The 57,600-nt window shown below is 38.4% G+C and overlaps 3 protein-coding genes and 1 pseudogene across 3 annotated transcripts; all 4 read left to right on the top strand.

Annotated features, from left to right (window-relative positions):
* Nucleotides 1–12,696: 12,696 nt before the first annotated feature.
* Nucleotides 12,697–13,596, top strand: LOC138827676 (putative vomeronasal receptor-like protein 4). The gene has a single exon (XM_070023295.1). It carries the CDS (start codon nucleotides 12,697–12,699, stop codon nucleotides 13,594–13,596), a length of 900 nt encoding a protein of 299 aa, XP_069879396.1.
* Nucleotides 13,597–20,830: 7,234 nt separating this feature from the next.
* LOC138827675 (olfactory receptor class A-like protein 1) lies at nucleotides 20,831–21,751 on the top strand. The gene has a single exon (XM_070023294.1). The coding sequence runs from the start codon at nucleotides 20,831–20,833 to the stop codon at nucleotides 21,749–21,751; it is 921 nt and encodes a 306-aa protein (XP_069879395.1).
* A 7,631-nt stretch (nucleotides 21,752–29,382) lies between these two features.
* On the top strand, nucleotides 29,383–30,351 carry LOC138827903 (vomeronasal type-1 receptor 40-like; annotated as a pseudogene).
* A 17,398-nt stretch (nucleotides 30,352–47,749) lies between these two features.
* On the top strand, nucleotides 47,750–48,649 carry LOC138827673 (putative vomeronasal receptor-like protein 4). Its single transcript, XM_070023293.1, has one exon. The coding sequence runs from the start codon at nucleotides 47,750–47,752 to the stop codon at nucleotides 48,647–48,649; it is 900 nt and encodes a 299-aa protein (XP_069879394.1).
* Nucleotides 48,650–57,600: the final 8,951 nt, after the last annotated feature.

The following is a 57,600-nucleotide window of genomic DNA, read 5'->3' as shown; positions in this document are numbered from 1 at the left end:
GTTTTATTAAAGCTTTGTGTTGGCTCTAGATCTTACTTAGCAAAGATTTCTTGAAGCAGAAAAAGGGTTTCTGTGAGCAAAGAGGAAGTGGTCTTACTCTGCATTTTCTGAGAATAGGTGGTGTAGAAAGCAGTTGATGGAATGGAAGCCAGAACTCTCTTTGTTCCAAAGTCATGTCCTGAGCTTCTGACTTGGGAAACTTTCCAGAGGAAGCAACAGCCATAGGACCAGCACTAGTCTCTGGAAATCTAAATGTCTTTGTAAGAAATTGTGTGGGTAGGCAATATGTGTGAAAATAAGAGAGTAAGCAAAATTAGCTGAGCTTTCTATCCAACACTGTTTATGTTCCTTTATTTTTATTCATCTTGCAATTACAAAAATTAAAAGCAGATCTGGGCAATGGTGTCTCATGCCTATATACCTAGCACTTTACAATGCGAAGATTTTAAGATTGCAGATTGAAACCAACCCTAGGGGAAAAAGTCTTTCAGACTATTTCCAACTAACCAACTGGAACCTGACTCAAGTGGTAAAGTGCCAGCTCTGAGAAAAAAGTCACTGATAAAGAGCTTACAACCCTCAGTTCAAACCTGATACAACAATCAACCAATAAATTAATTGACTTAAGTATAATTAACCTTAACTTTAGGCATATCCAATTAAATGATGTTTTGATACATAAGTGTACCATAAAAGTTTCCTATCATTTTCTGATATAATAGTGATCTCAAAATGTTTTATGCATGCACATGTACATAGACACACATTTATAGAACTTATACTGCATTATATAAAAATAAAGTCTAGGCCGGGTGCTGGTGGCTCACGCCTGTAATCCGAGCTACTCAGGAGGCTGAGATCTGAGGATCGCGGTTCAAAGCCAGCCTGGGCAGGAGAGACCGTGAGACTCCTATCTCCAATAAACCACCAGAAAACTGGAAGTGGCACTGTAGCTCAATTGGTAGAGTGCTGGCCTTGAACTGAAAAGCTGAGGGACAGCGCCCAGGCCCAGAGTTCAAGCCCCACAACCGACCAAAAAATAAATTAATTAATTAATTTAATTAAATAAAAATAAAGTCTAAAATAGGAAAGCAAACTATAACATTGGAAAGTTGGGATTGTTCATACGTCACTATGGGAAAAGTAAACAAATTTGTAAACAAAGTTGTCAGTTACTTTTAAACATTTCCTATGCTTTTCTGGGGGGGGGGTTGTGGAGAGAGAAACAGGGAATAAGAGATAGAGAGGGAGAAACAAAAATTACATAATGCAATGTATGTACAAATGCAGCTGGGTGCTGGACGCTCATATTTGTAATCCTTGCTACTCAGAAGGCTGAGATCTGAATATGGTGCTTTGAAGCCAATCAAAAACAGAAAAGTTGCCATGAGAGTCTTTTCTCTAATTAGTCAATCAAAGTACTGCCCTGGATCAAAGTGGTAAAGAGCTAGAAAGAGCTCAGGGACAGAGCCCAGGCCCAGCAACCCAACCCAAAGTATATAAACTAAGAATTTCTATTTTTTTTTTCAATCTGATACACCGAAGAGTTTATTGAAATAAAACATGTTATTCTAGTATGTAATTATACTGAGAATTCAAGTACAAAAAAGACTTTCAAAAAATACTCTATTTTTTTTACTTTATCAAGATGCTAAAAATAATAAAGGCGTATTTAAGAGTTACATCTTCATTTTTAAAATGTCTGGTACTAGGCAGTCTAGACTAGTTCAGAGTTTTCAGCAAGTTGAAAATACAGATTATTCCCAGGTTTTTAGCTTCTAATTCCAATGGGACTTTGGCTTCTTGTTTGCATGGAGGGAAAGTGCTGAAGATAACTTTCTTGCCAGAAATCAGTGTTATTTTTTACAAAAGCATTTGAATCAAACAGGAACATCCAAGTATTGTCTATCTTGTTTTTTTTTTTCTAATAGATTTGAAATATCTCCTTAATTTAGTTACTAGTACTCATGAAGTTTGTGCCAGGGGATACCCAAGAAACAATGATCAAAGTACAAAATAGTGATGTAGAGTATCAGGAAATACCGTGTATCTCTACTGGAAAAAATGGAGATGGTCAGTGATAGACACTAGTTCACTGGAGTACAATGGGTGTGGTTCACAGTTTCTTGGTGTTATTGTTTCCAAAGATCTAAGGAACTTGTAACATATATAAACATTGTGAGTCAATTCAAAATACACTGAAGACTGAATTATGGTCAGCAAATTCATAGGAAAGCAGAGGGAAAGATTCGCCTTCCAAGAATACTGTTTTGGATTCAAAAAGGATGCTCCTTTCCAGGCTCAAACTCACACCCTATGACATATACTTTGTGTAAGTACTGCAAACAACTTCTTTTCTGACCTCCATTTCTGGTTAAGTTCATTGCATGGCCTATCAAAAACATACAAAAGGTTTTGCTTCAATCCAAGGGGCCTGGGAATTTCCCGGTGCATTCTCCAAATCCATATTACATGTCTCTTTGATATGTCAAATGTGGTCTGGGTTCAGCTGTGGGCTGCACTGGAACGACTAGTACTGAAGGTAAAGACAATGCTCTGCTTGCTGAAACTGTGATAGACACTCCCTTCCAAAATGACCAGAAAACCTGTGGGCTCCCATGGAACTCCACTGACTCAGGCACCTTGGAGAAGATTCCCAGTGGTGACCTTGTGGGTGGACAGACATCTCTTGTCTGAGTAGATAAGAAGCATTTTCCTTTCCTCTCTTCCTGGTGATTTTATTTGTTGGTTTGTTTATATTGGGAACGGGATGTACAGAAAGTTTATAGTTACATAAGTGAAGTAATGAGTATGTTTCTTTTTGAACAGGGTCACTTGGTCTCTCCCTTTCTCCCATTTTTCCCCTCCCAACTCCCTTTGCCCACAAGTTGTATAGTTCATTTTCAACAGTGTCTAGTGTGTATCAAGCCGCATTTGTTCACCCTTTGTTCCACCATTTCTGTGCTCCACCTTACCTTCCCCAAAGTTATTTTGCTTTATTCTTTTCTCCTTTGGCGCTGTTTGTTTTTTTTTTTTTAATTTCTGTACCTTTTGTCTTATAGGTAAGTTTTTCCTGGTGATTTTTTTTCCGTGCCTCAGTAAGATTCTTGTTGTAGAAAGCCTATTGGACGTCATCTTGGGAGGAACTCCAAGCCCCTTCAGGTGTTTACTAAAGCCACTGCTGCCAGCTTGCTCACATTCTCCCCCTGTCCCAATACATATGCTAGAAAAATAAAGAGGAGGTATTGAACGGAGTGGTGCTGCATTTTCTATGACTAAGTTATCTACCAAGTAATGAATACACTGAGGGCTAACAAACTCTTTGTCTTGAAATTTCTAGGGAACACAACTGCAAAGGGGTATGAAATGGGTCTCTGAAACTCTGGAAGTTTCTAGGTTAAAATTAAACTAGGGTATTATTTTGGTGGTGGTGGTGATGGTGGTGTGAGTGGTGTGTCTGCACATGTATGAATATGTTTGTCTCTGTGTGTGCTTACATGGTCTATAACTTAAAAATATTTTCTGCCAGGTTGTTTCAATTATAGATTGGCTTCTTTGTTGTATAGAAGCTTTTTGTTTACATATAAACCTGTATGTTTATAGAGTTATTGCTTCAGTGTTTTCAAAATTCTTGTTGCCCAGGACAATTTCAAGGAGTGCTTCCCAGTTTTTCTAGGAGTTTTACGGTTCCAAGTCTTATGCTTCAATATTTATAGTAATTTTAGTTGATTTCCTATGTGGTTTGCAATAAAGATCGAATTTCACTCTCTGTGAACACTCAATTTTGTCACATCACTTACTAAAGAGACGTACTTGGTTTTTCTTCGTTGTGAATTCTTGGTATCCTGTAAAATCAATTGACTGTATATGCTTGAGGGTATATCTGGGCTTTATAAAATGTTGATTATTGTAGCCTTTTACAAGTACTTGACTGTGCTGGCCCCTTTACATTCTCCAAAGTTATTTTGTATTATTCTTTCCTCCATTGTCACTGCTTTAAACAAATTTCTGTACATTTTGTCTTATAGTCAAGTACTGTGATAACTCAATAGTTCAATTCTTAAAATTGGTTTGGTCTTTTGTGCTTCCATATTGATTTGATGAGTTGTTTACTGTGGAAAGCACCATTGGAATTTAGAGAGGTTCTGTGTTTAATCTGTATATATCTTTGAATAGAATTCCTTGGATGTGTTAGTGCTATAAATTATTTCAATTTATAACTCTCTTTCCCTCTGACAATCATTATTGCTTTTTGGGGGTTGAAAGAACTTTTGATGAAAGCATGTCCAATTCTATGTCCGTATGCTGGTTTACAGGTTACAACTTTAGGCAGGTGAAGTGAACAAACTTGCTTTGTTTTTCACTTACTCAGATCAAAAACTCCAATTAAACTAATTAATCCTTAATTAACTATGAGATAATTTCTGGGACAAACAAATACACTAATTGCGGGGAGGGAGTTGTACTTTAGGGACTGAGATTCTGCAGAGTTTTCTTCTTCCTGGCAGGATGATAGCAATGAAACTGAAGTATTCATGATATATTTTGGGCATCAAGACTTCTATAACCAGGGGCTGGGAAGGTGGTTCAGTGGTAGAGTGCTTGCCTTGCATGCCTGAGGCTCTGGGTTCAATTCCTCAGCACCACATAAGTAAAAAGAAAAAAGCCGGAAGTGGCGCTGTGGCTCAACTGGAAGAGCGCTAGCCTTGAGCTGAAGAGCAGAGGGACAGCGCCCAGGCCCAGAGTTCAGGCCAACTGGACCCCCCCCCAAAAAAAAAAACACTTCTATATCCATAACATGAAAAGCCTCATCTTAGCAAAAGGATTAACCCAGAGCTTGTCTACAGCACAGCTCAGGTAGGTAGATGTGATTTTTTTGTTGTTGGCTATTCACAGATGCCATTTGAGTAGATATGTTAATCTGTCTTTGACTAATCTAGAAAATCGATAAGAGGGCCTATGAATCTTAGATACTACTTTACTTTTCTAATATCTAAGGTATCAATTGTGAGCAAGAAAGTGGAAGGGACTATTCCAACAGCTAGTCCTCTAGAAATGCTTGGACATCTCTGACCTGAGGTTTAAGATCTGGAAAAAAAACTCTTCAGTGGGTTTCCCATAAGATTCTCACTTTGGGCTGGGAAGGTGGCTCAGTGGTAGAGCGCTTGCCTTGCATGCATGAGGCCCTGGGTTCGATTCCTCAGCACCACATAAGCAAAAAGAAACAAGCTGGAAGTGGCGCTGTGGCTCAAGTGGTAGAGCGTTGGCCTTGAGCTGAAGAGCTGAGGGACAGCGCCCAGGCCAAGAGTTGAGGCCCCACAACCGGACCCCCCCCCAAAAAAAAAAAGATTCTCACTTTGTGTTTTCCCCAGTGTGAAGATAGGAGAGATTTATAAGTTATTAGGAAAACTGTTTTTCTTAGCATTCAATTTTGCCTGCCAATATTATTACTGTCAGCGTGGTCAGAATCCATAAAATTTATTTAATATTTGATTCATTCCTGTTATTTTGCTAAGATTTTGACATTGTAAAACAGTGAAGCGATTGATGGAAAATATTGGGACTCTATAGAAAGATATCACTAAAAATACTTATGTTAAGTCTGTTATGAGTTCCATACCTTTTATGGACACTCATATTTTTGTTTGGTTGGTAGAGGGACTCACTGTGCAGGTCAGACTGGCTTCCAACTATCAAACCTCCTGTCTCAGCCTCCTGTGTGCTGGAAGTCTAGTCATACAGCACCATGTCCAGCAAGTGCAATATTTTTTTATTATGAGAATAACATACAGAGGAGTTACAATTACATGGGCAAGATAATGAGTACATTTCTTATCAAGCATTGTTGCCTCCTCATTGTTTCCTCTTCCCATCCCTTCCCATACTCCTTCCCTCTCCCCACCAGATCCTCCCCTAATGCCCCACCAAAGTTGTTAAGTTCGTTTTTCGACATAACGACTTGTACATCCCATTGTTGCAATGGGTCCACCTGTATCCCTAGTTAAACAATTTGTTTTTTCCCTTCCCCTCTACAAATTATACCAATATCAAAACAGTGAAAGTATGGGTTATACTGTGGGGGAGGAACATACAAAGCAACATAGAAATCATCTTATAAATATGATAGAAACTATTGCATGAAAGGGAAAAAAAACATTGCAATAATTATCTTGGGGTTCATTTCTCTAACATCAACTTATCTGACCTTTTCTGCTTGACTCAGACATATACTACTTAAAGTGCAATAATTTTTAAGAGCTCCTGATATCAGACTAAATACTAACCACTTACTATTCCATCCATACTAAGCAATTCCTTTGTTCTTATAGAACACTACATGTTCTTATACATCACTACATGGTAGACATTTGAGATTATGTTCTGCTTTCTTTAATGCATCTAAGAATCCTGTTTAAGATTTTTTATTTCCTTTAAGTATCTATGCAAAGAGGTTTCAATTCAAAATGCTTGTTTATGAGTACAAAGCATCTTGTCAAGAATTCTTTAGTCACTCAAATTTAGGGGACGAGGAAGAATCTAATAGACAATAGCTGCTACTCCTAAAGTCAGCTGATACAAACCCACGTACAAGTCTATGTTCTTACAATCCGTATTTCCAAGGAGAAAAAGGAGAGAAATATAATAAATGCATTTATATGTGATAGAGAAAGTGGAGAAGGAAATATAATAAACCCATTTATATGTGATAGGGAGTCAAAGTGGACTGCTTATCGAATTGCATTCCATGTATAGAGAAAAATTGCAAATACTATGAGTGGACTGTATGTACTGAGTTCTTCTATTCTTTTAAATTCTCCATAGTTTGGTTTAAGTTTGTACGTGAGATAGGAATTAGGAATTCTAAGATTGTATCCAGTCTTCAAGTCTGAAAATCAGCTTGAGATGATAAAGACCAAAGAGGCCTCATTTTCTATCAGGTCACTTTTAATCAAAGTAATCAGGATAAAGTTATACCTGTTTTTTTTTTAAATCGTTTCTCATAGAGTTATGCAGCACCTATAAAATACCACCATGGCCCACAATCTGAACAATCTCCCTTCAGAACAATTATACTATTAAAGCTATTATCACAGATTCCTACATCTTATGAAAACATATTAACACACACTCCCTTCTAACAGCCTGGATAAACATAAACATGTCTCAAACCCATTCAGCAGTCTGACACAGGTCCCAGATATAAGTCAATGCAAAATCAAACCTTTCTCTAAAGACCTCCTAGGTAGCATTCCAATCTGGAGGGTATCATTCCTGGCTGCAGCCCATCAATTATCTGATTTTTTTTTTCAGATGGATACTTGGTACTTGTCTTTGGCTGACTCACTTTTAACTATTGAATCCTAAATGAAAAGGCTATGGCATTTGGCCTGCTATTGAGGCTTACAAAGTACTACAGAATATTTGTAAGTAACTAAATCACAGAATCAATTTGGGGTTCAAATTTATCTCTGTAATACTGAGATTAGTCAAAAAAAAGAGTTATAAAATTTGGAAGCAAGCCGGGCACTAGTGGCTCACGCCTGTAATCCTAGCTACTCAGGAGGCTGAGATCAGAGGTTCACTGTTCAAAGCCAGCCTGGGCAGGAAAGTCCATGAATCTCTTCTCTCTAATAAACCACTAGAAAACCGGAGGTGGCGCTGTAGGTCAACTGGTAGAGCGCTAGCCTTGAGCTGAAGAGCTGAGGGAAAGCTCTCAGGCCCAGAGTTCAAGTCCCATGAATGACAAAAAAAAAAAAAAAAAAAAAAAAAAAAAAGTGGAATCAAAAACCAAATGTAGAAATTTTACTCATGAAAAGTAGACAAAAGGAAAATTGAAAAAAAAAACTAAGAGAGAGAATTGAAGTTGAACTATTCCTAAAATTTAGAAATATTGAAGACGTTGAAGGGTGTTAGGAAATCAGACAGGTTAAGCATGAACCCCAGACATTTGCAAGTAGATATTGGAAACATGACAGAATAAAATTTAAAAAAAAACAGGAAAATATCCTGGCCAAAATTGGGGCATTTACCTTCACCAGGCTGAAATTGAAAATAGATACAACATATTAGGATTTAAGTAAATTGAGTCCTTGGTTACTATGGACCTCAAAGGAAAATTTGGATAGAGAATTTAGACCATTGAATATTAGTTTTCAGGATGGCATTTGAGACCACAACCAATGACCCAACAAGTGTGAAAAAAAAAAAAAAGAAATCAGAGTTACTGAACAAAAACTTGATAATATATAAACCAGATAATATATATATATATATATATAGTGTATATATATATATATATATAGGGAGAAAGACAGAGACAGAGACAGAGAGACAGAGACAGAGACAGAGAGAGACAGAGAGAGAGTTTGTTTTCCCCTATATGCCAGGAAATAGCTATAGGATGAAGTCAGTTTTTTTTTTTTTTTTTTTTTACAGATACATATAGTCACTACTGATGCTTTTCTTCAAAACAGCATTTCCTGCATCTAAGTTTTTCTACCTATGAAGACAAAAATGGCTTTGAACATTGCTAAGGCAAAAACTTCTTTATTACTGGACTTGATATTGTGGATAAACCTTTCTGCTTTTGTAATTAATATGCTCAGTTTGGTGGGAAGCACAGAGAGGAAATCTAACCAATTTCATTTCATCCCCTGGGTTTTTACAAAGACACTAATGCTGCTTCCTAAAGGAATGCTAAAGACAAGAGTAGCTTTTGGTTTGATAAATGTACTAGATGCCATAGGCTGTCAGAGTGTTGTTTCCGTGGACAGAATGCCCCAGGGCATTTCAGTCACTACCAGCATTCTCCTAATGGTGGTCCAGACCATCACCAGCAGTCCCAGAGCTTCCCAGTGGGAGAGAATCAAGCTGGTGTCTCCATGGCACAATTCCATGTGGGTCTTCTTTTGGATTCTCAATTCATTGATAAGCATGACTTTATCCATTCCAACAAAAAACTAGCATAAAGACACCTAAAATTAGCAAAAGTGACAACTTTTGCTATTTTCCACCAGAAAGTCAGAACATGAAATGCATTTTTCTCACTCTTATGATTCCATGCGATGCCGTGTTTCAGGTTATCATGGCTAAGGCCAGGGCATTTCTTCTCCACATGGCACCATCTTAGAACTCTGTGCTGTCTACCTTCAGAGCTCCATAATTCTTTGCAAACCTCAACCGGAGATGAATGCTGACCCTTCTGATGCTTTGTTTTCCTTTCCTTTTAAATAGACAGCTTATATCCTCTGTTCATATTTAACATTCTCCTTCGTGAAAGATGTCTTAGCAATGAGTGTTTAAGAATCTGTGACCCGTTGTTTGCCAGGCCATTTATGCCAATTCAAAGAGGTGAACTTTGGCTCAAAGTTGGCATGTTAGTGGGTGAGAAAAATATTAGAACTTTTGTTTCATTCATCTTTTGGAATATAAGCTTCAAAGTAGTCTTTGTTCAGTTATTCTCTGTGTAAAATACAATCACATCAAATAGCATTAACATAGACATATTCATAGTTGAACAAAAATCCTAGTAGCCTCCAGCTAAGGCTGACACAAAAACTAGAGAAAAGTAGAATGATCTAGAAATCTCATTTTCACTCTGCTACTCTCAAAAAATTGGATGTAATTCCAAATTCCTTTAAAACTGGCTTTTATCATTTATGTGGGGGAGGGGAATCATTGTTACTGCTTCACACATGTCTATACTCTAATTTCAAGTCCTGAGACTAGTCTTTCACTACCTCTATTCTAATAATAGGGATTCACAAAAACAATTTGGTAAATTCTAATCAACATTATTAGAGCAGGACTAATTGTACAAAAAGATTTGTGCTTTTAGATCTGTGTTAGGTAAAATTTATACATTGTAGTATTTCTTCTCTTGTAACACAACTATCATAAATACTAATGAAAGGATCTTTTGTGGCTAATTGATAGCATTTGATAACTCTAGTATTTCCTTTAGGTATATCTGCTCAGAATGGGATTGAGGAACTTAGAAAATAATAGTAAGTTCAGCATGTATTCATGTGGAATGACATAAACTTGTGATTTTAATAAGTAGGTAATACATGCTATAGTTAAGGCATTCAAAAGGAAGTGAATTTGATGTTAGATCACCATTCAGAAACCTCTGTTATTTGGTCTGTGATGGAGGCCTTGTGCACAAATGTGTTTGCTGCACTGAAGACGTTCTTTTCTTTTCTTTTTTGCTTATGTGGTGCTGAGGAATCAAACCCAGGGCCTCAGGCATGCAAGGCAAGCACTCTATCACTGAGCCACCTTCCCAGCCCCTGAAGTCATTCTTTTCAAATAAGTCAGAGGTGTATAGGAGCATGGGTGTGAGGACGCATTTCTCCCATGAAATCTCTGCATAACATTTGTGTTTTATTTCCCATCAACCAGTTGGCATTTTCACTTAAGCATATTTCTTATTGATAGAGTTCTTCAGTCTCTTAAGGATATTACATTCTATCTTTATTAAAATATTTAGTATTTATTTTCCTTTTCCAGGATCCCATATACAATATAATTTCTCGCTACAGGGAATTAGGCAGGAGGATCCATAATAACACTACCAATCGGCGTTAAGAAAATTATCATTTAATACTTTCTGCTCACTTTTACAAGCACTACACACTTTAGTTCATTGAGTGGGCACAGTATATCTGGGTAGTACAAAGCACCATAGCTAGTGTGTAGCTGAGAGCACTGGATCTGAGAAGCTATATCTTTTGTTTTTAAAAGTCATTAATTTATGAGATGGGAAGGAAATTCAGAGTGTGGAATCTAGAGTACCTAACGGGAAACCTTCTAGTGAGCCCTAAACATCATACTTCTCAAGTTTAATGATAGCTCTCCATCATCTAGAATACGTGCATCCTCACCACCACTAGTTGCACAAAACTGTGACTTAACTAGATTCACAAAATCTGTGTTTGGTTAATTTTTACGTGCTTGGAAAAAACTGATGCAATCTTGTTAAATTATTAACCATAAGTATCTTTTCCCAGCAGCCTTCAGAGGAGTTGTAGATGCATAGCTTTTCCAGGCCATGTGTAACACTATTCAGGAAAAGAAAAACATCTTTATTCCAAAATACATTGATATCTTAACAAAGTAATGTATATCTGAAAAAAAGTTCAGTCCTAACTCAATAGAAGACACAGTTACTGAAATGTAACCATGATTTCTAAGTTTCTTTAAGGATAACATATGTCATTCATGGATTATCTGGATGGGTAAAGTATAGAAACTCACCTTTTTACCTATGAGAGAACACTAAAATTCTGACTAAATATTTCATCTAAAGAAGATTATTTTCTATAGGCATTTAGATGAATATTCATGAAAACACACAGACCAACTCACATGTCTTCCAGACAGGTTTATCAGCTCAACTCTGATTTAATGTTAAACTTTAGTAGTAAGTGTGTTTAGTATTCAATAGCAGGTGCTATGTTAGATAACTTAGATGCTAGGATGGAAGCATATGCATAGGAAACTAGTTTGGTAAGCTTGGGAAAAGTGTATGAGATCAAATTTTAGGCTCATTTGTGATGAATATGGGGCAGTTAGCTGTGAAGTGTGATGGTTGGGCTAAAGATTGACTTTTGGACATTTTGATATTCTAAGTGTCAATGTCATATTTGTTTTGTGGGAGTTTAAATTAATTCACAAGTAACTATGACAAGAAGGAATTTTCCAACTGTGGAAGAAAAATATGGTGACGTTTGGCATGTGAGGATTTAGATTATTTGTTCTAAAATGTCATTTTGCTAATAAAAAGAGAAGAAGTTGTTATATAAATCACAGTATGAGTGATGAAGAGAAACTGACCTACAGAGGAGGGGCTTTCTGATTGAGAAAAATCACTTGATTTGACAATGTTTAAAACACAGAATCAGTTAAATTGTATCTTTGGTTGAAGGCCATAGGACAAGAGCTTCTGTATCTGAATATTTTTCTGGTGTTTTATTAGAAGAGCACTCTAGGGAGAATGAAGAATAAAAGCAAGGTATATAAGGAGAAAAATCAGCTTCAATGACCTCTAGCCCATGTAGCGGTTTGGGAATTCATGTTAAACAGCATTCTTAGTCTTATTTTTAAGGAGGCCGTCCGTACCACTAAGTCTTCCCATAGGGCTGACGGAAAGGGCATACGACTTCTCCAGGAAAGCTGCTTCATTTGATTAGACAAAATTTTCTAGAGCAATTACAATCCTTTGTAAGTAATTCTTTGAGGAATAAATATGTATAGCATGGTAAAACTAACCTGGGTAGAGCACCAACAAAACCCACAAGAGCCAGATAACTTATTTATTAGGCATTAATTTTACAAGAATGCTCAGGAAATGGATTAGGAATTCAGTGAATGATATTGCCTTTGTTTAGCTTTTGTCCATAAAGACATTTATTATATAAATTTTATATATGAAGGCTATAAAGAAAGGTGTTTGGGAAAGGCAAGTAGTAGGAATCATATGAATTTATGCCCAAATTGACACAGCAAAGAAAGATGAAAAAAAGGAAAAAATGGTATCATAGGCTGTTAGGAAAGAAGTGTTTACATTCATATATTTCAGAAACTCTTCTTTTCACTAAGCACAGAAAAATCAAGACACCTGAAATACATCCTTTCACTCATTTGTGTTTTTCAAAATGTGTTTCCCAGCACTGAGCATGAAGTCCAGAGAGGATGTGGAGTAACATCATTCAGAGGATAATCTTCCTTTCTCTTACTGGACCTGGAATTGTGGGCAACATCCTTGTATGTGTGAGACATGTGTACACTTTTTTCACAGGTCCTGACAAAAAGTCCATAGACCTCATCCTCATCCACTTGACTTTTTCTAATGTCATCATTATTTGTAGCACAGGGGTAAGAGAGATAGCCACTGTGTTTTATGTCAGAAATTTTCTAGGTGATGTGGGTTGTAAACTTGTAGTTTATCTGGAAAGAGTGGCTCGAGGGCTTTCCATCTGCACCACCTGTTTCCTCAGCATGATCCAGGCCATCACCATCAGTTCCAGGACCACACAGTGGAGAAAGCTCAAACCTAAGACTGCATGGCAAGTTCTCCCCTATCTCCTCCTCTTTTGGATTTTAAATTCTGTTATAAGCTCCAACTTGCTCCACTATATCACAGCAGTCAATAACACGAATGGATCTGGACTTGGAATGTATGTTGTGTATTGTCATATGCTACCATCTATGCAAATAGTTAGATGGCTTTTCCTCTCCCTCATGGCTCTCCGGGATGTGATCTTTCAGAGTCTCATGGGCTGCAGCAGTGGGTACATGGCTTTCTATCTGTATAACCATCACAAGAGAGTCCTTTATCTTCATAACTCCAGGTCTGCAAACAATTCCAGCCCAGAAATCAGAGCTACTCTAAGTACCCTTGTTCTTATGGCCTGTTTCCTTGTCTTTTATTGGGCAGATTTCATTTTTTCCTTCTATACAGGTTCCCTCATGACCTTTGACTCCATAATAATAAATATTAAAATATTTCTAGTTCTTGCTTATGCTAGTATCAGCCCCTTTCTTTTGCTCATCAGAGATATTCGTGTTGCCAAATACTGGTGTTCTCACTGAGAAATACAGAAATTATATATCCATTCCTCCATAACCAAAAGTATAAAAATGAGAAATTGGTTTGACCTGCTGTTCCAATATTTCAGAACATTAACATTCATTTAGACACATTTTCATAGGTTTATTTACATTTTTAATAGATCTCATCCTAAGCAATCTAAAATGGATTCATTTGTTCCAAGAATTTAGCAGGAAAGATTCTTATCAGCCTCCCATTTCAGTCATCCCTATGATTTAGCTCTCAGTTTCTTGCTTTCATGGGGAAAAAACTAGAAATTAAGTCTGTTACCATAATTTCTTGTTGTTTTTGTTGCTGGTCCCGGAGGGTTAACTCAGGTTCTGAGTATAATGCCTGAGCCTGTTTTGCCCAAGACTAGTGCTCTACCTACACTGGAACCACACTGCTACTTCTGGCTGCTTCTGAGTAGATAATTGGAGATAAGAGTCTCCCAGACCTTCCTGCCCAGGCTGGCTTTGAACCATGATCCTCAGACCTCAGCCTCCTGAGTAGCTAGAATTACAGGTGTGAGCCACCAGCTCCCAGCTGTTGCCATATTTCCTGAGCTTAAGCTCTTCACCAAACAGAAACCCCCAACTATTTTCCACCTTTGTGAACCCTCAAATGGATTTCCTTGCTTATAGCTCACACAAGTTTTTGACTTGGGATACATACTAAGTATATATACTATGGCTACAAAAGAACAATGACCTTAAGAGCAAATTATGAAGAAGCTGTTCAGGTAATATTCCTTTTCTGAGTTCTACTTTTAGGACAAACTGATGCTGATCTGTAAGAGACTCTAACTCTCTACACAACAAGGGATTCACCAGTGGTTCTGGAGTACTAAGGAAACTGACAAGAAAAAAATAGCGAACCAGTTACAAACCTAGTAAAAACCATGAAGTATAAGCATCAAATATATAGGATAGCACAAATAGATATGTCTTCCTTTAGCAGAAGCAATCTCAGGTTTCAGAAAGATGCTACCAATTAGGCTTAACTTAATAACTACTGCTATATTAATGCCATGAGTTAACCAGTTGTAACTCTGGAGCACCAATCTCTGTTTCTGATCACAGTCTTTTCATGGACTACCAAGTACATCTGAGTTTTTACTTGAGTTACAATGGTTGAGGGATCCTGGTACATGCTGGGATTGTACTACATCTTCTCTTGACTAAATTTAGTCCTCAACATAGAAAAAACCCCAACATCAGTATGAAAATTTCTCAATAAATTCAAGACAAAAATCTATATGAACTAGCCCCATCATTTCAGTGAATATTCAAGCCATTTTACTGTGGAGGTATTTTCACACCCATGTATACCATGTCACAACTCACAATAACAGAACAATGGAACCTGTGTAGTTGTCCATTAGCAGATAAATGAATTAAGAAAGGGTAATATGTGTACACAATGGAATTTTACTTGCCTACAGAAAAGAAGGAAACTAGATGGAACTGGTGATAATCATATTTACTGAAATAAATGAGTCCATCCAAGACAGGTTACATATTTCTCTCATTTATTGGAGCTATGGAAGCAAATCTTAATGGAAGATCAAGCTCATGAAAGTAAAAGGGGTGACTATGGAGATGGAATTGGAAAAGAGAAAAGATGGAGGTGAATATAATCCTAGTACTTTATATGCAAGTAAGGAAATATAAGTAAATTCTTTCCTTTGTACAATTAATATATACTAATAAAAATTAAAATGGATCCAAAGGATGTGTGTGTGGGAGGGGTGGGTGGGTGGGTTGGTGGGTGTGTAGGCACACACAAATAATACTTAAGTGAAATTAAGTATCCTCAGGTTACAGTAACTCATAAACTGATAAATTCTCACTAGGAATTCTCATATGATTCGCGTTTATAAGACATTGTATAAATTAAAATATGACTCAATTTGTGAGATGTTAGATATTAAACCTATAGAAATTTTGTAACATGTGTTTGTGGATTGTTAAGAATGCAGAGACAGATGAAGCATAAGGCAAGGTTTTTGAAAATATTTGATGGGTATATTATCAAATTAGACTTTGAAAAAACATATGGAGAAATGTTGGTTGGAATAATTAGGGATCCAATTCAGCATGGCTGAGATTCAAGGTAAATTAAATGGGTAAGTATTTAAGCAAGTAGGTCAGTTATACTATTGTAAATTTTATAAAAACTTGAGTGAGATTCTTCAGATTTTAACATCGTTATCCAGAAGACATTTTAGACTATTTTAGATGGCCATGAAAATCCCAGAGAGCAGAAGTGGTGCTGTGGCTCAAGTGGTAGAGCTCTAGCCTTGAGCACAGAGAGGCTTAGGAACAGAGCTCAGGCCATGAGAACAGCAAAAGATAGGAGAACAGAAAAAGCCAGTTATTATATCTCCTTATATAACTGCTGTTATTTATATTAGTTTTACATTTATCTACTGTAACTGGCTTTTTTCCCCCCATACTGCATAGAGAACCAAGCAGAGAGGTCCTTAAACAAGTCAGTGGTAATCAATCCAAAAGAATGTAATACTAGGACTGGGAAGGTGGTTCAGTGGTAGAGCCCTTGCCATGTATGCTTGAGGCCCTGGGTTCGAGTCCACAGCACTAATAAACAGAAAAAAAAGCCAGAAGTGGCGCTGTGGCTCAAGCGGTAGAGTGCTAGCCTTGAGCTGAAGAGCTGAGGGACAGCGCCCAGGCCCACAGTTCAGGCCCCACAACCGGACCCCTCCCCGCCAAAAAAGAATGTAGTACTAGAAAGGTAATTAAGAATGACATCAAGGAATTAAGTTAGGAGCCACACACCAGTGGCTCCCATCTGTGATCCTAACTACTTAGAAGGCTGCAATCTGAGGACCATTGTTTGAAGCCAGCCCAGTCCTAGCCTGTGAGACTCTTATCTCCAATTAACCAAAACCTGAAAAGTGGAGTTGTGGTTGAAATAGTAGAGTGCTAGCCTTGAGAAAAGAAGGGGAAAAAAGGTTAGTGACAGTATCTCGACCCTGAGTTTGGACTGGCACAAGAAGGATGAGTTGAAGAAGAAAGAATCATCTGGACTGGACTTCAGACAATACTGAGTCACCATACCCCACCAAATACTTCACAGTAATAATTAGGATCCGGATATTATTGTCAGTTTATATGCCAAGCCTCTAAATCTCCAAAAATGTATGTTTCTATCCTTTCCCCACTTTCTGGGTACTTGTTTAAATGCTTACCTGTCCCCTTGGAGAAGGGTAGGAAGATTTTTAAGTTTACAGAAAGAAAGGATCAAATATATTTTAAAACATAAAAAATGTCCCATGTTCTAGTAGAGCAAGTGTATCACAGACAATAAACAAGGACACAGGAAGTGAACAATTTACTTTTGAATGATGAGTGGGTCACCAAAGAAATAGGAGGTGAAAAATCAAGAAATGGCAAAGATCAAAGGAAAATGAAAACAGTACCCTTGGGATACAGGAAAAGAATGAATAAAAGGAAAAGTTTATAACTATGAATGCCTACATGGGAAATTAGAGTAATCTCAAATAAATAGCCTAACAATACACCTCCACATCCTTCTATAAACATAATTGAGTCTTCAATTAGCCTCAGATAACTTCTGAGCCAATCAAAAGTAGTAATTGTGGAGGGAGAAGAAAAGCTGTACTTCAGGGATTGAGATTCTTCAGAGGCATCCTTCTGCCCAACAGGAGGACCTCTGTGACCTGAGTGAAGTCTCACTCAGCCCAGATCTCCACAAACCATGGAGGTATAAATAGGCTCTGGAAAAATTCAGCTTGCCAGGACTACCCCAAAGCTTGTCTGCATCACAGCTACTTAGGTGAGTAGACTTGAAAATTTTGTTATCACATAGGCCCTGTAGTATTTCTCAGACACATTAATATTAAGCTGTCTTTAGAGAAGCCCTGGAGTATCTAACAGAGTCTTGAACCTTCACTCATTATTTTACCCTTACAACGGCATGTCCCTGAGACGAGCAACAAGAAGGACCATGTCTAAGAAAAACACCCTAGAAATATTTAGTTAATTCTCTTTTTTTTGTTCAGGATTAAATAACAAGCTTCTACTCCAGGATGAGTTTTGTATAAAATTGTCTGGATACCCACTTCAAAAAATCAGAAAGATATAAAAAATTTTCAAGGTTCTAATTTTTTTTAAGCCTGGGTGCTGTCCCTCAGCTCTTCAGCTCAAGGCTAGCACTCTACCACTTGAGCCACAGCGCCACTTCCGGCTTTTTTCTTTTTGCTAATGTGGTGCTGAGGAATTGAACCCAGAGCCTCAGGCATGCAAGGCAAGCGCTCCAACACTGAGCCACCTTCCCAGCCCTTTAGCTTCTATTTTTACTGACATGATAACTGACTATTAATAATTAGCTTTTACAACATTTCTTTGCCTAATGTTTAATGTATTGCTATGTTTCCAGTGGGTTATCCTTTGTTCTTTCAAAATAATTCTGTTATTAGTGTATTACATTTAATTTTGAAGATACTCTTTCTGCATCCATTCTTAAAATCTCTCGACACTTAGACACAACATTATATCACACAGTGTTGTCAACTAAACTTACATGCTTATTTATTGGTGGCCCTATTCATTAAAATATAATTTCATATTATGGGTATTCTTTAGAGAATTCCTATTATGTTTCAGACAGGCTGCTTGTAAGTATAATTTGAGAAAACTCAGCTTAAATTGATCCTAGTTATGATATTAGGGCTACTGATCTCATATTTTAATTGAAAAGATTGGGCCTAAGATGGATGCACTTATTGGCCTATGCTATGCTTATTACTCTAGATGAGATATTATGCCCCTAGCCGAAATAATTTCCTGCATTATTTCAAAACCAATCTGTGGCAATACACTTCTTGCTTCTTTCTTTTGGCATTCTTCATTTTATTCTGTCAGAATGAGAGGGGACTTACTAAGTGTCTGAGAAGGGGATTCCAAATATTATTTAGCGTCAGAGAATTTTGGGAACTTGAGGAAGGGCTAGAAAAACAATGGAAATACCAAAAATGATAGAGTAAAAAGAAAAAACAGAATGAAACAACCAAAAAAAAAAAAAAAAGCTTAGATCAGTCCGTCAGGCAACTGATGAATACTGGCTCCAGTTATTTGAAACAAACTCAATATCTGAGTATGTGTTTATTAATTTTGTGACCCAGTTTAGTTACACAAAATGACTGTGCAAAATTTTGAAGATCATAGCATAATTCACTATATGCTAGACATTTAGGATTGTGTTTCTTAATGCCTAAACCCAGGCATTAATATCCCCAATTTTTTTTTTTTTTTTGGGTCCGGTCGTGGGGCCTGAACTCTCGGCCTGGGCACTGTACTTCATCTCTTCAGCTCAAGGCTAGCACTCTACCCCTTAAGCCACAGCACCACTTCTGGCTTTTTTGTTTCGTTTAGGTGGTGCTGAGGAATCAACCCAGGGCCTCGAGCATGCAAGGCAAGCACTCTACCACTGAGCCACCTTCCTAGCCTCTAAAATCCCCATTTGTGAGAAGAGAAAATAATAATTGGATGGCAATAATTCATACTTGTAGAATCATTGAAATGTCTGACACGATTTGATACTCACATAGTTCATCCTGACAGAGACCTTATAGACAGAGCTATCTAAAGCCATTCTCTAATGATTAGTAAGAAGGAAGAGGGAAAGGCTTATAATTCTTTATAAAATATGCAAATCCTGTTTTCATTTATTCTAGAGAAATTGTATGTGCTTTATTGAATATTCTTAAATGAGATGTTAGATCTGACTTTTTAGAAAGGGAAACTAAAACTTTATGCAGGCCTGAGATCTGGAAATCAGCTTAGACTGATAAAAAGGACAGACAGTTCAATAAACTGTTGGTATCTATGGACTTAAAACTTGCAGGAGCTTTGTGTTGGAAAAACGATGAGTGCTCAGAATGCCTGGCACTGATAACTTTAAAATTATTTAAATTCCCTATAGTACATCTAAGAACCGTAACTTGAAAGTGCATAGAGTAGGCTACACTACTATCACACAAAAAATATTATTATAACACACTGATACTGTTCACTGCCAAACAAACTTAAAATCACAAAAACTCTACTTGTTGGATTTTGAATTTTATTCAGCGATGTTGATAATGAAGGTAGGTGGGACAGATAAGGAATGGCACTAGTCAGGTGGTTTTACTAGTATGAAACTATGAAAAAAGCCAAATAGGTGGAGTGCTGTGCATTGGTGGATCATGCCTATAATCCTAAATACTCCGGAGGCTGAGATCTGAGGATTGCAGTTCAAAGGCAGCCTGCAGTAATACTCTTACCTTCAGTTAACCAGTAAAAACTCAGAAGTATGGCCAGATCCTTGTGGCTGAGGCCTGTAACCTGAGCTACACAGGAGACTAAGATTTGAGGATCATGGTAGAAAGCCAGCCCACTTAGGAAGTCTATGAGACTCTTATGTCCAATTAACCACCAAAAAAAAAAAAAGGAAGTTGAGCTGTGGCTGGCTCAAAGTGAAAGTAGTAGGCCTATAACCTTGAGCACCCAGCTCAGGGACAGCATTCAGGCCGGGAATTCAAGCCCATAACCACCACCACCAACCAAAAGTAGATGTGCTGCTCATGTGGTAGAGTGTTAGTCTTGAGTGAAAAAGCCAAGCAAGAGTGAAAGACTGAGTGTTCAAAAAAATTTTTATGCCATTTCTTTTGTTGTTGTTGTTGTTTCAATTTTATTTTATTGCAAGGGTTATGTACTGAGGGGTTACAGTTACAAAGTAAGGTGATGAGTACATTTCTTGCCAAACATTGTTTCTTCCTCCCTCATGTTCTCCCCCTTTCCTGCCCCTCCAATCTCCTCCCTCCACCAAGGAGTTCATTTCCAAAGTAGTGTTTTGTGAGTACTGCTATGTCATTGGTTCACTCTTTGTCTTTTGTCTCATCATTTTGTTATTCCTCTTCCCTTTCCCAAATCAGATAAACATACATACAAGACCCATGGCACCAAAGTAAAATACAGTGACAACAGCGTGTTATTATTCCAAATGGCATTTCACAATAATCAAAGAATTCAAAAGGATTGCCACACAAAGGAAGACTTTAAGGTCAAAAACTCTGCGTCATTCTTATGAAATGAATGTCCCTATACTCGAGAAAATTGCTGAAAACAGGAGCTATTTTTGCAGATAATTATCACCATTACTGATGCTTTTTCTTCACAAGGGCATTTGGTGGATCCTAGTTTTTCTGACATGACACAAGAAAGTATTTCGAATCTTGTCAAGGGCACCATCTTCCTCTTTGTAACTGCGCTTGGCATTGTAGGGAATATCATTGTTTTTGCGAATTTTGTATGTAGTTTTTGGAGAGTTGCTCAGAAGAAATCTATACACCTTATTCTCATCCACTTGGCTTTTGCAAATACCATAATACTTATTTCCAAAGGATTGCTAAGAGCAATAACAGCTTTTGGTTTAAGAAACTTCCTGGATGATATAGGCTGTAAGATAGTTGTTTATCTGGAGAGGGTGGCCCAGGACCTTTCTGTCTGTACCAGCAGTCTCCTCACTGTTGTCCAGGCCATCACCATCAGTCCCAGAGGCTCTGTGTGCTGGAGATTCAAGCCAAAGACTCCATGGAAAATTCTTCCCCTGTTTCTCTTCTTTTGGATCCTCAGTTCCTCTATTAGCATCAACTTGCTTCATTACATCACAAGTAGCAGGAAAAACATGTCAGAAGCTGCTAAAACTAACAATTATTGTTCTTTTCAACCAGAAAGTCAGGAAATAAAATGGATACTTCTTATTCTAATGGCCATACACAGTGCCATGTTTCAGGGTGTCATGGGTGGGGCCAGTGGCTACATGGTATTTATTCTCCACAAGCATCACCAGCGTGTTCTCTACCTTCAGAGCTCTCACCTTCATAAAAGTCTTCCTGAAATGAGAGCTGCTCAGAGTGTTCTCTTTCTGATGTTCTGTTTTCTTTTCTTCTATTGGACAGATTACATTTTTTCTTTCTTTTCAAATTCTTTCTTACAGAAAAATTCTATGATATTAAATGTCCAAGAATTTTTGACCATCGGTTATGCATTTCTCAGTCCCTTTGTGCTGATTCACAGAGAGGGAAATCTGGAGGAGACAAAGGCATTAAGAAAATGTCTATTTCAATGACTTTATAGTAAGTTTGAAAGAGTTCTTAATTCTGTTTTGCTGGTTATCAATATCATTTTAAATAGGCTAATATATAAATTTTTATTGCCAGACACGGACTCTTGTGATCTGTAGCCCTGAGTTGACAGAGAGATCATAGAAAAATAGAATGATGGGGCTGGGAAGGTGGCTCAGAGGTAGAGCGCTTGCCTTGCATGCATGAGGCTCTGGGTTTGATTCCTCAGCACCACATAAGCAAAAAGAAAAAAGGCGGAAGTGGTGCTGTGACTCAAGTGGTAGAGTGGTAGTTTTGAGCGGAAGAGCTGAGGAACCATGCCCAGGCCCAGAGTTCCGGCCTCACTAGGGGACCCTCACCAAAAAAAAAAAAAAAAGAAAGAAAAACAAAAAGACATAGAAATCTCTTTCTCTACTCTGCCCTATTACCTTTATTTCTAATATTTTTGAGTCTGGGTTTTTCATTGTCACTAAATATGTAGTAGGTAGCCAGGAAACAATTTAGCAAATTTTCTAAAATATTCCTGTATATCTATCCTTTGTGGCAAGAATCCAGTTTCTAAGTGTTGATCCTACATTTGGCTCATTATTTCATAAACACAATTTAAATACTAGCAAGAATCCAGTTTCTAGGTTTTGATCACACATATGGCTCATTATTTCATAACCACAATTTAAATACTAGCAGAAGAGGAGTTTTGGGTTATGTTAAAATATCCCTAAGCATTTATTCATAGAATGAATGCAGTGGAACACAATGATGAGGTTAGTCTGTGGACACCCTGAAAACATTACAGGATGGAATAGAGGAAACCCTAGTTCTCCTTAGCACAGTCCAAAATGTTTTTAATAGAGACTCAGAAACACAACAAATCAAAGAAAAGTTGGACAAATGGGATTGAAGAGCTTCTGCATGGGAAAGGACATACCTAGCAAGATCAATAGAAAGCCCACGGATTGGGAGAAGATCTTCACTAGCCATACAATCGACAATGGTCTCATATCTAAAATATACCTGGAACTCGAAAAATTAAATCCTCCAACAACCAATCATCAAAGAAACAACTGATCTAATATATAGGTGGGCTAAAGACTTACTGAGAAACTTCTCTGAAGAGGAAAGGATGGCCAATAGACACATGAAGAAATACTGAACCTCCCTAGCCATAAAAGAAATGCAAATCAAAACAACACTGAGATACCACCTCACCCCAGTTAGATGGCTATAATCAAGAATTCTAATAACAACAGATGCTGGAGGGGATGTGGACAGAAGGGAACCTTACTGCATTGTTGGTGAGAGTGTAAACTTGTTCAACTACTTTGGAAAGTAGTATGGAGGTTCCTGAAAAGACTCTATATAGAGCTCCCCTATGACCCAGCAATCCCACTTTTGGGCATTTACCCAAATGGTTACAAACAAGACCACATTAAAGCTAGCAGCACAACTATGTTTACTGCAGCATTATTTACCATAGTTAAGATGTGGAACTAACCCAGATGCCCCTCAGTAGATGAATGGATCAAGAAAATGTGGTATATATACACAATGGAATTCTATGCCTCCATCAGAAAGAATGACATTGCCCCATTTGTTAGGAAATGGAAAGACTTGGAAAAAAAATATATTAAGTGAAGGAAGCCAGGTCCAAAGAAACATAGCTCCCATGGTTTCCCTTATTTGCAATAACTAGTATATGTCTGAGACAAGCAGAAACGGTCAGATAAGTTGATGTTAGTCGAAATGAACCTCAAGATAAGGACTCAAATGTTTTTTTTCTTGCTATTGTTTCTAACATGTTTATAAGACATTTCTTTGTTGCTTTGTATGTCCCTCCCCCATGGTATAACACCTGTTTTCATTGTATTTGATGTTGGTATAATTTGTGCAGGGGAAGGGAAAAACAAATTTTTAAAATAGGGATACAGGCTGATCCATTGTAACAATGAGATGTACAAGACAAGACACTATGTCGAAAAACAAACTTTGCAACTTTGGTGGTGGGGAGTGGGGGGGTTGGGGAATAGGGGAGAAATGGAAAGGCAGGGAAGGTAAGGGGAAACAAAGGAGGAGGCAAGAATGCTTGATAAGAATTGTACTCATTACCTTGCTCATGTAATTGTAACCCCTCTGTATGGAATTTTCACAATAAAAAACAACTTATTACTAGTAATTAAAAAAAGAAGCAGGACATCAACTTGGTAAGTATTTCAACATTGCTATTTTATTTTTTGTATTTTTGCAAGGAACTTCATTTCTTTTTATTTTAATAATTTTTTATTGTGAAAACACTGTAAAAGTGTTTCTCTTGCATTCAACATAAAGAACAAAACATAGCAAACACATTCTGAATCAATTATTGGTATTAAATTCAAACACAGTATGGCACAATCTGGAAATGAACTGCTACTGTACGAAGTTTGTATCATGAAGAATATATTACTGAATATTAAGCTGGGTGTGGTGATTTACAGCTGTCAACACAGCTGTGGTGTCTGGGGCCAGGGGTTCAAATGTCAAGCTCAGTTTAGCCTAAATAGAGAGACTACATCTCAAGAAAAAAAAAGGGGGAGGGGGATGTTACACACAAGTAAAATATAATTCCTGCCCGATGCTATGAATTGCTAGGCCTCGAATTTGCGTTTCCCAACACTGCTAATTTCAGCTCCACTTTTACATTTCAGAACTGAGTTGACAACAGTCAAAATACATCTAAATCATCAGAAGAAAACTACTAAAAAATTAACATAGAATTAAACATTTTATACATCAAAATGGTGGAAGGTAGCAAATAAAACACAGAATCATACAATTTTACAGTTTGCCCACATGGAGAGAAGTCACATCACTGCGTTTCCCTTCTAATACATCCACAAGTACTGTTTTCCAATACACTAGACATGAACTCTGCATTGATTTTTGCCTGTGAAATCTTATGAAAGATTGAGGAAAAAATTGACTGAAAACTTCAAATGACAAAATGAACTTTCAAGTTCAAGAGGTTCAGAAAACCCTAAGAAGGCAAACCTCCAAACATCAACACTGACAATAAAGTAATTTTTAAGAAATATACTCATTACCTGACTTGTATAACTATAAACCCTATGAATACCACTTTTATATCAATTAAAACATTTCAATCCATACACATACTCATCACTTAAAACAAGATTCTACAAGTTTAAACAACTCAAAACGGTGAAAGGGTTCTCAGAGAAATAAGAGATTTACCTCAAGAGAACAAAGATCCTCAGATATGTCTTATAAGAAAACATGAGCCTGAGACAAAACTCTGGTAATTAAATTTCTTTACTAAAGCCATAATCCTATAGTTCGTAGGAATACTTTGGATCTCCAGAAGATAATTTCTATTCAGAGTTGGTATTCATCCATCTCTAAGAAATCTAAGTAGATCTCCTGTAACATAGCACACTTATGAATGACTGCAATTGTTTTTGTTCAGGCCTGGCTGTAGATTGGCAGCACACCTTTGTTGTGATATCACTGTGATGGGGTTCTGGCTTCATCTCCTTTGCAGGAGTTATGATATGGATTCAAATCTGAATATTGATTATGATACATTTAGTGACTCAAGCCAGATTTCTGTTTAGTGGCTCTGTGTGTTTTTCTCATTGTGTAGATCAATTAAGCTCTTTCCTCCTACAGTGTACATACAGATACCACAGAACAAAATCAACTAAACACCGCCGAGATTTCTGTGATTGAAAGTATTCTGATTATGACCCATTGCCATAGCCACACCCACCATCTCTATGGTGACCAGAGCTATTCTAGGATGCATAGGTAATCTATTCTCATGGAATAGTTGTCACAGAAAGGCAGGTAGTTTGGACAACCAACGGATTCTACTATCAGTTCCTCTGGCAAGTGTAGGAACTCTCCTCTCTTCTCTGCTCTCCCTAAATACAACTGTGGGTTGTGGGTTAAAAAAGAAAGTGTCACCTGAATGTTAGGTCTCTTATTCCACTCACTTCACTGCACTCCTTTACTTCAGGAAATTTTAGGCAATGGAAATAGCTCAGAAAAGTGTTATTTAAGGTAAATCTGCATATCTGCCTGTGGTGAATATAGAATTACCTGCCTTCCTCTCCTTGGATCTTCTGTTTTATCCAATGAGAAAGAGACCATTTCTGAAAATGGTATTAGGGATCCAGAACTAAGGTGTGATTCTGATAGGGAAGCCTACACACATCCTGGCAGTTCTCCTGGGCAATGACCACAGAAGTTGAGCATCTAAAAAGACAATCATGCTGGGGCTAGTGGCTTACACGTGTAATCCTACCTACTCAGGATGCTGAGGGCTGAGGATCACAGTTCAAAGACTACTCTGGAAGGAAAGTGTAACACTTCTATCTCCAAATAACCACCAGAAAACCTGATTTAGAGCTGTGCCTCAAAGTGGTAGAGTGCTAGCCTTGAACAAAAGAGCCCAGGGACAGCATCCAAGTCCTGAGTTCAAGACCCAAGAACAACAACCAACAAAAAAAAAAAGACAATCCTGGTTTGGCAGTGAACATTTCAAGGAAAAATACCTATAACAAGGAAAATAGAAGTGAATACCTCAGGAAAACACATGAAAGGGCCCAAGAAAACAGCCAGAAGTGAAATCAGGACACACACCATCCCAGCTCTCCATAAGTCCCCAACTGCCATGTTCTGGACAATATGTGCAAGAATAGACCTAGATTGTATCATTTGATGAGCTTTTCTTTGCTTTTTTCTGTTGCACACAGTTTGATGATCTTTTCTATCAATGAAGGTGTATTCAGAAAATATTCAGAAAGTGACCTCTGTGGATTCTCAGAAGTTTCTTTAACATTACTTCCTGGCTTTGATGATGAATGGAGGATATGGGATGAGAGCAAAACCAAGTTGAAGAAACTTGGACTCTTTAGGGAACTCTTCATCATCACCGTGACTCCTCATTATTGTACATTCACTCTAATTCACTCAGCAAGTTTCTTGCCTCAGCAAATTACAGAGTAGTAAGAAGACAGCAGAATTGTGCCTCAGGGATGGAGAGGTGCAGAAGGAGCACTTTTCCCCTGGTGAAGATAAAACTCATGACAGTGACATCTTGACAGCAATGGAATTGGTTATGAGCACTGAGTCTAAGGAAGGATAAATACAACCTGACTCTTACTGTTTAATCACAATTTCCAAGTTGAGTCAGCTGCGACATCTATGTAGGTAAGTGATCCAGTACTGAAGGTTGGGGCTACCTTTGGCTTTAAAAGGGAAGCTGTGGAGACACAGGTCAGGGGCAGGTTGTGAGAGAGAAGGGTCTGAGACATTTGACCATTTGTAGAATAGGAAGGTATCAGACAGAACTGCGGTAGAGGAAGACTTATTAATTCCTCTCTACCTCTAACCTCTGTTTTTCTCTCTATAAGAAGTCATTGAGTTAGAAGGAGATAAGAAGCTTATAAAATATTAATATACACTCAATGTCTCTGCTAAAAAGGTTTTAGAGTAGATATAGGTGTATGGCTTTTCCAGCCCACTTGTAACATTCATCAAGACAACAAAGATACTCTTTCTTTATTCTAAGGTTTCTTAATTCTAAGATTTATTATGAATATTTCAGAGAACCAACATGTATATTTTTCTAAAGTAAAATCTTAGCCAGAGCAATACCGGGGGTATAGTAAGTAAAAATTAACTCTGATTTATGAGTGTCTTTAAGGATAGTCCCCGTCATTTCCTGTATCTGTAGAAACCTGTATGTTCACCTCATCTCTACATGTGAGAAGACACTGAAAATGAAATCAAAGTGCATTGACTTCTCCAGGCCATTCAGTTTTAACATCTATAATGAAACATAGGGAACCCAAATACCTTCACAATCTGTTTAGCTGATACGTTGCTGAGCTGAGTTTATTGTCAAGATTTGAGTCATATGCTTGAATTCCTAATTGATTTGTAAGCTGTTTTTCAAGCACTTAATAGCAGGAGATTATGTCAGGAAACATATGTAAATAGACTCAAAAGTGACATCTCCAAGTAGTTTTCATTATGCAGGTGAGGATGATGGCAGCTGGCAGACATCCAGCCAGCCAGGGAACACAGCCCGGTGGGGTCAGGTAATAATACTAAGGGACAAAATTCCAAGCTGATTTCTGACCCATAGCCAGCATTGTGCTAGGAAGGTTACTGGTTGGGAAAAAGTTCACCATGGAGACATTCTGCATATTCTTTTTGGCAAAGTGTCTATATGATATCTTCTGGGGGAAGATGGGGAAAAATGTTGAAAGTATTGCACAAATAAATTTAATAAACAAGAAAATTGTGGAGGACTAAATTCAGGTTGCATGGAAAGCTTTTTATGATAGGTAAGAATAAAAGCAACATAAATTTATGTTCTGATCTTCATTTTGAATATAATACAGAATATGCAGAAAATAAAAAGACCCCACTTCATAAAGTGGTTTTACAAATCACAGCAGGAGATTTTAGAGTAGTTTGGTTTACAGTGTGTGGATTCTTTGCTTACTTGAAGGATAGATGCATACAAGATCATACAGATGATCCCAGGGAAGGAAAACTACAATCAAATCTACCAATGACAGGTGCTGGTGGCTCATGCCTGTAATCCTAGCTACTGTAGAGGTTGAGATCTGAGGATTGTAGTACAAAGCCAGCCTAGGCAAAAAAAAGTCCCCATGAGACCCATATCTCCAATTAACCACTCTAAAGCCTGAAGTAGTGTTGTTACTCAATTGGTAGAGTACCAAGTTTGAACACAACAGCCTCAGTGACACACCCAGGACCTGAGTTCAAGCAACACACACGATAAAAAAAGACAAGAGAAGAAAAATATCCACCATAGTGATTGTATGTATTTGTTATGAGAAGTGAAAGGTGTACAGATTGGAAATTGACTGCATATATTTATTGCTTTTGCTTACCTCTTGTGGAAAAAGAACATGATCATTGAAAATTTGGACATGAGGAATAGAAAGAAGGAAAAAACAGGTGGATGCATGTAATCTATGTCTAAATTGTAGTCATCAAGATGCCCAGGTCACATGAATCAAGAAAGGAAGAAAGTGCTTGACACTGGTACCTCATGCCTGTAATTCTAGCTACTCAGGAGATTAAGATCTGAGGATCACAGTTCAGACCAATGAAGGCAGGAAAGTCCATGGGACACTTATTTCCAATAAACCACCAAAAATAAAAAAGGTGGAAGTGGATCTGTATTTCAAGTGGTAGAGTGGTAGCCTTGAGCTAAAGAGTTCAAAGACAGAGTTCAACCCTCAGGACTGGCAGATAGACAGACATACAGACAGAGTGAAAGAGAAAGAGAGGAAGCAAGGGAAGAAGGAAGGAAAGAAGGAAGGAATGAAGGAAGGAAGGAAGGAAGGAAGGAAGGAAGGAAGGAAGGAAGGAAGGAAGGAAGGAAAGGAGGGAGGGAGGGAGGGACGAAGGGAGGGAAGAAAAGGAGGAAAGTTTGGAGGGAAAGAAAAAAGAAAGAAAAGAAGGAAAAGAGGAAATAAGGGAGGGAGGAAATGAGGAAAGAAAGGAGCTTAGGCATCTTCCAGGAAACGGAATTTAAATACTTCATAAACCATTCCTTTATTTTGTAAACAGGGATAATCAATAGACCTGGACTATGTCATCTTCACTTGGGTGTACTCTCAAAAGACTTTTCCTGATCCTGTATATGAAATCAGATGATTTGGAGTAACCTCATTCAAAGGATAATCTTCTATATGCTTACTGGACCTGGAATTTTAGGAAACATCCTTGTACTTGTGAAACATGTATATACTGTCGTTATGGGTCCTGAAAAAAAGAAACCCATATGCATTATTCACATTCACCTGGTTTTTTCAAATATAATCATTATTTGTAGCATAGGGGCCAGAGGAATATTAGCCACAGATCTTTGTACCATAAACTTCCTAGGTGATGTTGGTTACAAAACTGTGATTTATATGGAAAAACTAGCTCGAGGCCTTTCCGTCTGCACCACATGTCTCCTCACCATGGTCCAGGCCATTACTCTCAGTCCAAGAACCACTCAGTGGAGAAAGCTCAAACCACAGACTGCATGGCAAGTTCTCCCCTATCTTCTCATCTTTTGGGTCTGGAACTCTCTGATAAGCTCCTATTTGTTCCTCTACATGACATCACTCAATAGCATGAACAGCTCCAGAATTGAAATACATGTTAGGTATTGTCATATGCATCAATCTGAGCATGGGGTTAGGTGGCTTTTCCTCTCCCTCATGACTCTCCAGGATGTGATCTTTCAGAGTCTCATGGGCTGGAACAGTGGGTACATGGCTTTCCATCTGTATAACCATCACAAGCGAGTCCTCTACCTTCATAACTCCAGGTTCACACACAATTCCAGCCCAGAAATCAGAGCCACTCTAAGTACTCTCATTCTCTTGACCTATTTTCTTTTTTTTATTTGGCAGATTTCATTTCCACAATTTATATAGGTTCTATCATGACACATGACTGCACAGTACTAAATACCAAGGTATTTCTAGTCCTTGGGTATGCTGGTCTCAGCCCCTTCATCTTGATCATCAGGGATGCACAGGCTGCTAAATACTGGACTGTTCACTGAGAAGTACAAAAATTACATTACATTGATTCCTCAATGAGCCAGATGTGTAAATTTCTTTATGCTACCATTCTATGAAATCATGACAATAAGACTATATTTTCATAGATTTATTTTATTTTTAAGATGTCTAGTTCTTGAAAAATCTAAGGTTGATTCAAAGATTCTAGAATCTTGGCCAGACAGATTCTTATTTTCTTCCTATTCCCATCCTGTAGTTTCTTGCCTGGGAAGAAAATACTTCTAGTCCTTCAAATACAGAGTGTATTTTCCCTCAAACCCCAACTTTTGATGAACTAATCCCTTGTATTAATGTTAGACCAAATAAGCTTTAGTGCTCACAATCTTCAGGAAGTTATTTAGTACCTTGTAAGTATGTACTAGTAGCTTTCTAAGGAACAAAAGAAAAATGAAGAATCAAGACGTCTCACTTAGCTCTGTATAGAAAATCAGAAGATGTTTGGTTTCAAAAGCATTAAAGAAATTGATCCTGAGAAACACTGTATGCCAATTAGAAACACATCCAAGACCATAATGGTCAGAAAATACCTAGGAATACACACAGGAAGAAAGTATTCTTTTACAAAGGATGCTATCCTGGCTTTGAAAACAATGCTCCAGATGGTGCTCCAATGTATAGCTGGGTCATCGCTGGCACTGATATCTCTACTATAAATTTCACAGGCCAAGAGACTGCACCTTTGGAGAACACAGCTTCCACTTCAAGTCACTCATGATATGGCCTGCACAGGAACAACTCCAAGTCTTTGCTCCAGTCACAATCCTGAGTATTCATCCCCTCATGGATGCAAATGTGGGCTGGATTCATGGCACATAAGGACCACCACTCCCAAAAGCAGGAGTGTGTTGTGATTGCTGAAACCAAGGTGAACATTTCTCTGACTTTCAAAGAAGACCAGGGAAAGGGGAAGTTCAGGAAACTTCCACTGCCTGAGGCATCTACAGAAGGAATCCATGCTCTGGGCAGACCACAGTCCACTGCAGCTCAGTTTCATCTAGAAGGTGCACAAAATCTTTTCAGCTGTTTTATTAAAGCTTTGTGCTGGCTCTAGATCTTACTTAGCAAAGATTTCTTGAAGCAGAAAAAGGGTTTCTGTGAGCAAAGAGGAAGTGGTCTTACTCTGCATTTTCTGAGAATAGGTGGTGTAGAAAGCAGTTGATGGAATGGAAGCCAGAACTCTCTTTGTTCCAAAGTCATGTCCTGAGCTTCTGACTTGGGAAACTTTCCAGAGGAAGCAACAGCCATAGGACCAGCACTAGTCTCTGGAAATCTAAATGTCTTTGTAAGAAATTGTGTGGGTAGGCAATATGTGTGAAAATAAGAGAGTAAGCAAAATTAGCTGAGCTTTCTATCCAACACTGTTTATGTTCCTTGATTTTTATTTATCTTGCAATTACAAAAATTAAAAGCAGATCTGGGCAATGGTGTCTCATGCCTATATACCTAGCACTTTACAATGCGAAGATTTTAAGATTGCAGATTGAAACCAACCCTAGGGGAAAAAGTCTTTCAGACTATTTCCAACTAACCAGCAAAAATGCTGGACTGGAACCTGACTCAAGTGGTAAAGTGCCAGCTCTGAGAAAAAAGTCACTGATAAAGAGCTTACAACCCTCAGTTCAAACCTGTTACAACAATCAACCAATAAATTAATTGACTTAAGTATAATTAACCTTAACTTTAGGCATATCCAATTAAATGATGTTTTGATGCATAAGTGTACCATAAAAGTTTCCTATCATTTTCTGATATAATAGAGATCTCAAAATGTTTTATGCATGCACATGTACATAGACACACATTTATAGAACTTATACTGCATTATATAAAAATAAAGTGTAGGCCAGGTGCTGGTGGCTCACGCCTGTAATCCTAGCTACTCAGGAGGCTGAGATCTGAGGATCTCGGTTCAAAGCCAGCCCGGGCAGGAGAGACCTTGAGACTCCTATCTCCAGTAAACCACCAGAAAACCAGAAGTGGCGCTGTAGCTCACGTGGTAGAGTGCTCGCCTTGAACTGAAAAGCTGAGGGACAGCGCCCAGGCCCAGAGTTCAAGCCCCACGACTGACCCAAAAATAAATAAATAAATAAATAAAATAAAATAAAAATAAAGTCTAAAATAGGAAAGCAAACTATAACATTGGAAAGTTGGGATTGTTCATACGTCACTATGGGAAAACAAATTTGTAAACAAAGTTGTCAGTTACTTTTAAACATTTCCTATGCTTTTCGGGGGGGGGTTGTAGAGAGAGTTACAGGGAATAAGAGATAGAGAGGGAGAAACAAAAATTACATAATGCACTGTATATACAAATGCAGCTGGGTGCTGGACGCTCACATTTGTAATCCTTGCTACTCAGAAGGTTGAGATCTGAATATGGTGCTTTGAAGCCAATCAAAAACAGAAAAGTTGCCATGAGAGTATTCTCTCTAATTAGCCAATCAAAGACCGGAAGTACTGCCCTGGCTCAAAGTGGTAAAGAGTTAGAAAGAGCTCAGGGACAGAGCCCAGGCCCAGCACCCCAACCCAAAGTATATAAACTAAGAATTTCTATTTTTTTTACTTTATCAAGATGCTAAAAATAATCAAGGCTTATTTAAGAGTTACATCTTCATTTTTAAAATGTCTGGTACTAGGCAGTCTAGACTAGTTCAGAGTTTTCAGCAAGTTGAAAATACAGATTATTCCCAGGTTTTTAGCTTCTAATTCCAATGGGACTTTGGCTTCTTGTTTGCATGGAGGGAAAGTGCTGAAGATAATTTTCTTGCCAGAAATCAGTGTTATTTTTTCCAAAAGCGTTTGAATCAAACAGGAACATCCAAGTATTGTCTACCTTGTTTTTTTTTTTTCAAATAGATTTGCAATATCTCCTTAATTTAGTTACTAGTACTCATGAAGTTTGTGCCAGGGGATACCCAAGAAACAATGATCAAAGTACAACATAGTGATGTAGAGTATCAGGAAATACCGTGTATCTCTACTGGAAAAAATGGAGATGGTTAGTGAGAGACACTAGTTCACTGGAGTACAATGGGTGTGGTTCACAGTTTCTTGGTGTTATTGTTTCCAAAGATCTAAGGAACTTGTAACATATATAAACATTGTGAGTCAATTCAAAATACACTGAAGACTGAATTATGGTCAGCAAATTCATAGGAAAGCAGAGGGAAAGATTCGCCTTCCAAGAATACTGTTTTGGATTCAAAAAGGATGCTCCTTTCCAGGCTCAAACTCACACCCTATGACATATACTTTGTGTAAGTACTGCAAACAACTTCTTTTCTGACCTCCATTTCTGGTTAAGTTCATTGCATGGCCTATCAAAAACATACAAAAGGTTTTGCTTCAATCCAAGGGGCCTGGGAATTTCCCGGTGCATTCTCCAAATCCATATTACATGTCTCTTTGATATGTCAAATGTGGTCTGGGTTCAGCTGTGGGCTGCACTGGAACGACTAGTACTGAAGGTAAAGACAATACTCTGCTTGCTGAAACTGTGATAGACACTCCCTTCCGAAATGACCAGAAAACCTGTGGGCTCCCATGGAACTCCACTGACTCAAGCACCTTGGAGAAGATTCCCAGTGGTGACCTTGTGGGTGGACAGACATCTCTTGTCTGAGTAGATAAGAAGCATTTTCCTTTCTTCTCTTCCTGGTGATTTTATTTGTTGGTTTGTTTATATTGGGAACGGGATGTACAGAAAGATTATAGTTACATAAGTGAAGTAATGAGTATGTTTCTTTTTGAACAGGGTCACTTGGTCTCTCCCTTTCTCCCATTTTTCCCCTCCCTACTCCCTTTGACCACAAGTTGTATAGTTCATTTTCAACAGTGTCTAGTGTGTATCAAGCCGCATTTGTTCACCCTTTGTTCCACCATTTCTGTGCTCCACCTTACCTTCCCCAAAGTTATTTTGCTTTATTCTTTTCTCCTTTGGTGCTGTTTTTTTTTTTTTTAATTTCTGTACCTTTTGTCTTATAGGTAACTTTTTCCTGGTGATTTTTTTTTCCATGCCTCAGTAAGATTCTTGTTGTAGAAAGCCTATTGGACGTCATCTTGGGAGGAACTCCAAGCCCCTTCAGGTGTTTACTAAAGCCACTGCTGCCAGCTTGCTCACATTCTCCCCCTGTCCCAATACATATGCTAGAAAAATAAAGAGGAGGTATTGAACGGAGTGGTGCTGCATTTTCTATGACTAAGTTATCTACCAAGTAATGAATACACTGAGGGCTAACAAACTCTTTGTCTTGAATTGAAATTTCTAGGGAACACAACTGCAAAGGGGTATGAAATGGGTCTCTGAAACTCTGGAAGTTTCTAGGTTAAAATTAAACTAGCGTATTATTTTGGTGGTGGTGGCGATGGTGGTGTGAGTGCTGTGTCTGCACATGTATGAATATGTTTGTCTCTGTGTGTGCTTACATGGTCTATAACTTAAAAATGTTTTCTGCCAGGTTGTTTCAATTATAGATTGGCTTCTTTGTTGTATAGAGGCTTTTTGTTTACATATAAACCTGTATGTTTATAGAGTTATTGCTTCAGTGTTTTCAAAATTCTTGTTGCCCAGGACAATTTCAAGGAGTGCTTCCCAGTTTTTCTAGGAGTTTTATGGTTCCAACTCTTATGCTTCAATATTTATAGTAATTTTAGTTGATTTCCTATGTGGTTTGCAATAAAGATCGAATTTCACACTCTGTGAACACTCAATTTTGTCACATCACTTACTAAAGAGACGTACTTGGTTTTTCTTCGTTGTGAATTCTTGGTATCCTGTAAAATCAATTGACTGTATATGCTTGAGGGTATATCTGGGCTTTATAAAATGTTGATTATTGTAGCCTTTTACAAGTACTTGACTGTGCTGGCCCCTTTACATTCTCCAAAGTTATTTTGTATTATTCTTTCCTCCATTGTCACTGCTTTAAACAAATTTCTGTACATTTTGTCTTATAGTCAAGTACTGTGATAACTCAATAGTTTAATTCTCAAAATTGATTTGGTCTTTTGTGCTTCCATATTGATTTGATAAGTTGTTTACTGTGGAAAGCACCATTGGAATTTAGAGAGGTTCTGTTTTTACTCTGTATATATCTTTGAATAGAATTCCTTGGATGTGTTAGTGCTATAAATTATTTCAATTTATAACTCTCTTTCCCTCTGACAATCATTATTGCTTTTTTGGGGTTGAAAGAACTTTTGATGAAAGCATGTCTAATTCTATGTCCGTATGCTGGTTTACAGGTTACAACTTTAGTCAGGTGAAGTGAACAAACTTGCTTTGTGCTTCACTTACTTAGATCACAAACTCCAATTAAACTAATTAATCCTTAATTAACTATGAGATAATTTCTGGGACAAACAAATACAATAATTGCGGGGAGGGAGTTGTACTTTAGGGACTGAGATTCTGCAGAGTTTTCTTCTTCCTGGCAGGATGATAGCAATGAAACTGAAGTATTCATGATATATTTTGGGCATCAAGACTTCTATAACCAGGCGCTGGGAAGGTGGTTCAGTGGTAGAGTGCTTGCCTTGCATGCCTGAGGCCCTGGGTTCGATTCCTCAGCACCACATAAGCAAAAAGAAAAAAGCCGGAAGTGGCGCTGTGGCTCAACTAGAAGAGCGTTAGCCTTGAGCTGAAGAGCAGAGGGACAGCGCCCAGGCCCAGAGTTCAGGCCCCACAACTGGACCCCCCCCAAAAAAAGACTTCTATAACCATAACAGGAGAAGCCTCATCTTAGCAAAAGGATTAACCCAGAGCTTGTCTACAGCACAGCTCAGGTAGGTAGATGTGATTTTTTTGTTGTTGGCTATTCACAGATGCCATTTGAGTAGAAATGTTAATCTGTCTTTCACTAATCTGAAAATCGATAAGAGGGCCTATGAATCCTAGATACTACTTTCCTTTTCTAATATATAAGGTATCAATTGTGAGCAAGAAAGTGGAAGGGACTATTCCAACAGCTATTCCTCTAGAAATGCTTGGACATCTCTGACCTGAGGTTTAAGATCTGGAAAAAAGCTCTTCAGTGGGTTTCCCATAAGATTCTCACTTTGGGCTGGGAAGGTGGCTCAGTGGTAGAGTGCTTGCCTTGCATGCATGAGGCCCTGGGTTCGATTCCTCAGCACCACATAAGCAAAAAGAAACAAGCTGGAAGTGGCGCTCTGGCTCAAGTGGTAGAGCGTTGGCCTTGAGCTGAAGAGCTGAGGGACAGTGCCCAGGCCCAGAGTTGAGGCCCCACAATTGGACCCCCCCAAGAAAAAGATTCTCACTTTGTGTTTTCCCCAGTGTGAAGATAGGAGAGATTTATAAGTTATTAGGAAAACTGTTTTTCTTAGCATTCAATTTTGCCTGCCAATATTATTACTGTCAGCGTGGTCAGAATCCATAAAATTTATTTAATATTTGATTCATTCCTGTTATTTTGCTAAGATTTTGACATTGTAAAACAGTGAAGCGATTGATGGAAAATATTGGGACTCTATAGAAAGATATCATTAAAAAACTTATGTTAAGTCTGTTATGAGTTCCATACCTTTCATGGACACTCATATTTTTGTTTGGTTGGTAGAGGGACTCACTGTGCAGCTCAGACTGGCTTCCAACTATCAAACCTCCTGTCTCAGCCTCCTGTGTGCTGGAAGTCTAGTCATAGAGCACCATGTCCAGCAAGTGCAATATTTTTTTATTGTGAGAATAACATACAGAGGAGTTACAATTACATGGGCAAGATAATGAGTACATTTCTTATCAAGCATTGTTGCCTCCTCATTGTTTCCTCTTCCCATCCCTTCCCATACTCCTTCCCTCTCCCCACCAGATCCTCCCCTAATGCCCCACCAAAGTTGTTAAGTTTGTTTTTCGACATAACGACTTGTACATCCCATTGTTGCAATGGGTTCACCTGGATCCCTAGTTAAACAATTTGTTTTTTCCCTTCCCCTCTACAAATTATACCAATATCAAAACAGTGAAAGTATGGGTTATACTGTGGGGGAGGAACATACAAAGCAACATAGAAATCATCTTATAAATATGATAGAAACTATTGCATGAAAGGGAAAAAAAACATTGCAATAATTATCTTGGGGTTCACTTCCCTAACATCAACTTATCTGACCTTTTCTGCTTGACTCAGACATATACTAGTTAAAGTGCAATAATTTTTAAGAGCTCCTGATATCAGACTAAATACTAACCACTTACTATTCCATCCATACTAAGCAATTCCTTTGTTCTTGTAGAAGCTTTGGCATACATCACTACATGGTAGACATTTGGGATTTTGTAGGGAGCCGAGGCGAGACTCCGCCCACTCCCTTGCAGTTTTGAGGATTACCACTCCAGACGGTGCTTGGCGGGACGCCTGGGCTGTGCGCGTGCGAGAGCCCGGTAGTGTCCCCAGCCAATCCCATGACACCTGGTGACGGTAAAAGGCAGGCGACCAACAATAGAAAAGACCCGTGTTCGAATTCCCTATATAAGCGGCTGTGTTTCGGGTGCACGCTCTCTCGTGCCCAAGCTCTCCTACAACTAAAAGGCTCTCCAATAAAGCGTGATCTGAGAAGACTCCTGGTGTGGTGGTCGTTTTTTCTCGCTGGTCGAGTAGGCGGTCACTACAACTGGTGCTGAAACCCGGGAACGAACCTGGTACGGGACCCGCGCGAGAGGCCGAATTGGAGCCAGAACTCAACACGCGGAGAGGAGACGTCGGTAAATATCCCCCGGTATGCTGTTCACTGTAGATTTAGATATTTATTGGTTGCTTGCATTGCTTCTTCCCTTGTGGCTTGTCTTTTTGATGGTGCGCAGTTGCCTCGAAGAGGGAGGGTTTGATTTAATCCAGGAAGGACGCAAAGTACTAACGCAGCATCAGGATAGTCTATCAGAGTCAGTATACAGTAATGGGGAGGAAAAGAGGCCTAAAAGAAAAAGGGAAAAAAGAGAAAAGGATCCTAAAGAATTAAAGCAAGAGGGGCTGCAGCCCTCACAAAAGGAGAAGGGTTTCAGAGAGGAGGGGGTCTCAAGGAGACTCCCTTACCCTTCTTTAAAAGCAAACCGGTTCTCAGCCCTACATGTGGAAGGGCGGGACCAAGAATATAGTAATCTTGTGAGTGACTCAGAGGAAGAAATGTTAGAGGAGGAGGGAGAGCAGCTCGATCCAGCTGATAGTGAAGAGTTAGAAGAGGCTGCGGCAGAGCACGTGGCAGACAGATATGGAGGGTGGCGCCCCCTAGGGGTGGGAGTACCGCAGCAGCCAGGGAGAGGAAACGGAGCTGCCCCTCACCCGTCGGCCCCCCTGCCGTGCCCGCCGGCAGGGAAGAGTCACTTTATAAAAGGCAGCACCTGGTCGCTGTTAGCGGCCGCCTTTCCAGTTTTTGAAAATCCCATTACTAATGAGAGAATTCTTGAGCCGGTTTCCTACTTCCAGCTTAAGGATTTAGTTGAGGCAGTCCGGACTTATGGAGTGACGGCCAATTATACCACTGCCTTGCTTCAAAGGCTAACTATTAATGCTATGATTCTGTGGGAGCAAAAACTGTTCAATATTTTCCTGAATTAGTGGCTAAACAGGCAATTTTGATCTGAGAAAAAAAAATAAAAATAAAAAAAAAATAAAAAAAAATAAAAAAATAAAAAAAAAACAGGCAATTTTGGGTATGAAGTGTTGTTTAATGCACTTTGCAAAAATTCCAGATAAATTAATTATTCCATACACCCGTGAGCAAGTTGAAATTTTAGCAGCCACAATGGATATGTGGGCAATTCTTGTTTGCTCATTTCCAAATGTAATTGATAATCATTATCCTAAGCATCCTCTGCTTGCCATAGTTAACAAAAATTTAGTGTATTTTCCTGTTGTCACTTCAAAGGAGCCCTTGGTTGATGCTCTGACCATCTTTACGGATGGATCAAAATCTGGACAAGGTGCCTTTTTTGTTCAAGGACACAAACAGCCGGTAGTTTTTAATTTTCGGCCTAATGTCCCACAGGCTGTTGAATGTTTAATTGTGCTTGAAGTTTTTAAAAGATTTGATCAACCTTTTAACTTATTTTCTGATTCATTATATGTTGTAAATGCCGTTGCTTCTCTTGAAGTTGCTGCTTCAGTTAAGCAGGCCAGTACAATTTCTAATGTTTTGTTACAGATTCAATCCCTTATCTTAAACAGAAAACATCCTTTTTATATTGGACATATTCGTGCCCACTCTATGTTGCCGGGCCCGATGGCAAAGTGTAATGATTTGGTGGACCAGGCAACTCGGGCTGTGGCTCTGGTCGCTGCTGATCCTGTAGAATTGGCAAAAGACTTTCATAGATTGTATCATGTACCTGCTAATACCCTTAGGAAAAGATATAATTTGTCCAGGCATGTGGCAAGAGATATTGTTAAAGCCTGTAAATCTTGTGTCACCTTTCTTCATCCTCCCCATGTGGGGGTAAACCCCAGGGGGTTGAGACCAAATGCCCTATGGCAAATGGATGTTACTCATCTGACGGAATTTGGTAAGTTGAAATATTTACATGTGTCTGTGGACACCTTTTCTGGTGTCATTCATGCCACACCTCTGGCAGGAGAAAAGGTGTCTCACGTCAGAATACACTGCTTAGAAGCTTGGGCAGCTTGGGGAAAGCCCCTTAGACTTAAGACGGATAATGGCCCTGCTTATACTTCCCATGGTTTTCGCGCCTTTTGCGCACAAATGCAGGTTGCCCACACCACCGGATTGCCCTACAATCCTCAAGGACAAGGTATAGTGGAAAGAGCTAATTGAAGCATAAAAGAAATGCTTCAAAAACAAAAAGGGGGAGTTGCTGAGTCCACGTCCCCCAGGGAAAGACTTTCTCTTGCGCTCTTTACCCTTAATTTTTTAATTCTAAATGACAACGATCAGTCTGCCGCAGATCGGCATATGACAAGAGACTCCATGGATACTAAAGACATGGTTATGTGGAAGGATGTTATTAATAATAAATGGTATGGACCGGATCCGGTAATAACGAGATCCAGGGGAGCTGTTTGTGTTTTTCCACAGAGTCAAGAAGTACCTCACTGGGTGCCAACGAGACTGACCAGGCCAGTGGAGACTGCAGAAGAACCCCATCTTGAAGATGCCATCCACTCAGCTGATCTTCCTGCTGTTAGCAACAGTGCTAATAGCAATCCCTGTGATAGCTAAACCGATGATGCTGTGGGCTGTTACAATTTACTGACTGGATTGCCTCTGCGGTGTCCTTTTCCAAAGAGCGGGTGGGAGTCGGAATGTTTTTAGCCTGCTGCTTGGGAGGATGCGTGGTCTGCCTATGGTTGGTCTGTCGCCTTCGAGCCCAAACCAGAAGGGACAAGGTTGTTATCTCGCAAGCATTAGCCACTTTGGAGAGTGGATCCTCACCCCAGATTTTGCTGTCGGCCCTAAGAGGCAGTTAAGCCTTACCATTCTGCATAGCCTTAGCACCCCGAGGGATCAGGGGATCCCATTGCACCGGGACAGGTATGCAATTTGCAATTTGGGACAGGGTGCAAGGCAAGTGCACTGCACTTGAGGAGATGGTTCTCATCTCCTCAAGAAGAGCATGCTGGGTTGCAAGTGGGTTGATGCCCAAGATCCCACCTCTGCAAAAAAGGCATCGGACGGGCCTGGTCATCACTGGGGAAGGCGCGCCCCTCAGGCGAAGGCCAGTGCAAGGTCCTCTCATTAATGTCTTAGACAGAGGCCCAACCTCTACTCTTACCTGTTGCCATAAAACAAAGAAGGGGGAACTGTAGGGAGCCGAGGCGAGACTCCGCCCACTCCCTTGCAGTTTTGAGGATTACCACTCCAGACGGTGCTTGGCGGGACGCCTGGGCTGTGCGCGTGCACGAGCCCGGTAGTGTCCCCAGCCAATCCCATGACACCTGGTGACGGTAAAAGGCAGGCGACCAACAATAGAAAAGACCCGTGTTCGAATTCCCTATATAAGCGGCTGTGTTTCGGGTGCACGCTCTCTTGTGCCCAAGCTCTCCTACAACTAAAAGGCTCTCCAATAAAGCGTGATCTGAGAAGACTCCTGGTGTGGTGGTCGTTTTTCCTCGCTGGTCGAGTAGACGGTCGCTACAGGATTTTGTTCTGCTTTCTTTAATGCATCTAAGAATCCTGTTTAAGATTTTTTATTTCCTTTAAGTATCTATACAAAGAGGTTTCAATTCAAAATGCTTGTTTATGAGTACAAAGCATCTTGTCAAGAATTCTTTAGTCACTCAAATTTAGGGGACGAGGAAGAATCTAATAGACAATAGCTGCTACTCCTAAAGTCAGCTGATACAAACCCACGTACAAGTCTATGTTCTTACAATCCATATTTCCAAGAAGAAAAAGGAGAGAAATATAATAAATGCATTTATATGTGATAGAGAAAGAGGAGAGGGAAATATAATAAACCCATTTATATGTGATAAGGAGTCGAAGTGGACTGCTTATTGAATTGCATTCCATGTATAGAGGATAAATGCAAATACTATGAGTGGACTGTATGTACTGAGTTCTTTTATTCTTCTAAATTCTCCATAGTTTGGTTTAAGTTTGTACGTGAGATAGGAATTAGGAACTCTTAAGATTTTATCCAGTCTTCAAGTCTGAAAATCAGCTTGAGATGATAAAGACCAAAGAGGCCTCATTTTCTATCAGGTCACTTTTAATCAAAGTAATCAGGATAAAGTTATACCTGTTATTTTTAAAATTGTTTCTCATAGAGTTATGCAGCACCTATAAAATACCACCATGGCCCACAATCTGAACAATCTCCCTTCAGAACAATTATACTATTAAAGCTATTATCACAGATTCCTACATCTTATGAAAACATATTAACACACACTCCCTTCTAACAGGCTGGATAAACATAAACATGTCTCAAACCCATTCAGCAGTCTGACACAGGTCCCAGATATAAGTCAATGCAAAATCAAACCTTTCTCTACAGACCTCCTAGGTAGCATTCCAATCTGTAGGGTATCATTTCTGGCTGCAGCCCATCAATTATCTGATTTTTTTTTTCAGATGGATACCTGGTACTTGTCTTTGGCTGACTCATTTTAACTATTGAATCCTAAATGAAAAGGCTATGGCATTTGGCCTGCTATTGAGGCTTACAAAGTACTACAGAATATTTGTAAGTAACTAAATCACAGAATCAATTTGGGGTTCAAATTTATCTCTGTAATACTGAGATTAGTCAAAAAAAGAGTTATAAAATTTGGAAGCAAGCTGGGCGCTAGTGGCTCACGCCTGTAATCCTAGCTACTCAGGAGGCTGAGATCAGAGGTTCACTGTTCAAAGCCAGCCTGGGCAGGAAAGTCCATGAATCTCTTCTCTCTAATAAACCACTAGAAAACCGGAGGTGGCGCTGTAGGTCAACTGGTAGAGCGCTAGCCTTGAGCTGAAGAGCTGAGGGAAAGCTCTCAGGCCCAGAGTTCAAGTCCCATGAATGACAAAAAAAAATGTGTAATCAAAAACCAAATGTAGAAATTTTACTCATGAAAAGTAGAGAAAGGAAAATTGAAAAAAAAAAAACTAAGAGAGAGAATTGAAGTTGAACTATTCCTAAAATTAAGAAATATTGAAGAAGTTGAAGGATGTTAGGAAATCAGACAGGTTAAGCATGAACCCCAGACATTTGCAAGTAGATATTGGAAACATGACAGAATAAAATTAAAAAAAAAAACAACAGGAAAATATCCTGGCCAAAATTGGGGCATTTACCTTCACCAGGCTGAAATTGAAAATAGATACAACATATTAGGATTTAAGCAAATTGAGTCCTTGGTTACTATGGACCTCAAAGGAAAATTTGGATAGAGAATTTAGACCATTGAATATTAGTTTTCAGGATGGCATTTGAGACCACAACCAATGACCCACCAAGTGTGAAAAAAAAAAAAAGAAATCAGAGTTACTGAACAAAAACTTGGTAATATATAAACCAGATAATATATATATATATATATATATAATGTATTATATATAGAGTGAGACAGAGACAGAGAGACAGAGATAGAGACAGAGAGAGACAGAGAGAGTTTGTTTTCCCCTATATGCCAGGAAATAGCTATAGGATGAAGTGAGTTTTTTTTTTTTTTTACAGATACATACAATCACTACTGATGCTTTTCTTCAAAACAGCATTGCCTGCATCTAAGTTTTTCTACCTATGAAGACAAAAATGGCTTTGAACATTGCTAAGGCAAAAACTTCTTTATTACTGGACTTGATATTATGGATAAACCTTTCTGCTTTTGTAATTAATATGCTCAGTTTGGTGGGAAGCACAGAGAGGAAATCTAAGCAATTTCATTTCATCCACTGGGTTTTTACAAAGACACTAATGCTGCTTCCTAAAGGAATGCTAAAGACAAGAGTAGCTTTTGGTTTGATAAATATACTAGATGCCATAGGCTGTCAGAGTGTTGTTTCCGTGGACAGAATGGCCCAGGGCATTTCAGTCAGTACCAGCATTCTCCTAATGGTGGTCCAGACCATCACCAGCAGTCCCAGAGCTTCCCAGTGGGAGAGAATCAAGCTGGCGTCTCCATGGCACAATTCCATGTGGGTCTTCTTTTGGATTCTCAATTCATTGATAAGCATGACTTTATCCATTCCAACAAAAAACTAGCATAAAGACACCTAAAATTAGCAAAAGTGACAACTTTTGCTATTTTCCATGAAATGGATTTTTCTCACTCTTATGATTCCATGCGATGCCGTGTTTCAGGTTGTCATGGCTAAGGCAAGGGCATTTCTTCTCCACATGGCACCATCTTAGAACTCTGTGCTCTCTACCTTCAGAGCTCCATAATTCTTTGCAAACCTCAACCGGAGATGAATGCTGACCCTTCTGATGCTTTGTTTTCCTTTCATTTTAAATAGACAGCTTATATCCTCTATTCATAGTTAACATTCTCCTTAGAGAAAGATGTCTTAACAATGGGTGTTTAAGAATCTGTGACCCGTTGTTTGCCAGGCCATTTATGGCAATTCAAAGAGGTGAACTTTGGCTCAAAGTTGGCATGTTAGTGGGTGAGAAAAATATTAGAACTTTTGTTTCATTCATCTTTTGAATGTAAGCTTCAAAGTAGTCTTTGTTCAGTTATTCTCTGTGTAAAATACAATCACATCAAATAGCATAAACATAGACATATTCATAGTTGAACAAAAATCCTAGTAGCCTCCAGCTAAGGCTGACACAAAAACTAGAGAAAAGTAGAATGATCTAGAAATCTCATTTTCACTCTGCTACTCTCAAAAAATTGGATGTAATTCCAAATTCCTTTAAAACTGGCTTTTATCATTTATGTGGGGGAGGGGAATCATTGTTACTGCTTCACACATGTCTATACTCTAATTTCAAGTCCTGAGACTAGTCTTTCACTACCTCTATTCTAATAATAGGGATTCACAAAAACAATTTGGTAAATTCTAATCAACATTATTAGATCAGGACTAATTGTACAAAAAGATTTGTGCTTTTAGATCTGTGTTAGGTAAAATTTATACATTGTAGTATTTCTTCTCTTGTAACACAACTATCATAAATACTAATGAAAGGATCTTTTGTGGCTAATTGATAGCATTTGATAACCCTAGTATTTCCTTTAGGTATATCTGCACAGAATGGGATTGAGGAACTTAGAAAATAATAGTAAGTTCAGCATGTATTCGTGTGGAATGACATAAACTTGTGATTTTAATAAGTAGGTAATACACGCTATAGTTAAGGCATTCAAAAGGAAGTGAATTTGATGTTAGATCACCATTCAGAAACCTCTGTTATTTGGTCTGTGATGGAAGCCTTGTGCACAAATGTGTTTGCTGCACTGAAGACGTTCTTTTCTTTTCTTTTCTTCTTTGCTTATGTGGTGCTGAGGAATCGAACCCAGGGCCTCAGGCATGCAAGGCAAGCACTCTACCACTGAGTCACCTTCCCAGCTCCTGAAAACGTTATTTTCAAATAAGTCAGAGGTGTATAGGAGCATGGGTGTGAGGACGCATTTGTCCCATGAAATCTCTGCATAACATTTGTGCTTTATTTCCCATCAACCAGGTGGCATTTTCACTTAAGCATATTTCTTATTGATAGAGTTCTTCAGTCTCTTAAGGATATTACATTCTATCTTTATTAAAATATTTAGTATTTATTTTACTTTTCCAGGATCCCATATACAATATAATTTCTAGCTACAGGGAATTAGGCAGGAGGATCCATAATAACACTACCAATCGGCGTTAAGAAAATTATCATTTAATACTTTCTGCTCACTTTTACAAGCACTACACACTTTAGTTCATTGAATGGGCACAGTATATCTGGGTAGTACAAAGCACCATAGCTAGTGTGTAGCTGAGAGAACTGGATCTGAGAAGCTATATCTTTTGTTTTTAAAAGTCATTCATTTATGAGATGGGAAGGAAATTCAGAGTGTGGAATCTAGAGTTCCTAACGGGAAACCTTCTAGTGAGCCCTAAACATCATACCTCTCAAGTTTAATGATAGTTCTCCATCATCTAGAACACGTGCATCCTCACCACCACTTGTTGCACAAAACTATGACTTAACTAGATTCACAAAATGTGTGTTTGGTTAATTCTTACATGCTTGGAAAAAACTGATGCAATCTTGTTAAATTATTAACCATAAGTATCTTTTCCCAGCAGGCTTCAGAGGAGTTGTAGATGCATAGCTTTTCCAGGCCATGTGTAACACTATTCAGGAAAAGAAAAACAACATCTTTATTCCAAAATACATTGATATCTTAACAAAGTAATGTATATCTGAAAAAAAAGCTCAGTCCTAACTCAGTAGAAGACACAGTTACTGAAATGTAACCATGATTTCTAAGTCTCTTTAAGGATAACATATGTCATTCATGGATTATCTGGATGGGTAAAGTATAGAAACTCACCTTTTTACCTATGAGAGAACACTAAAATTCTGACTAAATATTTCATCTAAAGAAGATTATTTTCTATAGGCATTAAGATGAATATTCAAGAAAACACACAGACCAACTCACATGTCTTCCAGACAGGTTTATCAGCTCAACTCTGATTTAATGTTAAACTTTAGTAGTAAGTGTGTTTAGTATTTAATAGCAGATGCTATGTTAGATAACTTTGATGCTAGGTTGGAAGTATATGCATAGGAAACTAGTTTGCTAAGCTTGGGAAAAGTGTATGAGATCAAATTTTAGGCTCATTTGTGATGAATATGGGGCAGTTAGCTGTGAAGTGTGATGGTTGGGCTAAAGATTGACTTTTGGACATTTTGATATTCTAAGTTTCAATGTCATATTTGTTTTGTGGGAGTTTAAATTAATTTGGAAGTAACTATGACAAGAAGGAATTTTCCAACTGTGGAAGAAAAATATGGTGACATTTGGCATGTGAGGATTTAGATTATTTGTTCTAAAATGTCATTTTGCTAATAAAAAGAGAAGACGTTGTTATATAAATCACAGTGTGAGTGATGAAGAGAAACTGACCTACAGAGGAGGGGCTTTCTGATTGAGAAAAATCACTTGATTTGACAATGTTTAAAACACAGAATCAGTTAAATTGTATCTTTGGTTGAAGGCCATAGGACAAGAGCTTCTGTATCTGAATATTTTTCTGGTGTTTTATTAGAAGAGCACTCTAGGGAGAATGAAGAATAAAAGCAAGGTATATAAGGAGAAAAATCAGCTTCAATGACCTCTAGCCCATGTAGAGGTTTGGGAATTCACGTTAAACAACATTCTTAGTCTTATTTTTAAGGAGGTCGTCCGTACCACTAAGTCTTCCCATAGGGCTGACCGAAAGGGCATATGACTTCTCCCGGAAAGCTGCTTCATTTGATTAGACAAAATTTCCTAGAGCAATTACAATCCTTTGTGAGTAATTCTTTGAGGAATAAATATGTATAGCATGGTAAAACTAACCTGGGTGGAGCACCAACAAAACCCACAAGAGCCAGATAACTTATTTATTAGGCATTAATTTTACAAGAATGCTCAGGAACTGGATTAGGAATTCGGTGAATGATATTGCCTTTGTTTAGCTTTTGTCAGTAAAGACATTTATTATATAAATTTTAGATATGAAGGCTATAAAGAAAGGTGTTTGGGAAAGGCAAGTAGTAGCAATCATATGACACTTATGCCCAAATTGACACAGCAAGGATATATGAAGAAAAGCAAACAATGATATCATAGGCTGTTAGGAAAGAAGTGTTTACATTCATATATTTCAGAAACTCTTCTTTTCACTAAGCACAGAAAAATCAAGACACCTGAAATACATCCTTTCACTCATTTGTGTTTTTCAAAATGTGTTTCCCAGCACTCAGCATGAAATCCAGAGAGGATGTGGAGTAACATCATTCAGAGGATAATCTTCCTTTCTCTTACTGGACCTGGAATTGTGGGCAACATCCTTGTATGTGTGAGACATGTGTACAGTTTTTTCACAGGTCCTGACAAAAAGCCCATAGACCTCATCCTCATCCACTTGACTTTTTCTAATGTCATCATTATTTGTAGCACAGGGGTAAGAGAGATAGCCACTGCTTTTTATGTCAGAAATTTTCTAGGTGATGTGGGTTGTAAACTTGTGCTTTATCTGGAAAGAGTGGCTCGAGGGCTTTCCATCTGCACCACCTGTTTCCTCAGCATGATCCAGGCCATCACCATCAGTTCCAGGACCACACAGTGGAGAAAGCTCAAACCTGAGACTGCATGGCAAGTTCTCCCCTATCTCCTCCTCTTTTGGATTTTAAATTCTGTTATAAGCTCCAACTTGCTCCACTATATCACAGCAGTCAATAACACGAATGGATCTGGACTTGGAATGTATGTTGTGTATTGTCATATGCTACCATCTATGCAAATAGTTAGATGGCTTTTCCTCTCCCTCATGGCTCTCCGGGATGTGATCTTTCAGAGTCTCATGGGCTGCAGCAGTGGGTACATGGCTTTCTATCTGTATAACCATCACAAGAGAGTCCTTTATCTTCATAACTCCAGGTCTGCAAACAATTCCAGACCAGAAATCAGAGCTACTCTAAGTACCCTTGTTCTTATGGCCTGTTTCCTTGTCTTTTATTGGGCAGATTTCATTTTTTCATTCTATACAGGTTCCCTCATGACCTTTGACTCCATAATAATAAATATTAAAATATTTCTAGTTCTTGCTTATGCTAGTATCAGCCCCTTTCTTTTGCTCATCAGAGATATTCGTGTTGCCAAATACTGGTGTTCTCACTGAGAAATACAGAAATTATATATCCATTCCTCCATAACCAAAAGTATAAAAATGAGGAATTGGTTTGACTTGCTGTTCCAATATTTCAGAACATTAACATTCATTTAGACACATTTTCATAGGTTTATTTACATTTTTAATAGATCTCATCCTAAGCAATCTAAAATGGATTCATTTGTTCCAAGAATTTAGCAGGAAAGATTCTTATCAGCCTCCCATTTCAGTCATCCCTATGATTTAGCTCTCAGTTTCTTGCTTTCATGGGGAAAAAACTAGAAATTAAGTCTGTTACCATAATTTCTTGTTGTTGTTGCTGGTCCCGGAGGGTGAACTCAGGTCCTGAGTATAATGCCTGAGCCTGTTTTGCCCAAGACTAGTGCTCTACCTACACTGGAACCACACTGCTACTTCTGGCTGCTTCTGAGTAGATAATTGGAGATAAGAGTCTCCCAGACCTTCCTGCCCAGGCTGGCTTTGAACCATTATCCTCAGACCTCAGCCTCCTGAGTAGCTAGAATTACAGGTGTGAGCCACCAGCTCCCAGCTGTTGCCATATTTCCTTGCTTATAGCTCACACAAGTTTTTGACTTGGGATACATACTAAGTATATATACTATGGCTCCAAAAGAACAATGACCTTAAGAGCAAATTATGAAGAAGCTGTTCAGGTAATATTCCTTTTCTGAGTTCTACTTTTAGGACAAACTGATGCTGATCTGTAAGAGACTCTAACTCTCTACACAACAAGGGATTCACCGGTGGTTCTGGAGTACTAAGGAAACTGACAAGAAAAAAATAGCGAACCAGTTACAAACCTAGTAAAAACCATGAAGTATAAGCATCAAATATGTAGGATAGCACAAAAAGATATGTCTTCCTTTAACAGAAGCAATCTCAGGTTTCAGAAAGATGCTACCAATTAGGCTTAACTTAATAACTACTGCTATATTAATGCCATGAGTTAACCAGTTGTAACTCTGGAGCACCAATCTCCGTTTCTGATCATAGTCTTTTCATGGACTACCAAGTACATCTGAGTTTTTACTTGAGTTACAATGGTTGAGGGATCCTGGTACACGCTGGGATTGTACTACATCTTCTCTTGATTAAATTTAGTCCTCAACATAGAAAAAAAACCAACATCAGTATGAAAATTTCTCAATAAATTCAAGACAAAAATCTATATGAACTAGCCCCATCATTTCAGTGAATATTCAAGCCATTTTACTGTGGAGGTATTTTCACACCCATGTATACCATGTCACAACTCACAAGAACAGAACAATGGAACCTGTGTAGGTGTCCATTAGCAGATGAATGAATTAAGAAAGGGTAATATGTGTACACAATGGAATTTTACTTGCCTACAAAAAAGAAGGAAACTAGATGGAACTGGTGATAATCATATTTACTGAAATAAATGAGTCCATTCAAGACAGGTTACATATTTCTCTCATTTATTGGAGCTATGGAAGCAAATCTTAATGGAAGATCAAGCTCATGAAAGTAAAAGGGGTGACTATGGAGATGGAATTGGAAAAGAGAAAAGATGGAGGTGAATATAATCCTAGTACTTTATATGCAAGTAAGGAAATATAAGTAAATTCTTTCCTTTGTACAATTAATATATACTAATAAAAATTAAAATGGATCCAAAGGATATGTGTTTGTGTGTGTGTGTGTGTGTGTGTGTGTGTGTGTAGGCACACACACATAATACTTAAATGAAATTAACTAAGTATCCTCAGGTTACAGTAGCTCATAAACTGGAAAATTCTCACTTGGAATTCTCATATGATTCGCGTTCATAAGACATTGTATAAATTAAAATATGACTCAATTTGTGAGATGTTAGATATTAAACCTATAGAAATTTTGTAACATGTGTTTGTGGATTGTGAGGAATGCAGAGACAGATGAAGCATAAGACAAGGTTTTTGAGAATATTTGATGGGTATATTATCAAATTAGACTTTGAAAAAATATATGGAGAATGTTGGTTGGAATAATTTGGGATCCAACTCAGCGAGGCTGAGATTCAAGGTAAATTAAACGGGTAAGTATTTAAGCAAGTAGATCGGTTACACTATTGTGAATTTTATAAAAACTTGAGTGAGATTCTTCAGATTTTAATATGTTTATCCAGAAGACATTTTAGACTACTTTAGATGGCCACGAAAATGCCAGAGAGCAGAATTGGTGCTGTGGCTCAAGTGGTAGAACTGTAGCCTTGAGCTCAGAGAGGCTCAGGAACAGACCTCAGGCCCTGAGAACAGTAAAAGATAGAGAGCGTTAGAGAGAGAGAGAGAGACAGAGACAGAGAGAGACAGAGACAGAGAGAAACAAGGTATAAGCCATAGGGAGGAAGAACACACAAAAGAAACAAGAGAACACGTAGTACATTAAAAACAAGCACCTAGAGAAACCTCTTGTGTCCATGCCTTAGAGTTCATTTCAGTTAGCATCATCTTTTTTTTTTTTTTTTTTTTTGGTCAGTTGTCGAGCTTGAACTCTGGGCTTGGGTACCGTCCCTGTGCTCTTCATCTCAAGTTGAGCACTCTACCATTTGAGTCACAGCACCATTTCTGGTTTTCTGAGTGGTTTATTGGAGGTAAGTCTCATGGACTTTCCTGTCCAGGCTGGCTTTGAACCACAATCCTCAGATCTCAGCCTCCTAAATAGCTAGGATTACAGGTGTGAGCCACAGACACCAGGCATCATCGTTTTTTTAAATTTTTAATTGTCAAGTTGATTTTCAAAGTTGTGAGACAAGATCTTGCTGCTACCTTGCCCAGAATGGCCTCAAAGTGATGACTCTCCTGGCTCAACCACCCAAGAAACTTATAGCCACTATGCATGGCTCCAGTATTGTTGTTTTTTTAAGCGAATTAAAAAGACTTATATAAAAATAAAATATATTAATATCCAGTGAAATATTCATTTTGTTGTTTTTTCACAGTTTGAAGGTATTAAAAATATCCATCCATGTGTGAAGGTATTAAAAATATCCATCCATGTGTAAGAATTTTCTTGATCATATGAAAGACTGGGCAAATTCCAATGGAGCTGATAAGTGCTGTATCTCAAGACTTATTTACAGTTAATTAAATACACAGATCAAAATAACTATTTATGAATAAGATAAAATAAAATTTCGTAAAGTTTAATGTTCTGCTTACTGTATTATTATACACTTAAGTATTATAAAAGGAAGAGAGTAGAATTTGTGCCTTCTAAAAGAAATCAGGTTGAGTCAGAGTAAGTTAGATTTAATTTTGTTGTATATTATCTTATTTGTTATATATTTAAATGTATTCGTATAAAAATATATGGAAAATAATGTTCAATACTGCTTGAAGCTTATTTCACAGCATCACTTGTTAATGGTTTTACATTGCCTAATGCTCTTAAGTCTGTGTCTTTACATAGTCACAAATATTTCGGTTCCTTTCTTTTGTTTTGGTAGATCATGGGGCCTGAACTCAGGGTTTCAGCACTGTCTCTGAGCTTTTTCATGTAAGGTTAGCACTCTACCACTTGAAACTACAATACCACTTCTGGTTTTCTGGTGGTTAATTGGAGATAAGAGTCTCATGGACTTTCTTGTGTGGGCTGGCTTTGAACTGCAATCCCCAGATCTTAGCCTCCTTAGTAGCAAAGATTACAGGTATGAGCCACCAGTGCCCAGCTAATTCTTGAGTTCTTCATTAGTTTAAGTGAAGCATTTTGTTTTTATTTTTCTTATATTAGAACCAAAACTCCTATTCTGGTAAAATATGGAACTATGGTTTTAGCTCTTGACCAAGTCTTTTTTTTCTTTGGTCCGGGTGTGGAGCCTGAACTCTGGACTGGACTGGGCCCTGTCCCTCAGTTATTCAGCTCAAGGCTAGCACTCTACCACTTCCGGCTTTTTTTTTTCTGCTTATGTGGTGCTGAGGAATAGAACCCAGGGCCTCATGTATGCAAGGCAACGCTCTACCACTGAGCCAACTTTCCAGCCCTTGACCAAGTCTTTAAATCAGTCTATGATTTCCCTTTACTGATTACATATATTCATAGTATAAAATATTAGAATCTATATGGAAAGATAGCTTTACCCTATTATTAAATAGTAAAAGTACTTCACTTCTCACTTTTATATTTGAAATCTGTGGGAGAGAGGAGCTTGCTGGTGATTAAGCCCATGGCCTTATGCCTACTACCCACGTATTCTACTACTGAGCTATATTTTAACCTTCTCTATGCTATTATTAAAAATGTCTCATCAGTAGCTCCCACATGACTTTGTATACTTGGATATTTTACTTCGTTAATAATAGTAGTCAATGCCTATTCTTTCTGGTTTCGGTCATGCCATGGTTGCACATTGTTTTTATTTGTCAGTCTTAGGGTTTGAACTCTGGGCCTGAGGGCTGTCCCTCAGCTCTTCAGCTCAAGGGAGCACTCTATTGCTTGAGCCACAGTGCCACTTCCAGTTTTCTAGTGGTTTATTGGAGATAAGAGTCTCACGGACTTACCTTTGGGCTGACTTTGAACCGTGATCCTCAGATCTCTGCCTCCTCAGTAGCTAGGATTATAGGCGTGAGCCACCAGTGCCTGGCATTGCACAAACTTGATGTTAGTAATGTTACTATATCTTCTTATATAACTGTTGTTATTTATATTAGTTCTACAGTTATCTACTGTAACTGGCTTTTTTTTTCATATTGCATAGAGAACCAAGCAGAGAGGTCCTTAAACAAGTCAGTGGTAATCAATCCAAAACAATGTAATACTAGGACTGGGAAAGTGGCTCAGTGGTAGAGCCCTTGCCATGTATGCTTGAGACCCTGGGTTCGATTACGCAGCACTAATAAGCAGAACAAAAAGCCGGAGGTGGCGCTGTGGCTCAAGCGGTAGAGTGCTAGCCTTGAGCTGAAGAGCTGAGGGACAGCGCCCAGGCCCAGAGTTCAGGCCCCACAACTGGACCCCCCCCCAAAAAAAAAGAATGTAGTACTGGAAATGTAATTAAGAATGACATCAAAGAGTTAAATTAGGAGCCACACACCAGTGGCTCCCATCTGTGATCCTAACTACTTAGAAGGCTGCAATCTGAGGATCACTGTTTGAAGCCAGCCCAGTCCTAGCCTGTGAGACTCTTATCTCCAATTAACCAAAACCTGTAAAGTGGAGTTGTGGGTGAAATAGTAGAGTGTTAGCCTTGAGAAAAAATGGGAAAAAAGGTTAGTGACGGTATCTCGACCTTGAGTTTGGACTGGCACAAGAAGGATGAGTTGAAGAAGAAACAATCATCTGGACTGGACTTCAGACAATACTGAGTCACCATACCCCACCAAATACTTCACAGTAATAATTAGTATCCGGATATTATTGTCAGTTTATATGCCAAGCCTCTAAAGCTCCAAAAATGTATGTTTCTATCCTTTCCCCACTATCTGGGTCCTCGTTTAAATGCTTACCTGTCCCCTTGGAGAAGGGTAGGAAGATTTTTAAGTTTACAGAAAGAAAGGATCAAATATGTTTTAAAATATAAAAAATGTCCCATGTTCTAGTAAAGCAAGCGAATCATAGACAATAAACAAGGACACAGGGACTGAACAATTTACTTTTGAATGATGAGTGGGTCACCAAAGAAATAGGAGGTGAAAAATCAAGAAATGGCAAAGATCAAAGGAAAATGAAAACAGTACCCTTGGGATACAGGAAAAGAATGAATAAAAGGAAAAGTTTATAACTATGAATGCCTACATGGGAAATCAGAGTAATCTCAAATAAATAGCCTAACAATACACCTCCACATCCTTATATAAACATAATTAAGTCTTCAATTAGCCTCAGATAACTTCTGAGCCAATCAAAAGTAGTAATTATGGAGGGAGAAGAAAAGCTGTACTTCAGGGATTGAGATTCTTCAGAGGCATCCTTCTGTCCAACAGGAGGACCTCTGTGACCTGAGTGAAGTCTCACTCAGCCCAGATCTCCACAAACCATGGAGGTATAAATAGGATCTGGAAAGATTCAGCTTGCCAGGACTACCCCAAAGCTTGTCTGCATCACAGCTACTTAGGTGAGTAGACTTGAAAATTTTGTTATCACATAGGCCCTGTAGTATTTCTCAGACACATTAATATTAAGCTGTCTTTAGAGAAGCCCTGGAGTAGCTAACAGAGTCTTGAACCTTCACTCATTATTTTACCCTTACAACGGCATGTCCCTGACACAAGCAACAAGAAGGACCATGTCTAAGAAAAACACCCTAGAAATATTTAGTTAATTCTCTTTTTTTTGTTCAGGATTAAATAACAAGCTTCTACTCCAGGATGAGTTTTGTATAAAATTGTCTGGATACCCACTTCAAAAAATCAGAAAGATATAAAAAATTTTCAAGGTTCTAATTTTTTTTAAGCCTGGGTGCTGTCCCTCAGCTCTTTAGCTCAAGGCTTGCACTCTACCACTTGAGCCACAGCGCCACTTCCGGCTTTTTTCTTTTTGCTAATGTGGTGCTGAGGAATTGAACCCAGAGCCTCAGGCATGCAAGGCAAGCGCTCCAACACTGAGCCAACTTCCCAGCCCTTTAGCTTCTATTTTTACTGACATGATAACTGACTATTCATAATTAGCTTTTACAACATTTCTTTGCCTAATGTTTAATGTATTGCTATGTTTCCAATGGGTTATCCTTTGTTCTTTCAAAATAATTCTGTTATTAGTGTATTACATTTAATTTTGAAGATACTCTTTCTGCATCCATTGTTAAAATCTCTCGACACTTAGACACAACATTATATCACACAGTGTTGGCAACTAAACTTACATGCTTATTTATTGGTGGCCCTATTCATTAAAATATAATTTCATATTATGGGTATTCTTTAGAGAATTCCTATTATGTTTCAGACAGGCTGCTTGTAAGTATAATTTGAGAAAACTCAGCTTAAATTGATCCTAGTTATGATATTAGGGATACTGATCTCATATTTTAATTGAAAAGATTGGGCCTAAGATGGATGCACTTATTGGCCTATGCTGTGCTTATTAGGTCTAGATGAGATATTATGCCCCTAGCTGAAATAATTTCCTGCATTATTTCAAAACCAATCTGTGACAATACACTTCTTGCTTCTTTCTTTTGGCATTCTTCATTTCATTCTGTCAGAATGAGAGGGAACTTACTAAGTGTCTGAGAAGGGGATTCCAAATATTATTTAGAGTCAGAGAATTTTAGGAACTTGAGGAAGGGCTAGAAAAACAATGGAAAAAGCAGGAATGTTTCAGTAAAAAAAAAATGAAACAACCAAAAAAAAACTTAGATCAGTCCATCAGGCAACTGAGGAATACTGACTCCAGTCATTTGAAACAAACTCAATGTCTGGTTGTGTGTTTAATAATTTTGTAATCTAGTTTTGTTACACAAAATAACTGTGCAAAATTTTGATGATCATAGCATAATTCACTATATGCTAGACATTTAGGATTGTGTTTCTTAATGCTTAAATCTAGGCATTAATATCCCCATTTGTTTTTTTTGTTTTTTTTTTTCTGGGTCTGGTTTGAGGCTTGAACTCTCGGCCTAGGCGCTGTCCCTCAGCTCTTCAGCTCAAGGCTAGCACTCTACCCCTTGAGCCACAGTGCCAACTTCTGGCTTTTTTCGTTTTGCTTATGGGGTGCTGAGGAATCGAACCCGGGGCCTCGAGCATGCAAGGCAAGCGCTCTACCACTGAGCCACCTTCCCAGCCCCTAATATCCTCATTTGTGAGAAGAGAAAATAATAATTGGATGGCAATAATTGATACTTGCAGAATCATTGAAATGTGTGACACGATTTGATACTCACATAGTTCATCCTGACAGAGACCTTACAGACAGAGCTGTCTAAAGCAATTCTCTAATGTTTAGTAAGAAGGAAGAGGGAAAGGCTTATAATTCTTTATAAAATATGCAAATCCTGTTTTCATTTATTCTAGAGAAATTGTATGTGCTTTGTTGAATATTCTTAAATGAGATGTTAGATCTGACTTTTTAGAAAGGGAAACTAAAACTTTATGCAGGCCTGAGATCTGGAAATCAGCTTGGACTGATAAAAAGGACAGACAGTTCAGTAAACTGTTGGTATCTTAAAACTTGCAGGAGCTTTGTGTTGGAAAAACTATGAATGCTCAGAATGTCTGGCATTGAGAACTTTAAAATTATTTAAATTCCCTATAGTACATCTAAGAACCTGTAATTTGAAAGTGCATAGAGTAGGCTACATTACTATCATCACACAAAAAAATATTATTATAACATACTGATACTGTTCACTGGCAAACAAACTTAAAATCATAAAAACTCTACTTGTTGGGTTTTGAGTTTTATTCAGCCATGTTGATAATGAAGGTAGGTGGGACAGATAAGGAATGGCACTAGTTAGGTGGTTTTACTAGTATGAAAGTATGAACAAAACAAAACAGGTGGAGTGCTGTGCATTGGTGGATCATGCCTATAATCCTAACTACTCAGGAGGCTGAGAGCTGAGAATTGCAGTTCAAAGGCAGCCTGGAGTAATACTCTTACCTCCAGTTAACCAGCAAAATCCCAGAAGTGTGGCCAGGTCCTTGTGGCTGAAGCCTGTAACCTGAGCTACACAGGAGACTAAGATTTGAGGATCATGGTAGAAAGCCAGCCCACTTAGGAAGTCTATGAGACTCTTATATCCAATTAACCACCAAAAAAAAAAAGGAAGTTGAGCTGTGGCTGGCTCAAAGTGAAAGTAGTAGGCCTATAACCTTGAGCACCCAGCTCAGGGACAGCATTCAGGCTGGGAATTCAAGCCCATAACCACCAACAACAACCAAAAGTAGATGTGCTGCTCATGTGGTAGAGTGTTAGTCTTGAGTGAAAAAGCCAGGCCAGAGTGAAAGACTGAGTGATCAAAAAATTTTTAATGCCCATTTCTTTTGTTGTTGTTGTCATTT

This window comes from Dipodomys merriami, unplaced genomic scaffold, assembly GCF_024711535.1.
Source record: "Dipodomys merriami isolate MVZ:Mamm:240054 unplaced genomic scaffold, mDipMer1.0.p SCAF_16, whole genome shotgun sequence".
Taxonomy (NCBI): Eukaryota; Metazoa; Chordata; class Mammalia; order Rodentia; family Heteromyidae; genus Dipodomys; species Dipodomys merriami.
Note: the sequence above shows the minus strand (reverse complement) of the source record. Positions and strands in the feature narration are given on the sequence as shown.

Bases quoted from the DNA above. Each gene is read 5' to 3' on its own strand.
- LOC138827676 (XM_070023295.1), top strand. From the start codon at position 12,697: ATGTGGAGTAACATCATTCAGAGGATAATCTTCCTTTCTCTTACTGGA.
- LOC138827675 (XM_070023294.1), top strand. From the start codon at position 20,831: ATGACACAAGAAAGTATTTCGAATCTTGTCAAGGGCACCATCTTCCTC.
- LOC138827673 (XM_070023293.1), top strand. From the start codon at position 47,750: ATGTGGAGTAACATCATTCAGAGGATAATCTTCCTTTCTCTTACTGGA.